This window comes from Euprymna scolopes, chromosome 39 (genome assembly GCF_053919585.1).
Source record: "Euprymna scolopes isolate OS-2025 chromosome 39, ASM5391958v1, whole genome shotgun sequence".
Lineage (NCBI taxonomy): Eukaryota > Metazoa > Mollusca > Cephalopoda > Sepiida > Sepiolidae > Euprymna > Euprymna scolopes.
Window position 1 is genome coordinate 52,324,819 of NC_136520.1, and position 72,089 is coordinate 52,396,907.

The following is a 72,089-nucleotide window of genomic DNA, read 5'->3' on the forward strand; positions in this document are numbered from 1 at the left end:
GCTGAATTAACCATGTGAACTATTTTTTTCCTCTGAATTTAGGGTAGATTTCTGAAGAAGTAAACTATCCATGTACTCGGTAAAAACATAACTGTACTAGCTGGTTGATAGCGAACAGAAGAGATCGGTAATATGAACCCTAGAAATATATAACAAAAATTTAGCGACAAATACTCGTCGTTAGAATCCAACGAAGTATTTCTATATATGACGCTCTTCATTTGTGGGTATCAAATTGTTAATTAGGAAAATTACGCCCAACTCGCATTAACGTAAAAATGCACTTTCGTATAAATAATTGAATTCATTCAAAGAGTACAAACACAAATCAATAACATCTACGTAAATCCTGATATATTCAGCTGTCGAGCGAGATATCTTAGTGGTAGAAGTTTGGGCTTCTTATCATGAGGTCCCGATTTCAAATCTCTTGAAATCAGCCACTCTGATGAAGCATGCCAGTGGATAATTATATATTAAAAATCATGTATATATATATATATATATATATATATATATATATATATATATATATATATATATATTCACACGAAAAAGAAATTGTTAGTGTGTGTTTATATTTTCCTACCAAACTATGTTGTCAATTTTCAGTCTATAGACATGATATTTAAAATAAAGTGTACTGATGTTTGTGAAAAAAACTTTTCAATCAGTGTTCGGCCAGAAATGTGGCTGGCAATAGGTCAAAGGTCAACGATTTGAAGTTTGAAAACTCTGCTAAACTCCTCGTCAAACTTGAAAATTTAGATGTAGGTTACTCGGACATGGATCAAACTTTTTTTAATAAAAAAGGTTAAGGTTCAAAAATAGGGTCTAATTTTTTTTTAATTGGCCACTGAAGTCTCTACCAAATTACTCAACCAATTTTTGATCCAAACATTTCAAATTTTACATAAAGCGTATTCAGACATAGAGCAAGCTTTTTAATATGTTTTTGGCAAAGATTTGGCTGCCAAGGAGTCAAAGTTGAAAACATGAGACATTTGCGGTCTCTAGCAAATTATTCAAAAACTTTGGTCTTAAACACTTGAAATTATACATCAATTGTATTCAGGCATACAGCAAACTTTTAAAACTGTTTGGGGGCGAATATTCGGCTGCCAAGAAGTCTAATTTTAAGGAGTTGACCTTTGCAGACTCTACAAAACTCCTCCACTAATTCTGCGTCTAAACACTTTAAAATTTAGATGCAGGTTACCTGGACATAAGGAAAACATTCTGATATATATATATATATATATATATATATATATATATATATATATATATATATATATATAGAGAGAGAGAGAGAGAGAGAGAGAGAGATACACATATAAACTGTGTCAATCGCTTTAATGCAGATTAGTAAAATATCAATATTTCATTAGATATACGTCATACAAAAATGAAAATTGTATCATCAAATGACTGTTTCAAGGTTAGTTATTTCCCAAAATTATATTAAAATCCATGCGATAGTCACGAAGTTATTATATTTTATTTATTATCAAGTAATTTATGCTGACTATAGTTTTATTGCAGGTCTTTTAAAATGCCAAAAAGGGGCGATTAATGGTTATCGAAAAGAAAAGGGTTGTTGCTGGACTCGCAGACGTATTGTACATCAAGATTTAGCTATGGAGCTAGAAAATTTGGCTTCATTCGTGAATAACCCCAACACCAAATCCAGAATTAGTAAGTGCACCAGAAGAAACCTTTCACATCGTGATATTCGGAAAATTCGTAGAGAAGTCAAACGAAATCCAAACAGAACCAGTGCTTGCATTTTTGCAAGATCCAGACAGGTCCGATGTAATGTGTTGAATGAGATGGCAAGGAGCATCAAAGCTGTTCCATAGAGCGAACAACATAGGGAAAAACGAAAGGCTTGGGCACAGAATTACATGAAAGTTGATTTCCAATGTATCCTATTTACAGATGAGACCCATGCTACTCTTGACGGCCCGGATGGATGGGTCAAAGTTTGGAACTCAAACGGAACTCTAACTTCTCACAGAGTTCATCGCCAACTAGGAGATGGAGTCATCATGTTTTGGGCGGGAATTATTAGGGAAAAGTTGGTTGGACCATTTCGAGTTTCAGAGGGTGTAAAAGTTACCAGCAATGGGTACATGCCCTTCTGGGATAAACATTTGTCACCATGGCTAGATAATCTACCATTGTCACGTCGCTTTCAGATGATTTTTATGCATGACGATGCACCATCTCATTCTGGTAGGGCGACTGCAGCCTTCCTTGAATCCATGGGTTTCTTTGGAGATACTCTCATGACCTGACCACCGTGTTCTCCAGACCTTAACCCCATTGAATATTTCTGGTCAATATTAAAAAGAGAAATTTACGAGGGAGGAGAGAAATTTACTTCAAAGGATGCCTTGTCGAGAACATAGTTGATATTGCTAGAGTCATAAATTCTTTTTTAAGATCAAATAATTGACTTCCTCGAGGGACAAAAGGTTGTTTTAAGTTATTTAAAAAATGGTTGATATGTCGATAAATAATTCATTTATTTGAGGCTTAGCACCTTGGATGTGCTTTATTTTTCATTATTCTTTGACAGAAAAATATAATGAAAAATAAAGTTTGCAAGATAAGACATTGCATTTTTGCCCTAAAACAACATTTTAAGAGACCTGCAATAAAGTGATGGAGAGTAGGAATTCTACGATAAAGAATAAAATGTCATAACTTTGTGAATATCGCATGAAGTTGAATAAAATTTTGGAAAATTAATAACCTTAAAGCAGTCGTTTGATATTATTATTTTCATTTTGTTGTGATGTAGATTTAGTGAAATATTGATATTTTACTAACCTGCAATAAAGCGATTGATGCAGTTTAGTTATGAAGATTGCATAGGACGCGACGAAAGCCGGGCTGGACAAAATATGGTGAAAGTAAAAATGAAATAGATAAACCCCATAATTTATTATACCATACCTTTTCACATTGAAACACTTATCAGAATATTCTGTGGATCTATATTAAAACACCTTGTTAAACTGTGTGATATATTTCCATTCTATGGAAGTCAGGCGCGAACGAACACCCCATAATTTTATTATTCCATATTTTTTCAAACTGAAACATAATTATCAAAGTATACTTACGCAGTAGATATGAAAAGTCTTTATTAAAGTGTGTGCCTATGTCCATTGTATGGAGGCAGTCGCAAACGCAGACACCACAATTGTATTACACCATCCCTATTTGAATTAAAACATTCTTTTCAAAGTATTATTATGTACATCTATATGAAAAAACACTTGCAAACGTTTTTTTTAATTTTTAAATTTGTTATTCCATACTTTGTGAACCAGGCGCGTAGGCAGACCCCACAATTTTAATGAATCATCATGATGCCGGATCAAATATACCCATTCCTGTGTCTCGATACATCTTCTATTATCATATGTGATCAGTTGTCTGTAATAGTCAACCATATAGAAGACTATTCGTGACCAGACACACACACAGACGTTCAGTTTTATAATATATATATATGCATATATATATATACATATATATATACATATATATATTCATATATATACATATATATATATATATATATATATATATTCATATATATATATATATATATATATATATATATATATATATATATATATTCCCTTGCATATAATACCGTAGGGATATTGATGTGTTCACTAGAGTATGTGAGTTTATGTAACAAAGAAAAGAAATGTAAAATGATGGCTAGCTGTCACCGGAAGTCAGTGTGTTATCCTGCCTCCCCAATGAATAGTTGTTCCCGCTGTGCAGACTCTCCCGTTCTTATCAATTGACGGTGGCTACAGCTTGTGACAAACTAAACTAGAGGTTTGCACGCACAATTATGATGGATATCCCCGTTACGACTTTTAGACTGTCAAGGAGAAATAATCCTTTTGGGAAATATGTGCGTTATATTTTCGTCTTTTTTTGTCTTATTTCATTTTAAAACATCTTAATCGCAATCTTTTTTTTTATTATTATTCAATTTTAACCCCCCAAAAAGGCACAGTACAACTTTGAAGTAGGGGGCTACTATATGGAGCAAGTTGCAGGGATAATATGACGGGGGGTGAGCATCAAGATGTATGTTCACATTACACTTGAACATCTGCATGTCAGTACAGTTGGGAAAACAGAATCGCGGAAAGGGAGTTTCAAAATCTAGCCGTTCTGGAGAAGAAACTATTGGAGTAGACTGCTTTCTTACACCTAGGGATCTCTTCTGTGAAGGGGTGGGATTTTGTTGTTTGTCGGGAGTACTCATTTCGAGGGGATACAAGTGCTTGAATTAATCACCATTAAAGTACTTGTCGAACAGGCAGAGGGATGCAGGATCTCATCGATGGGACAGAGATTGAAGCCTAGATGACAATTCAGGACCTATCAGGTTGGAGACTCTCGTTTTAACCTTGTCTAGGAGCGAGAGACAAGTAGCAGATGCACGGGCCCAAATGTTACAACAGTACTCGATGCATGGGCAAATAGTGGCCTTATAGAGTTATAAGATACTTTCAGGCGTAAGTAGTTTTCTAGCACGGTAGAGAGAGCCCATATTCTTCGCAGCAACCTTGGCAATGCTCTCAATGTATCTATTTTAGTTCATGTTCCTTGTAAACCTAAGGCTGAGGTGTTAAAAAGAAGTACTTTCAGTTAATGTGTTCTTGGGCATATTTATGCATATATTACGAGCAGGCAATTCTGGGTAGCCTGCTAATACATTATATATATCCGTACACCTCTCTCTCTCTCTCTCTCTCTCTCTCTCTCTCTCTCTTTATATATATATATATTTAATTTATATTAACATATATCTTAATTAATGCAGATTTCGTATTTATTATTATATTATATTAGACGAAAAATATAGTAATGATTTTAAAATTATGTTGAAAAATGACCCGTAAGCCCCCAGCGAGAACCGAAACTAAAACTTTTAACTTACTATTAAATTTTGCTTTGACGTTAATGCTCACGCAATAAAGACATTGTTGCCGTAATAACAGCAGCGGTCTTTTATATCAGACTGAATAGAGGGGGGCATAAAGCAGAGGGTGGGGTCAGACAAAGTTTTAAAATCGGAAGTCTCAGACCGGATAGACGGTTTTACGCTCCAGCAATTAATATACGAATGTATAAATTTATGTGCAAACTTTAAGTATTTACTTCAAAAGTGCTCAACACGTAGGTAGAGCTAGTTAGTAAGTTATAAAATATATATGGCGATTAAGCTACACTGAATATTCCGCGTTTCATCCACTCTAGGATTCTTCAGGCTTACTATATATATATATATATATATATATATATATATATATATATATATATATATATATATATAACAGTAGATTTATTTGTATGTCTGCTTGTAAATATTTAATCGATAAACTATTAAACTACAGGGCCAATAAGTGCGGAAAACATAGTAAATATTAACCATGCAGAAAAATTATTCAAAATCTTTGTTTAATGGATAATGTGCAGTGCATATATCGCCAAGTTTAAATGTATATTAGTTTTACTTGTCTCCCGATATCTCTATCGGTAGGAGACGCGGCTTAAGAGCTGAACGTTTTGGTTTCCATTCTACATTGTTTCGTACATTGGCAACGATCCTAAAAGAAAGAAGCCAAAATCTATGTGGTTCTCCGACTGATGCCTCTGCCATGTTCCTGTGGTGGGACTGAATAGAGTCATGTGTTTAACCTGATATCTGATTACCTCAAGCGAACACTTTCTCCCGAACACCCAGCTGTTCTTGTTGCAGCTTCCACTCGTGCTACAACCAGTAAAATAAACAGAACCACACTTCACACGGCTTTTCATCTTCTTATTTTTAATAACAGATCAGAAAAGATCCTTTCTGATAAAATTCTAAATAATCCATGTAGAAAGTACAGAAATTGGAGGTTTCTTATCACTGACGAAATATCCATGACTTACTCTGAACGCTAGCTGGGAGTTTATTATTTAAACTCCTTATTCTAACATTCACAGGTAACACACCTGAATTAGAATATATACATAGTCAATTCGAATTCTAAAACAAGTCCGAATTGACACGTTCTTATTTACTTGCCTCACAACGATAAAGGTCGGATCTTCGTGCATGTGTAGAAGGCCTGTCTGCTTACTAGTTTACAACCTTATATCGTAGACCAATCGCATAAAGTAAAGTTCAATCTACGAATATATAAATATATTTGTAAAAACAACAATTACCTCCCTTAGATATTTAGTCAAAATCAGTCATAAAACTGTTTCCTTCTGTGACCATTTTAGCACGTCTCCTGATATTAAAAAAATAGCTTATATACAGAGATCGTTATAGTTCAACTAAACAGCCTCAATAATTTATGTCGCTTCTAATGAAACTATTGCTGGACGTCGCATATGTTACCTAGCATCTTCTCCAATTGTCTAATTAAAAGCATTAGGCTTCCAAATACCATGGTATAAAGAGTTTCACTTACCCACTACCCCTAATGTTTCGTGACAAACAATGGCTTAATCTTGTTTATTCGCTACCCTTTCAAACCCCTATTTAGACAAAAGTATGATTATTAGGAATAAATTAAAAGAAAAAAATAGCTCCGAAATGTGTGGGTTTTACTCCTAAAACACCCTGCAGCTCAAGGCCAAAAATTTTCCCAGGGTCTAAGATTACGTTTCCTTATGCATATTTATCCTATCTTGCTTTTGGGTAATTTTAACGAAAATGTAATGGTCGGAAAATATTTTATTACCCGAACAGTGCAAATTTTGTCCATTTTGAACCCTTTGTACCTATTTACTATGCCTCCCCACAGGGCAGAGTTAGACACCAGGGTCGTTTTTTAACGTGGAGAAAAGGTGCAAAAATAAAAATTGTCTCAGTCGTGACGGATTTCTCTTCCACCGAAAGAGAACAAGAAATAGAAGTGCAGCATCTGAAGAACAGATACTAGACTTTGATCTTGTTCCGAACCCTTTGTAACATCATGGGGAAAATCCGGTTTCCCAGGGTTAAGTATAACGTTCACAGATGGATATCTATGTAAGCTTACTTTTTGTGTAATTTTCAGCAAAATCTAATAGTCGGAAATATTCTGTATTTTTGCCATTTTGACCTCTTTTGCTCCCCCCAACCCTGGGCACGCAAGCAAAATTTATATAAAAAATCCGTGAATGTTACATTTTCCCCCTCGGGTATTTGTAACTTCATGCAAAATTCAGAAAAAAATAATGATTAGTTATTGAGCATTTTGAGATCGAACGGAGGAATGGACAAACAGACGAACGGACGAACAAATAAACGGACGAGGGCTAATTTTAAGGTCCAAATCCGACTAAGTCGGTGGACCAATAAAAATAAAAATGATAATAAACACGATCAACACAACTGTACATTTCGCACACTCTTCCCACATAAAAATAAATGTCTAACCAAAAGCATAGATTAGCATGTCATAATACTTGCCAAAGAAAAACTCAGAATAGCAAGAAATATTACGAAGGTATGATTCATAAAGGTAGGTTCAATAACAACAAACACCGTGAAGTGAACGTTCGCTGATAGTTGAATGGAAAAGACAAGCAAGTACATGTAGAGACATAGACGATCCATGTACATTATGCCTGAATGAGAAAGTCGCTATCCTATACTTTAAGGAATCCCAGCATCTACTAAACTGTAGGAGATACTTTGCGAACAACTGAGTAAGCAGGATAAGGAAGAAACTTTACTCTATAATAGAGATTAATGAATAATTTTAAAATTTAAAAAAATAACAATAGAAAATTAATATATAAATAAATGAAATAAAATTAAAAACAACATATATTCTTATAATAGATAATTTCATGAACGAAACTAACATAATATCCGAAATATAAACCGAAACATGAAATAGTATATCTAACTACGCCTAGGTTGAAAGTAGGTCAACAAAGAATATCTACTCTTCCTATAAAAAAAAACAGTACATTTGTCCTGTAAGTCACCGGCGGTTACTGATTAGGATAGGCGCGGTTAAAACGAAGTACCTAATTGACTAACTAGAAAATGTAGAGTTTATATAAAAATGTGCGATAACCACAACTTTTCGCATAAGTTTGACGAATTATCACGAGGAGGAAACGCGGGATATTCTCTGTAGCTTAAATTGCCATATATATTCTCATAACTCACTACCTTGCTCTACCTATGTATTGAGCACCGTTGAAGTAAATACTGCAAGTTTACGCTTAAATTCTATTTTTTTATTGCAACTTATGGCGTTAAAATAAATATTCATATATATATATATATATATATATATATATATATATATATATATATATATATATATATATATATATATTGAATGAATGTAGAGATGAATTAAATTACATCATTCGAATTAAGGGTAAGATCATATCACTTCGAACCAAGATAGAATTTCTTAAATCCTGTTTGGATAATTATGTCGCCCCAGGATATATTTCTGGCCGTATTGCCAAACTCAAAGCCAGAAATATTCTCAACTTGGAATGCGCATTTATCAATGATGAATGTTTGTACTTGGAACGCATCCTTGTTTTAACTGTTGCTAAATATCGTCGTTTATGGTCGGTTGCGTGGTCCAACCTTACCTTTTTTGATAGACTACGGTTTTCGAAATTTTTATCAACTACTGTTAATTTTCGCAGCAACAAAGCTCGTTCGAACAACCATAGATGCTTGTCCGCACTTATTCGCACCAGGCACGGTGATGGGATTACAGTAGACCGTCATGTGTTCAACTTCTCAGGTGTCACTCTTTCCCATAACGAAAAAGTTGTATTAGCCAGAGGGTTGGACGTCGGCATTCCCCCCCGAATGATCGGTAGGGAAGGTACCTTTGCTGAATTCGAAATATTAAACTCACAGCTCAAACATCATGAGCCTCGTTCCAATGATGATTTTTTGTATATGAAGGCTAGGTTAGCTGAACTGGCGCACAAGTTCACGAACTCCCCTATCAATGCTCGTGAGTTTGTATGGACTAAAATCCACCATAAAGCCGCCGAACTCCTTAAAACTAATAAGGATATGTACATCACTAAGCCGGATAAAGGTGCGGGTGTCGTTATCCTTAATACGAATGATTATATCGGAAAAATGTTGGATATTTTAAATGATAAATCCAAATTTAAAAGGCTTGGCGACACATCTGTTGATAGCACTTCGAACACTGAAGTAAATCTCCAGAAACGGTTTCTTCAAATACATAGGAGGAAATTTATTAGTAAAGATACTTATGATAGAATCCGGCCTGTGGGTTCACAACGACCCAGAATGTACGGGCTACCAAAGATCCACAAGAACGAGGTCCCTTTAAGACCCATTCGTTCCATGATCGGTTCACCCCAGCATGAACTGGCAAAACGGTTGTCCGAGATTCTTGAGCCTGTACTAAAGGAATACTCGGTAACTGCATTGCGGATTCTTTTCGTTTCGCTGCCACTATGCGTGAACTTGATTTTAATTCAGAAACAACTTTCCTATGTTCTTTCAACGTTACCAATCTTTTCACTAATATACCCCTTGATTAAACTATTCAAATTCGTTCGAATATGCTCTATCGTAGCACATTAACCCCTCCGGACTTTCCAGAGAATATTTTCCTTGAATTCATGGAACTAGCTACCAAGTCGGTCTGTTTTAGCTTTACTGATGTAATGTATCAACAGGTAGATGGTGTGGCCATGGGTAGTCCTTTGGGTCCTATCCTGGCCAATATTTTCCTAGGCTTTCAGGAATCCTTACTGTTTACTCAGGTTTTTAGACCTGTTCGTTATTGGCGTTATGTAGATGACACTTTTGTCATTTTCAAGTGCCGCCATGAAGTAAGTGATTTTTTTCTGAAATTAAACAGTCTCCACCCGGCACTTAAGTTTACTATGGAGGAAGAGCAGAATTACTCTTTACCCTTTTTGGACGTCATTGTAGAAAGGATAGGGCATCGATTTAATACAACTATATACAGGAAACCTACCTTTACAGGGTCGTATATTAGTTGGGATTCCTTTGCCCCTATGAACAGGAAAATAAGTTTAATTAAGACCTTGGTCCACCGTGAACTCATGATATGCTCGCCAAGCAAACTTGAGGAGGAACTTAAGAAAATAACGGACATGCTTATTAAAAATGGTTTCCCTGGTGGTATAATTTCTAAGCATATTCGCCAAAAACTTACTAGTTTTAACACTAAGCCTCTTTTTGGTCCGGCTAAATGTCCGGTTTATTTGAAGCTCCCCTACATAGGTTCAATTAGTAGAGGTTTTGTTAGCAAGATCACTTCGGTTGTTTCCCACTGTTTTTACGCGGTGCAACCTCGAGTAGTGCTGTGTACCAAAACTGCCTTCCCAGCGTTTAAAAAAGATGTACTTCCGAGGCTACAAAATAGTTTAATAATATACGAGTTTAGATGTCGGTGCGATGCTGACTACGTGGGTCGAACTTTTCAACGTTTAGGGGTCAGAGTGGCACAACACGTTCCTGGGTATTTACGCAAGCTTTTTATATCATCCGGGCCTTTAAGGAATACATCCGGGCCTTTACGGAATACATCCGGACGACCACCAATTCTCGAATCGTCAATTGGTGTTCATTTGTACGAAAATAAAACTTGTGGCCAAGTATATTCTGATGAATGCTTCCGCATTTTACATAAAGCCCGGAACAAACAGCACCTCAACATCTTGGAGGCCGTTAGTGTGCTGATGCGCAAACCAGCTTTATGTAGACAAAAATAAATTTCACATAAATTAGAGTTATGTCAAGAACTCTAAAAAAAAAAAAAAAAAAAAAAAGAAAGTCTACACGTATGCTGGTTTTTCTGGTTTGTCTAGACAACGGATTTTTTTTTCTGGTTGTCGTAGACAACGGATTTTCTTAATTATATATATTTTTTCTCGACTTCATCTCCTCCCCTTTTTCCATTCTCATTCGTTAATTTAATGCAACTTACCGACGAGATCTATTGAAAAGTGTCGGTCGAAAAGTTAACCTCTAGATCCCTTAATTGTTTTACACGAAATTTCGTATGGATCCTTTTTTATTCGATGTTTTTTTTTTTTTACCTATAATTCTTTTTTAGTCGATTTGTCTCTATACAATTTCCCGCTTCTCTTTTTTTTCTTCTCACCCATAATGAATCCATTCATACTTTTCAAAGCAATATATATATATATATATATATATATATATATATATATATATATATATATATATATATATATATAACTTGAGTTCCTTCAGTTATATTCAAAATCGAAACCTACACTCATGAAGAATTCTTGATAAAGTCAACTGATAATTCTCTTTTTCTATTTAACAATTTATTTGAGGTATTTTTTTCTTTTTTAATACCTATATACTTGAATTCTCTTTTGTAATTGTGGATTTTTAGAAGTCAGATTATGCAAGTGCTAAGTTTGCGATAGACTAAATTTAGTAATTTTTTTCCGGGGATTTAAACTGCATTATTTATTTATTTTTTTTATTACTCCAAGTTTTTCTAAACTATTTATATGAAAAGGGAAAAGAAATTAAATCTGTGAGGTTAAATGTATAATCAAATTTATTGTTCGACCGAATACTAAAAAAAAAACAAAAAAAAACGTCCAGCATTACAACAAATATAATTTGCCGATTTCTGAAATCAGCAAACTATATTTCAAGTATTGCTACAAATATAATTTTCAAGCTTGTTTCTGCCCTTTGATGAGAATAATAGCGAGAAGACCATCCTTTGACACTCTGCGGAATTATTTTTTGCTGGTTGAAGAATAAGTAGATTGTAAAATTTAATTGAAAGTTTTAATTTCTTTTATCTTATAAAAACTCTACTCGCTATGTGTGCGTGTACAGATTTTAGTTGGTTAGGTTAACATATCTATTTATAAATACTAGTATTTATATTTTGATTGAAATTAACCATCGTTTATATCAGGTAAACACTGCATCTCCTTTGATTATATATATATATATATATATATATATATATATATATATATATATATATATATATATATTTGTCGGTGAGTAGGTTTATATAAGATACGCCATATTGTTTAATTCATAGATGTAGGAAGTTTTATGCATACATATATATATATATATATATATATATATATATATATATATATATATATATATATATAAAAGCGACAATGTGTGTGTGTGTGTGTCTGTGTCTGTGTCTGTGTTTCGCAAAAACTTTCGACACAGGCCACGGATTTTCGCCAGATAGGTATCATTTTTAAGCTGCAACCTTCGCCTAGCAAATATCGAAAATTTGCCAAAAAATTAATTCCTTCACCCTAAAATGGATACATTTCTATAAGGATAGTGCTGAAAAAAATCGTTCCTTCATTTTCTCTGTTCCTGCTATGACGACAATGACGTCATGTCTGACCTCGAAAACGGTGACGTTAGTTTAAACCACCTGCAAGTGTTTTTAAAGGTTTAATTTTATCCGTTATTAAGTGTATGTCTAGGTGTATCAGAATTTTTGTAGGTTTTTTGGCACCCCTAACACGAAACTGCGAATAAAATATAAAAACACTCTTTTAAAAGTGGGTTGTTTATTTTCTTTATGGATTATACTTCCGAATTAAACTATTAAAGTTGTTTTAAAAGTAATACAATATTGTTTTTTTTTTTTAATAGTAATGAAATTAATTGAATTTTACGAGCTCAGTATTTTTCAATTTTTAAAATTTAAAAATCTATCAAAATGTTTCTATTGATTCAATCTTTACGATATTTTTAGACTCAATGTGAAATTTTATGCTTTTTTCAATAAACCGAATATAATTTTTTAGACAAATGATTTTTTTAATTCACGCCCCCCCCCATTTTCAAGTGTCTATTAAAAAATAAATAATTAATTTACTCACGAAAGTTTTATATATCACAAATTGAAGATAAAGGTCAATAAATAATATATTCAAATTAAAAACAAAAAAGTAGCGTTTGTAGAAATTTACCTGTAAAGTCCGAAGTTTAAAACTTTTTTTTAAACCACGTTGTTTATTTTTCTTTTCTTTTTTTTTAAATGAAATCCTTTAATTGAAAAAAAAATTAGGGCTTGAATTACATTTTTCGAGTAGTTATAAACTTAGAATTAATTCACGCCTCCCATTTTGAAATGTCTATTAAAAAGTAAATAATTGATTTTCTCAACAAAGTGTTATATATCACAAATTGAAGAAAAAGATCAATAAATAAATATTCAAATTTAAACAAAAAAAATAGTAGTGCTTTTAAGAAATTTACATATAAGGTCCGAAGTTTAAAACCTTTTTAAAAAAAAAACACGTTGTTTGTTTTTGTTTCGTTTTTTTTTAAGGAAAGTTTGGGGCTTGCTCCTTTAATTAAAAAAAAAATAGGGCTTGAAGTTTTTCCAGGAGTTATAAGCTTGAAAAGACGGGGTGGAATTATTCAATATATTTCACGAAATTTCTGTCTCTTTGGCGTAGGGGTAACGTTTCTGGCGTTTTTTTCCACTTCAGCCTCGATGCTTCGATTTCGAGCCTGTCTTTCTAACTAGACTTTTTTTCCTGTTGTACGCCTTTTTTCCGGGTTTTTTTTTTACGTTTCTTCGCTGTTTTGCTTTGTTTTGGTTTTTCCAATTTTTCTTAGCATCGTGTTTTTTTCAATAATATTGAAACAGTGTCATCCTCTGCTACATCCACACCCTCAAACACCCGGACAACGCCAGATACCCCCGCTAGTATCTTTATAAAAGGAAGGTTACGCATTAACCCATTTAATTGGAGCATTGCACGCCTTTCCCACTATAAAATCTTTTTCCAATTGCAATAAGTCCCTAAACCTGTGTAATATACATATATATATGCACCTATATATATATGTACCTATATATATATGCATATATATACATATATATAAACACATGTATATATATGCATACGTTTAATTATATTTGCGTACACACACATATACATATATATATATATATACATATATATATATATATATATATATATATATATATATATATATATATATATATATATATATATATGCATGCATGCAAGTATTCTTATTCAGGGCGAAAACGAAAGTTAATTCCTGGCTTTTAAAGCAGTGGGCGTTCCGTAACCTTCTGTTTGTTCGAGCGAGTCTAGAGACGTCGCCTAAAATCCTAGCCTCACCCCCTCGACACCTTTTATTGCCAACCTCTGACCCATCTGAATTGGCACTAGTAAAAGGGGGATTATAGCAAGAAAGCACCGTAGTCAGCGATGATGAGGAAGAACGACGGTCCATGGGGGATTGCCAGTAAGAGTTTGTTTCCGAGTATTGAATCTGACGTTATATACTATATATACATATATATGCCTTTGTACAGTCATATATATATATATATATATATATATATATATATATATATATATATATATATATATAAATATTTATATATATATATATATATAAATAGATAGACATTCTTAATACATATGTATATAAATGTGTATATATATACATTCATATACAGACATACACACATATATATACACAAACACACACCCATATACATATATATATATATACTTATATATATATATATATATATATATATATATATATATATATATATATATATATATATATATATATTCTGTGAGCGTGTTTTTGTGTGAATTTCTGTGGCGGTGTATGTATTATTGTGTCAAAATAAAATTTGCTTTTCCAGTTGTACAGCATATATATATATATATATATATATATATATATATATATATATGTATATATATAAATATATATATAAAAGCATATAATAAAACATGACTAATATATATATATGTTTATATATAAATATATGTATAAATATGTACATATAAATATATATAAATACAAAAGTATATATATGTATATATATGTATATATATATAAATATATATATATATATAAATATATATATATATATATATATATATATATATATAAATCCTAGAATGTATAACACGCGGAATATTCAGTGTAGCTTAATCGCGATATATATTTTATAAATTACTAACTAGGTATCTCTACGTATTGAGCACTTTTAATAAATACGTAAAGTTTACGCATGAATTTATACATTCGTATATTAATTACATGTCACGAAATGAAGTAGTTTTTTTAAATATATATAAATATATATATGGTTTATTTATCATATATCGAATGTTATACTACTAAATAAATAAAATATATACATTTTCTGAAACGGCAGTAGTTTTAATTTTACAGTATAATTTTTACTATTCTTCTTCTCTTTTTGATATTTCTGTTCCAGTTTTTTTAACTATTAATTTTGTTTCTGGTGCATTTACATTTAATTTCCTCATTTATAGACCACATTATAAAACAAAACAAACATTTATCCGTCCAGAATAATTTCATCTCTATTGAAAAACACTAGAACCACTTGATATACGATTGCTTAACGTTTTTTTTTGTATTTTTTTTTATTAGTTAGGGTCCCTTTTTTAAAAAATCGACTACGTCATGGATACAAAATAAAATATCCCAGCTTGATGAATTTCTTTTCATGGGGAAAACACCAGAACCAATAGTTTTAGGATTTATTCTGTTACTTTTAAAATACTTTTAATTGGTTTTTTTTGGCCCTTATGGATATATATATATATATATATATATATATATATATATATATATATGATTAGTTTTTTTTGGAAAAAGAATTCCAGCAGAGTGCTCAATTAAAAGGAAAATCCAAATTTTAAGAGCGTACTTATATTTTGTGTACAGAAAGTTGTTAGTTGAGACACGGTACCAATGACCTGTCTCAACTAACAACTTTCTGTACACAAAATATATATATATATATATATATATATATATATATATATATATATACATTCAAAATACACATTTCTGTACACGCACATGCTTGTATATAAATTTTATACACACATGCATACTTATATATGCATATATGTACAAAGACGTGTTTCATCGTCTACGATTCATCAGAGTGGCTGACTCTGATGAGTCGTAGACGACGAAACACGTATCAGTTGATAATTATATTAAAAAAACAAAACTATATGTATGCCAAGTTGGTTAAAGGGAAAATTATTCTCAACTCGCATTCAGGTAAAGATGTACTTTTTATATAGTTAAATTAATTCAAAACATATCGCAAAAACAAAAACAAAAAACATCTACAAGTACATATAAATATTTATACATATCTGCGTATACTATCTGTATATCTCTCCTTCTCTCTCTCTCCTTATATATATATATATATATATATATATATATATATATATATATATATATATATACGTAGAGCAAGGAGTCATAAGGTGCGATGTCTGTGATAATTTCACATTGAAAGAGCGTTTTATACGTTATAATTCTTCAAGGATGATGACGATGGGGATAACTGGTTCAATACAATTGATTTGTACCTGAATAAGCACAACAACTCTAACACATACTGCACATAGTACGTTGTTTTAGCTATTTATGTTTAAATTGATATAATTTAATGTACTCATCATCACCAGCGTCATCATGATCATTGACGAACTCTGCCGTTTTAGACGCTCCTTCGTATATATATATATATATATATATATATATATATATATATATATATATATATATATATACATATACACACATATATATATATGTATATAGATACATATGTACATGCATGTGTATGTGCACGTGTATATGTGCATGGGTATGTACATGCGTATATATATATATGCTCGTGTGGGTATGTACACATGTATCTACATACATATATGTGTTCATACATGTATATATGCATGCATATGTATGTATGCATGTATATGTGTGTACATGTGTGTGTATGCGCATGCGTGTATATTCGAATGTATACGTATACATGTGCATATGTGTATGCATTTTTATGCGTGTCTATGTATGCGCGTGTATGTATGTGTATGCGTGTATTTTTGAATGTGTATGTACCTGCGTGGATGAGATCATGTGTGTGTATATGCGTGTGTGTGTGTATATGCATATGTCCGGCAGAGTCCATATGGCATCTGCAGTGTCATTTTAAACAATCCGCTGCTCGTCAAACTTTGACGTGAACTAAATCTTGTTACCATTAATAATTTTCTGACTAGAAAATCAAGGAGATCTGACTGCATCCCGAGTTTAAACATGGCTATTTGCTTGGTTACGTACTGTGTAGACGTGATGATCTTGGAATTTTTTTTGCGTGGGTCCGACGGTGGAACTGATCATTTAATGATCAGAGCCAAACTTAAATTTAGAATTCGCATGATAAGCGGTTTCAATGGAGTCAAAATGCCTAAGCGTATTAATATATCCAAATTAATGGATTCAGTTGTACGAAGTTCCTTGAAATGTGCTTTTAACCAGGTGGCTTTCTCAGATTGTAATTGGAAGATATTAAGAAATACAATATACCAGATAGGTGCTGAAAGCCTTTGGATTGAAGTTTCCCAGACATTGGGGTTGGTTTTCTGGTAACCCCAATGTAATTAACCTTCAAATTGATAGAAAGCGGGAAGCCTATTTGAAACTTTTCAACCCTCCACCTTTGAACATGTCAGCTTTCGCTACTCACCTCTCTTCTGTACGGAATGAGGTCCAGTGTTTTGTTCGCTGAGTAAAAACAAATAGTGGCCTGACTTCTGAAAGGAAATACAAATTGCTTACGAATATAGAATTGTTAAGTCATTTTAAGCTTTACTTCGTCTAGCGTATGGTCCGAACTCCTCAACTACATAACTCCTGGCGAAGGATGAGAGAAACTTGCTGAAAACCTCAGATTATATTATGCATAGATACCATGAACACTTTCGCGATCTTTTTTACAACCCATCCAATATGGATGTTGTTGCAGTAGAAAGTACCCCTTAGTGTTTCCTTTGTCTAGGAGTTGATGCTGAACCGAATCTCATCAAAACAGTCGCCTGCATAAAACAGATAAACTCGAACAAAGTCCCAGGGTTGCATAGAATTCCTGTTGAGCTGCCAAAACATTGTGATGTCAATGTATATCGTGCGGTTCGCTCTTTTATACTGTAAGTATGACAGGGTGACTCGGTTGCCCAAGGCTTGATAGATACCATTCTGATTATGTTGTAGAAATACAAGGGTGCTGTTTATAGGGGACTAGTTTGCTTACCACTGTCCGGTATGATGTAAAATATTCCCCTCTAAGAATTCTTTTATTTTTATCTCTACGTGAAATAATTTTTAAGATCGCATTTTTTTTCGATTTTAAAAAAATATTTATCGAATGCATTTCTGTACAAAACATATCTAAGAACACTTCTAGACATATACATCAACTTTGTGTGGAATTTGCAAAAGAAAATCTTACCCGTTTCAGAATATATGAGGAAAGAATTTCCCCCCCCCTCTCTCTCTATCTCTCACACACATACAAAGTGACTTTTATGCGATAGTAGTTATTATTTTATAGCAACACGAATACAAGATCTTCATACACACATCAACAGAAAAATATTATTTAATTATGTTTCCATGATGATTTAATATGCGTCCTTACCACTGTTACGTCCGTCTGAATTAAATTAATAACTGATTTTCCCTCGCTGAAATCATTTAAATAATAAATTAACAAATATAAAATAACATAAGAGTAAAACAAAAAAGTATTCGTACTGCATGGCCCACTTAAAAGTATCCCAAAATTATGGAGTAGAGAGTAGGAATATTCTTTTATTTTTTAACTTACCTGTAGAATTGTTTAAATTACCTGTAGTTTTATAAAAGGTGGAGGAAGTTCTCCCCTGTTAACATCCATGCATTTCTTGGCACGTTTTACAAATTTCGGAGATACTGCCTGTAAATCTTCTCTGGTGATTCTCCTGATAGTATTGGCAATATTCTACTTGAGTTAGTCTAGATTGTGAGGATTATTTGCATAAACTTTTTGTTTTAACCCCCCTCCCCAATGAGAAAAATAACATGATGACAAGTCCAGGGCACGTGGTGGCTATAACCCCTTGCTTATTGTTCTTTTTTCTGTAAACATGTCATGAACTCGTGTCAGTGATCTGTTAGACGTGTGGCATGTACCGCTATTTTGTTTTGAAAAAAATTCTATTTTTTCTTGTGGTGTCAGCTGGCTACTAAGAGAAAGATTAGAAAAATCGGGCTACTTTTCACTACTGCATTTTTAATGTAAATGATATGAAATAAGGAATATTTACGAAACAGTAACACATCACAATGATTTTAAGACCGGAATAAGTCATATTTTTCTTGACAGCTCTACAAAAACAACTTCCGGATCCGTTTATACGATATTTTCTTTTTTTAACGACATTACTTCTGTTACTTCCATTTAGAGAAAGGGACGTTATGCTCAAAATATTATTATTAGTAAATCTGTATCTGCAGATTTGGGATTGATTTTGAAAAATAAATGAACATAACACCTGTGCCTATTTTGTTCTTACGTAAGATCACCTGGTGCATCTGCTACAATTCTCTTACTCCTGGGCAGGGTGCAAAAGAGAGTGGCCAACTTCATAGGTCCTCAACTGTCATTTAAGCATCAACCTCTGCCCCATCGACGAAATGCTGCATCCCTCTGTCTGTTTTACAAGTATGTTAATGGTGGATGTCCCGAGGAAATATTAGTCCTTGAAATCCATCGATGTAAATACCAACGATACACCCGAGAAGCAGCGAAGTTCCACCTCTACACAGTGGAGATCCCTAGATGAAAAAAAAAAAACCTTCTACGCGCATAGTTTCTTCTCTAGAACTGCTAGATTTTGGAATTCCTTTTCGGTTTCCTGCTTCACCAACTGTACTGACGTGCAAGTGTAATATTAATATATATATATATATATATATATATATATATATATATATACATGTGTGTGTGTGTGTGTGTGACGTTCTTCGTTCAAAGCTAATTCAATGTGTTTTTGTTTTGTTTTGGGAATGTACCTACGTACTCTATAAAAAGTTTTTTTTATGACTAGAGAAAGGAGGGCACTCCAGTATGTCAGACGTAAAATACGCTTAAATATAATATTTTAATTTGTCCATAGGCGATTTAAGTTAACGTGTTTCAACTACTTAGATTTTGGGTGAGCACATTTCGATTAAAGCACTTGCAGAACAAGCACAAGATGCAGCATTGCGGCAATGGGGCAGAGATTAGTTGATAGTGCGTGACGTATTAGATTGGAGCTTTTCTTCCTTTTTTTTTTTTTTTTTTTTTGTCACCCTGTCCAATAGTGCTCTACTGCTGGTAGATGCACCAGCCTAGGACTGGCAACAAAACTCAATGCACATATGAATAATATCTTTGTCGAGGTATAGGATGACCTCGGGTGTAAGTAAGTTTCTAACACGATGCCGTGTCCTGTGTATACTGTGAGGATTTGCTAGGGATTGCGATATCATATAAAGAAAACCTAAGAAAAGATATAATATATATTCATATCAAATATTTTGCACAAAAAGTGGTTTATTTTACTCATTCGCTCAATCCCATCCCTCTTGTTGTTATGTTTCATCCCATTCTCTCTCTCTCTCTCTTTCTCTCTCTCTCTCGCTCTCTTTCTCTCTCTCTCTCTCTCTTTCTCTCTCTCTCGCTCGCTCCCTCGCTCGTGCGCGCGCGCCAAGTGGAGCGGCGCTTTTTTCTTATTTTATTCTTGCTTAAGTCTTTAATTCTTTTAAACAGCCAGAAACCCCTTAGCCTATCAGGCTCCTTGAATCTCGCTTTGGTGTTTTTTTATCCCCCTAAGTGGGATCCCTGAAGGCCACCGAGGTCAGGGATAAGGGTCATAATACTTGACGAGGCAAAACATAATGACCCAGAGATCTGTCGGTTTTAAGTACTATGGAGACGCCCTCCTGCCAGGGGAGACGTCTTCCAACTAAGCTGTATAGGCTACATCGCGACCCCTCTCTCGACTCGCATTCCTCTATATTTCTGATTGTCTCCCAATCTCTCTTTTTTTCTCTCTTTCCTGCACGGTGGTTTTATGTAATTAATATTGGGTTTAAGTAATGAGATTATGTTTTTTTTATAATATCTGTACAATTACTTATAAATGCATCGAGTTCGTACCAATGTATATATGCATAACAACCTATTCACACTCAAACACATACACACAGAACGCATATCTCTTTTTGTCTCTGTCACTGTCTCTTCTCTCCCCCGCCTCTCTCTCTACATGATTTATATATATATATATATATATATATATATATATATATATATATATATATATACACATATATACATATATATACATATATACACACACACACACACACATATATATATATATATATATATATATATATATATATATATATAAGAGTTTTTAAAAAGGATAAGTGGAGTCATTATTAGAAGTTTCAGGAAAATCGATGGGGGAAGAAAAAAATTAAAAGACACGAAAAAATATTCAAAACTCCATTAGACGAAAATTAAAAAAAGAAAAACAAAAAAGAATCTCGAGGTACCTTTTCATATATATATATATATATATATATATATATATATATATATATATATATATATATATATATATATATTATTTTGAAAAGATTTTACGCAGGATTCAGCATTTATAAAGGCCTTTTTTTTTTTTTTTTTACAAAGGCATCACCACATTATCAAGGCCCAGAGGCCACTCAAGGATAAGGGTTAAAGAGTGTACAGTAGAAGTTGGTCAATATAGTAATCATTAGTAATGAAAATTTGGTAAATTTAATAACTTATATGGAACGGCTCATCAAGAACTTATTTACTTTAGACTTGAACAAAACCATATTGTAGTCAGCCGGAAAGCAGGAAAACGGAAGACAATTCCACAGGCGTGCAGTTCTAAGAAAGAAGCTTTGTTCATGGAATCTACGTTTAGGTTTAGGCACAGATAAAGAGTGGGGGAAATTATTGATAGTGTTTACAGCTAGACGAGTGTTTCTTGTGAAAGTTTGGCGAGGGGGGACCATAGATTGAAGCTCAGTTGAACACTTTCCATGAAAATAACGATACATCAGAGACAAACTCGCAACATCTCTTCTGTGAGATAGAGGTTGCAAGGAGGAGAAAAGGACATCTCCTACGAGGCTACGAAGTCTATTTTGAACTCTATCAAGGCAGGACAAGTCCTTTCTAGCAGCTCCTGCCCAGATGTGGCAACAGTATTCCATCCTTGGACGTACCTGGCTCTTATATAGATAGAGAATAGTATCAGCAGTGAGATATCTACTGGATCGATAGAAAGATCCCACCATTTTTCCAGCGGCCTTGGCAACAGATTTGATATACGTGTTCCATTTAAGATCAGGAGTAATGGTCAAGCCCAGAAGCTTGTCAAAACTTGAGGCCTCCTGAATACGAGAGCCATTCATTTCAATTGATGACAAATGTTGATTAGAATGTTGATGATGTAAAGAGAGAAGCTTGGTTTTAGATGCATTAAAAGTAACCAGCCACTCCTTTCCCCATTGTACTACGTGCTCAAGATCAGAGGAGAGAGAATTGGAGAGAACTTGCTCGTTTACTGTCTTAGATGTGGTACCATAAATGGTAGTGTCGTCAGCATAAATGTCTACAAATGATGTAAGGATATGATTTGGAAGATCATTAATGTAGATCAGGAAAAGAGTTGGGCCCAGGATGGATCCCTGGGGGACACCGGCATTAATACTGTGAGCTTCTGATTTTTGCCCCTCAACTACTACTCTTATGAACCTATCAGAAAGAAATGATTTAATAATTGAGAAGACTTTTCCAGCTATACCATAGCTAGCGATCTTATGAAGTAAACCTTTATGCCATACCCTATCAAAGGCTTTAGATATGTCAAGAGCAATTGCCCTAGAAAGATTGCCACCGTCGAGAGATTTGCTAATCCTATGCGATATAACTGTAAGGACATCTGCTGTAGATCTAGCAGAACGGAAACCATATTGAGTGTCACTAAGAAGGTTATTTTTGTTGAGATGTTTGATTACTTCTGTATTTAATACAGATTCTAGCAACTTACTCATGACGCACAGGAGACTTATTGGCCTGTACTGAGAGGGGGATGAGCGATCACCTGAATTCTTAAATACAGGGCATACTGATGAGATTTTCCAGGGAGATGGGAAACTATTCTCCTTAAGACAACGTTTAAACAGTTTTGTAAGTATGGGCGCTAGTTCAGGTTGAAGTTTTTTGAGTACTATAATTGGAATACCATCAGGGCCAGTTGCTTTACTGGAATCAAGGTTTTTGATTAGCTTGGCAACATCACGTACAGATATACGTATATCACATAGCGTGTTTTCTGATACAAGAGGAAATATTGGGGGTTGGCGGTCTTGGTCGCAAAGGGTAGAATTAGCTGCAAAGTTCTTGACAAAGAGTTTGGCTTTGTCTGATGCTGACGAGATTACCTCAGGTCCATTGATAATAGTTGGGATGGAGCACACGCTTCTGTTCAGGATTCTGTTTGCTATTTGCCAAAACTGGTGGGAACCAAGCCGCTGCTCAGCTACTTTGGACTTAACAGATTGAGCATACAACTCTCTTGCGTTCCTTATTACTTTCTTACAATGGTTGCTGGCAGTCCTGAAAACGGCTTTAGTTTCCATACATCTATTACGTTTGAAGCAGTGGAAAAAGTGATTTCTGTGCGCAATGGCAGCAGCACATTCTGGAGAGAACCATGGCTGGCTGTTAGGTTTTTGCTGAAACTTTTTAGAGGGTATGAAATGGTCAATACCTACAATTAACCATTCAGTTAGGTCTAATACTATAGAGGACACATCCTTTTTAAACATGGAATGCAGAGGTAGATCAGATATAAATGTACGGAAGCTATCCCAGTCAGCCTTAGTGTATCGATATACTGTACGATGAAGAGGTACGTCTGGGGACTTATTACATTTCATTTTTATCTTAATTGATACAACAGAGTGGTCGGAAGATCCAAGAGGCGACAGAACAGAAACTGAACATAGTTCAGGGCAAGTTGTGAGAAAAAGGTCTAGTAGGCTCGCATACTGGCCGTCATTATCGGGCACACGGGTAGGTTCCTGAACAATCTGAGTGAGGTCATAGGCAATGGAGAAATCATGACAGAACCTCCCCTCATCATCGGTCTTGTTTGAGTGGGTCAACCATTCGACGTTGTGAACATTGAAGTCTCCACATACGTGAATGTTAGCTGAAGGATAAGTAGAAAGGACTTGGTCAATTTTCTCAGATATGCTTTGAAAGATAGTAACTCCGCTGTTGTGGGGGCGATAGAGAGTAAATATAAATGCAGTAGTGTGAGCTAAAGCAACCCGGAAGCACATATAGGGTAAGTTAGGATCTTTCCTGGAGATGTCCCTCCCACATGGAAAGCTATCTTTAATATAGGCACATATTCCATGCCCATGGCGATCTTGGGGGTCAGATTTAGAAGTTAAGTTAGAGTATCCTGTAATTGCAAACTCATCTAGGGAAATAGCCTGTCCAATGCCAGTTTCACTTAAAAATAAAAGGTCTGGTTTAGTCTCCTGTAATTGGGTTTCAACCTCTGGAAGGTTAGAACGTAGACTCCTGATGTTGGAGAAGGAGACATGGTAGTAGGGGTCTACGTTGGAAGTGGGAGAACCGGGTTTAATCGTGTATTTTTTCTTGAAACTTGTCATGATGAAATTTTGGAATTTGTGGACTAGGTCGACAGATTTACTTAGAGCAGGACAGAGAGGGGAAACTAAGAGAGAAAAAGAAACGAAGATTTTTTTTTTTGTACCACATGATAAGGTAAAGCCGTAACAATTACCCACTAGTATGGCATCGAGAGGCCCCACCAGAAGCTACTGCATGGTCCAGATTCCATTCACCAAATGGCAATACAGCAGCCCCAGTACTTTGCACCTGCTGATAGGACAGCCTCCTTAGTGGTTAATCCAAGGTTCGGGTCCCTGACTATCAGGCAGATAACGTCAGCCCAGACAAAACGTTTACCTCCAGCACCCTTACTAGTGACATGGCTACAAGGATAGACATAGAAACAGAAAATTTCCACCAACTCTGCCAACTGTTCGCGCAAAAATACTGCCAACCTAGAAAACAGCTTTTTCTTCTCCCTTTGTCAGAAAAATCACTCATTTAAAAAATGAGGACTGAGGGACAAATAAGAAGAAGCGAGAGTAACAGGAGCTGCCGATAACACATCCACAATGCGTTTTCTACTCTCCATTAAAAAAAAAAATAAATAACTATTAAGTATTGTACTTAATAAAAGTCCAACGGACATGTTTAAGGGAAAGTATGGTGATAGATTCCCCTCCCACGAACTAAAAATGGAGTCAATTCGAGGATAAGAGTTAATGGGTATACATTAGTCAACGTGATTATAGCGTAATAAAAATAGTATTGGGAATTTTGTCAATTGGATAACTTAGGGGGACGGTTCATCAAGAACTTGTTTACGTCGGGCTTGAAGATAATCAGATTGTACTCAGCTTGAAAGCAGGATATCGGAAGAGAGTTCCACAGGCGTGAAGTTCAAAGAAAGATGCTTTGTTCATTGAATCTGCGTTTAGGTTTAGGTACAGATAAAAAGGTGTGCAAAATTATTGCTAATGGTTTTGGCAAGACGAGCGTTTTTCGTGAAAGTTTGGCGAAGGGGGCCATAGATTGAAGCTGAGCTGAGCACTTGCAATGAAATTAACGATAAAGCAGAGACAGGCTCGCAACGTCTCTTCCGTTGGATAGAGCTTGCAGGGAAGAAAAAAAGGTACCCCCCGACTAATCCACGATATCTATTTTTAACTCTGTCAAGGCAGAATAAGTTGCTTCTGGCAGCTCCTGTCCAAATGTGGCAACAATACTCCATCGGTGGCCGTACCTATAGGTAGAGAATTGAATCAGGAGTGAGATATCTACTGGTGCGGTAGAAGGATCCCATACTTTTTCCAGCGACCTTGGAAATGGATTTGATATACATGTTCCATTTCAGGTCAGGAGTAAAGGTCAAGCTACTTCATTTAATCACATAAATTAATATACGAAATAAACATTTATGCATAAACTTTAAGTATTTTCTTCGACAGTGTTAAATAAGTAGGTAGAGCAAGGTAGTACGTTATAATATATATATGGCAATTAAGCTGCACAGAATAGTCCGCGTTTCATCCAGCTAGGGCTCATATGCCTTATGAATCCTCGCATGGATGAATATTTTGTGTAGTTTAATTGCCATATAGATTTTATAACTTACAATATATGTATATATATATATATATATATATATATATATTAAGTAATGTGATTTATAATTTAAAATTTTAAAATCAAATTTTAATTAAATTAAAAATCCGTTTCATAAGAAAGAAACAACAACAAAATCAATTATCTGTACGATCGTTTCGGAAAACAATGCTTTTTATTGTGGTATACATCGAGTTATGTAGAATAATTATATATAGTTTTTTGGTAAGCAAGGTCTCCTCATCAGCAAATTTAGGAGGGTTTTTATTGAATTTCAATATATATTTATATATATATATATATATATATACATATATATATATATATATATATATATATACATACATATATATAAAACAGCTTACAAAACAGCTGTCCCACTCTTGGACAGACTATGGATACCAGTGACATATTAGTAGTAGGAGGTTCGCAATTTCCAACCACATCTCTCTAGAGTCGACATTGTTAAATACTAGTGGCAAGTTAATAGGCTGTGCAGGATGGCTGGAAACAAATGTCGGGATAAGCGGAGAGCACATACAGCGCCTAGAATTTCTAAATGGTCAGCCATCTGATGCTACCCAGGCTCATCGTTGCTTAAGTTAGGTTATCTTTCGAGAATCGGTGTATTAACACTATTATGCGGAATAATATATATATATATATATATATATATATATATATATATATATATAGTAATTTGATTGATAATTTAAAATTCAAATTAGAATTAAAAATTAAAAATCTATTTCATAGGAAGGAACAACAAAGTCAATAATTTGTACGATCTTTTCGGAAACGATGTTTTTTATTGTGATAGACATTAAGCCACGGACAATAATTTTCAGATATTTTTTTTTAAAACAAAGTCTCCTCCTCAGAAAAAAGTATTGGGTGTTTATTTTCATATGTAAAAGCCACCATAAATAAACTTAGCAATTTTTAAGTAAGCAGATGTATCTGGAAAAATTAAAATAAAAAGGAGAATATTTTCTTGATAAGAAAAGTAATATAGGTTGAGTATAAAAAATATAAAATTATACATCTTAATTAGGTTTAAGTATAAGGTTATAATAATATGTTTTTTAATAAAAGGTAAGAACTATATATATATATATATATATATATATATATATATATATATATATATATATCCTTGAACCTCTACTGTTCCTGATATTCATAAATGACTTCCCCGACAAAATTGCCTCTGAGATGGGTATATATGCTGATGACACCACACTCTATAGCAGGCACGACAGGAAAACAAAGGACCATATATCTAAAGCAAGGGCAGAAACACTAGAGGATGACCTCTAATCAGTAGTGGAATGGAGACAAAAATGGATGGTGACGTTCAATGCCGCCAAGACTAAATTAGTTTCATTCAATAATTACAAGAAACCTTATCTACCACCTATAGTAATGGCCAACGACTCTTTATCTGAGGGTACGTCATTCAAGCTCCTTGGCCTAACGTTCACGGGAAACATGAGTTGGAACAATTACATTGAGGGCATTGTCAGAGCCGCTGCAAGGAAGGTGGGCTCTCTCTACTGTGCTAGAAAACTACTAACACCCCAAAGTATCCTCTACCTCTATAAGGAAATCATTCGCCCATGTATGGAGTATTGCTGTCACATCTGGGCTGGTGCATCGGCTACTAGTCTCTCGGTCCTTGAGAGGGTTCAAAAGAGAGTCGCAAATCTGATAGGCCCTAAACTTGCATCTAAGCTTCAGCCGCTGTCCCATCGACGAAACGTTGCATCCCTCTGCCTTTTCTACAAGTATTTTAATGGTGAATGCTCTGATGAATTGCAAGCACATGTGCCCCCACGACGTAAACACTTTCGACGGACCCGACAAGCTGCAAAATCCCACCACCACGATGTAGAGATCCCTAGAAGATCTTTTTACTCCGCTAGTTTCTTCCCCAGTACCGCTAGACTTTGGAATTATATTCCAGCTCACTGCTTCCCCAACTGTACTGACATGCAGAAGTTCAAGTGCAAGGTGAACCAACATCTTGCCGCCCAAATTCCTACATAGTACCCCAGTAGTTTTTTCCCCCTGATAGTAGCCCCCCTACACCAAAGTGGCAATGTGCCTCGTTTAGGGTGAAAATGTAATTATATATATATATATATATATATATATATATATATATATATATATATATATATATATATACCTTTTAAATGTTCTTCTTTTGAAAACCGTAATTATCGTCAAAACATTCATTTGGATGTTGATTGTAGCTTATACATGTATCAAAATTGAATTTTCAAAAAGAACGCCAATGGAACATTTTTTAGCGATTAGAATATGTTAGTAAACGCCTAAATTAAAATTAAGCAAATATTATTTTGAAAAAGTGGGGGGGGAGATAATCTTCTTTTTCTAATTAAATCATCAAAGGGAGATAATTCTTGTTTATTGTATTTATATATATATATATATATTATATTTGAAATTTAGTATTTTGAATACTTCATTTATTTATTGAAATTAATAAATATAGTATAGGTTAAGCTGAAATATATATTTAAATAATATACAATAATGGTAAATATATCAGATAAACTCATATTAATAATAACATTGATGATCAAATTTTTATTAATAAGGGTATCAAGTTAAAATTTAATTTCAAGACTGAATATTAATAATTAACATTTTTAATGACTTATGGTGGTTTATATTTGTTAAATTTAGACCAACGTTTATGACTGCATGATGATATTATCTCCTCTATTGACTTTAGGAGGGTACTTCTATTTTTGATATCGTCATATTTTTAAATCGTTAGGGTTTCCTGTGTACAAAGTGCACAGAATCAATCTCCTGGTGAATATCCTTTATATGATCCTATTATTTGCAATTTAAAATTGAAGGAAATATTCTTATCTTTGTGTCGCCAAATATAGTTGGATACAGTGGTTTGGTTCAACGGGGAGTGGTTTTTTAAAGAATGGTTATGGGTTGAATTCCTATGCTTAATAAGTCCAGATGTGGAACCAAAGTAGATTGCATCTTGTTTAATGTATTTATTTTCAGGTAGATTAGGGGTGGCATTGGTATGTGATGGGTTGGTCTGTATTTGATTGGTAGATTGGTTAAAGTTGGTGTAGTTATTTAATCGGGTGGTCGAGTTATGGTTGCTGTGGAATCGCTGTCTGAGGATAACGGTTTCAATCCTACCCAAAGTGCTCCAATCTATGGTCCACCCTCGCAAAAACATTCAGGAGAAACACTCGTTTGACTGTAAACACGATAAATAATTTCCCTCACATTTTATCTGTGTGTAAACCTAAACGTAGATTCCATGAGCAAAGCTTCTTTCTTAGAACTGCACACGCATAGCCTCTCTTCCGTTTACCTATTTCCCAGCGGACTACCGTCTGGCCGTCTTCAAGTCCAATGTAAACAAGTTTTTTTATGAGACGTTCCCTTTAAGTAATCCAATTTAGCAAATTTACACTTCTAACGATTACTGACATTGTCCTTTTGAGCTCTGCCCTCTCTTTAACCTTTATCCTCGAGTGGCCTTTGCGCCTTTATAAGTACTGATTCTTTTGTTAAAAAAAGAAAAAAAAAACGGCCAGGGGCTTAGTTGGACAAAACGTGGTGAGATGACACAAACTATGGGAGGCAGTAATTGCTGAGGACGGTTACTGTATTTGGCATTCCTATCCCGTCGATGGTTAACCACCTGACGAAAGTCAGAGGAATAGTTGGTCAAAACGTCGTGAAACAACAACTAAAAAAAGATGAGGATAATAGTCCGCAATAAATAAATGGATGCTTAATATTTTTACTGTGTTTTCTAATCTCACATACATTCTTTGTCCTCGCTTTCTGGCTTTAGTTAATGCTTTTAACACCTTGAAGTAGTACTTTGTTCATGAAATCTGTTCATTTTGATGTCTACCCTTTAATTTTCACTTAATATATATATTTTTAATTCAAATTCGTTACTGATTACGGAAGATGCATATTCATCTCTTCCTCCTTTTTATCACTATACATAAAGAGTTATTGTGACGTCGTTACGAAAATTATAAGCAGCATACTAGATAGTAAGTTAAGTACAGCAGTTACTTGCATTTAAATCTCTGCTCGTTAACGAAAAACTCGAAAAATGGAACAGGGATTGAAAGTGCAATTGTGTACGTTGCTATAAAAGAAGTTATTAAAGTAGAAACTTCCCCACTTGGCCTTTTGGTCAAGATCAAAGTGTAGAATATGTTCCGACAGATAATGCAAGCAAAGACCAGGTGTCGGGACAACCCCACATACCTGACCTTTAACCAGCTCCCATTTCCCACCTCTCGGGACCTGGTCCCCTTTTTCCCTTCCCCCTCCCTTCACTCCTCACATTAAAAATCGGCCTTGGGCCTAATTTGCTCGTTGGGGGAGCAAATAAATACCTCAAAGTGTAGTATCTGTCGGAACATATACTGCAAGCAAAGACCAGCAAAGACCATATGTGGGGGTAATCCCACATATCAGACCTTGGTCAATGTAGGGATCACCCTACAGACCAACATTTACCATCCAGCTCCCATTTCCTACCTCTCGGGAGCTGGTCCCCCTTTCCCTCCCCCTCCCTTTCTCTCCACATTCAAAAACGGCCTTGTGCCTAATTTGCTAAGTGGGGAAGCAAATAAATCCAAACCCACATATAAGACCTTGGTCAATGTAAGGGCAACCCTTCATACCAATTGTCACTATCCAGCTCCCCATTTCCTCTTCACTCCTCACATTAAAAATCGGCCTTGTGCCTAATTTGCTCAGTGGGGGAGCAAATAAATACCTCAAAGTGTAGTATCTGTTCCGGCAGATACTGCAAGCAAAGACCATATATGGGGGAAACCCCACATATAAGACTTTGGTCAATGTAGGGGCAACCCTTCATACCAATTGTCACTATCCAGCTCCCCTACTCCCCGGGGAGTTGATCCCCATTTCCCCTACACTCCTAACTTTAAAAATCGGCCTTGTGACTAATTTGCTCAGTGGGGGAGCAAATAAATACCTCAAAGTGTAGTATCTGTTCTTCAGATGCTACACTTCCATTTCTTGTTCCCTTTCGGTGGATGAGCAGTCCTTCACGACTGAGACAATTTTTTATTTTTGTATCTTTTCTCCACGTTAAAAAACGACCCTAGTGTCTAACTCTGTCCCGTGAAGAGACATTGTAAATAGGTACAATAAAAGATGCGATTTTGTTGTTAGTTGCCTCGATACTGAACGTTAACGTTAAGTGTGTAAAAGTTCGTTTGCATTCTATGGGAATACTCATGAAAAAATCGCAAGTGTGTCACATTGCGATCAGGTGGCAGATATTTAAGCCTGCTATTCAGCAGCTGCCATATTGAGGGGGGGCATTAAACATTTCCCCAAATGGTGATTGGAACACCACCGCAGATATATAAAAAATATCAGATGCATGAGCGAATTATCGTTTTATCAATCAATCAATTTTTATTTTTTTTGTATGTATTGGTATTCATATAAAAAACACCATTTTTACCTGTTTATTTAAAAAGAAAATATATTTTTTAATTTTATATATATACTAGCATTTCAGCCCGGCGTTGCCCGGGTGTTTGGAGGTGTATGCTGAGCAAAAAAAAAAAAGAGTAATTTTTTTTTTATTTGACCCCTATTATGACCCCTTAAAATTTATAGTTTCGGGCTCAAATCACTTTATTAAGTTAGATCCAGGTTCAAAGAAACCTATATCTAAAATTTCAAGTGTCTAGACCCAAAATTGTCGGAGGAGTTTGGTAGAGTTCTTAAAGATCAAATCGTTGAAATTTGACCCCTTAACAGCCAAATTTCTGGCTGACACCCGTCACATCGATGTTCCCAAATCTCAGTACCCGGTATTTCAAATTTCGAGTCTATAGACTAAAAATTGACAGAGTTATTGCGTAGGGAAATGTACACAGACAGACAGACAGACAGACACGTTCACTTTTATATATATATATATATATATATATATATATATATATATATATATATATATATATATATATGGGTCGTGAAATGGCATTCATCTGTAAGAAGTTTTGCTTATTTGCATATTTTTTTTAGACATTCATTTTAATTCATTCCCTATTAGTTTTTTTTCGTTTTGTATGGGATTATCATCTTTAGTTTATAATTACGTAGAATTATGTTAATATTCTACATGATTTATGCTTGCGTAATATTTGCGTAAAAAGTTTATAGTAAATACAAAATCTTTATATATATATAAATATATAATATATATTTATATATGTGTGTGTGTATGCGTATATAAATTTCTTTATTAAATTTGCCTACTAAACTTCTGTTAGTTTTTCGTCTACAGACATGAAACTTAATATAAAGGATATTCAACCCAATGCTAAACTTCACGTTTGGTTTTTAGCCGGGGAAAGACGGTGAAAAATAAATGCTAGTAGCTATTGGTTAATGTTTTAATTTTTAGCCTTGCACAAAACATGTCTTTATAGCTCAGGTATTAACGGAAAGGAACAAGTTTTGGTTTCGATTCTAGGTAGTGGCGCACAAGTCATTTTTTTTTTAATTTTTTATATCATTACTAAATATTGGGTCCAATATAATATAATCATAAAACCGAAATCTGCATAAGTGATAATATCATATTTTACGAACGGGCAATGCAGTACGGCCTGCTTATGTAGACATAGATTTAAAATGTTTTCTGGTCTGTGAATAATATTTTTTGCAGGAGACATGCGATTAGCTTCTTTATATATATATTCAAATAAAGGTTCGTTCTAAATGTGACGATTAGTGTGAACCCCACGCTGGAGCATGAGTTCTTCCAGCTATGAACATTTAGGTTTGGAAACATGTTATATTTGTTTTAAAATAGACTATTACTTGGTAGTAATAAATGTTACCAATCATTGTTTTCCCTAATCGATTAGAGACTTGATGGCATTTTTTAAGGTGATTTTAATCTGCCTTTGATATATGTGTATTCAATTACTCCATACTTCGAGATTAGCGCGTGACGCAATTAGACATGTGACAATCGTCCACTACACCAATCTTCAAATGACATCAGTGAAGACATTTGTCAAGACCAGGTATAACAAATGTGCACTGCATAAATTTAGTATAGTGTAGCGTTGCGCTTAAAAGTGTAGTATCTGTTCTTCAGATGCTACACTTTAATTTCTTGTTCTCTCTTAGTGGAGGAGAAATCCTTCATGACTGAGGCAATTTTTATTTTTTGTTCCTTTTCTCCACATTAAAAAACGACCCTGGCGTCTAACTCTATCCAGTGGGGAGACATTGTAAATAGGAACAAACGTGAGCTTTGGTTTAGCTGAGATTTATAAATAAACTAGCCTGGCGTTGCCTGGGTGTTAGGAGGTGTGTGTTGAGCAAAAACAAGAAAACAAAAAAAAAGAGAAAGCAGGCAGGCAGACTCTTACCCGTACACGAAAGACGAAAATAACGTAAAAATAAAAAATAAAACACGTGGCGTATTTTCTGTTGCGCCCATCACCAAACCGGAAGTGATGAACGTTTAAATAAAGGCTAGTTAATCGAATAGAGGGGATGACTTTAACAAATATCAGCTAAAACAGTGACCCCCCCGGTAGAAAACTGCCCAGTTTAATTCCTGTTTTTAACCATTCTTTCGATATTTGTCATCAATAAATTAGAGCTTCAAAATGAGACCGATCTCGTGAAAATCCGTCGCCTCTGTCGAAAGTTGAAGGCAGACATACAAACGTACATACATGCATACATACATACATACACACATACATACATATATACATTTAAAGAGACAGATGAGATTTATATTCTAGATGTCTAGTAATGGCCGTTACGGAAAAGTGCAATGCTGCACCCAGACTAGATTGCTAGATCTACGCCTAATGTCTTTAAAAGGGGGAAGTTTTCATTTGAGTATCAGATTACAAAACAGGTCTAAAGTCGATTAAATATCTTCGTAAAGGGAAATGATAAAGTTATTTTTTATTTATTTTTTTTTTTTTGCAGTTCTTACAAAAAAATGTCGATGTTCGTTAACATACAGCGCTGGATGTTCCTAAATAGTCACCCATATCGTTACTACCAGGTTCACCGTTACTTATCTTCAGATATATAAAGAGAACCAATGTTCCTACGTCATTATATCGAAATATAAATAACTTGATTATCATGTAGATTATCAGTTTATGAATATCGTTCAAATTAATTTTCTTTGAAGATATCTCAGAGTTTGTCAAATTAGTTGACTTTCTTAAGATTTTTCACGTAGTTTCAGGTCTGTTATGCTATCTATTATATATACTTCCAGGGTTAAGTTTATGTTCCACATCCCCTTGTTTACAAAGCCATTGGACGGAAGTTACGTCAGACAAATTTTTAGCTACGGATGGCCACAACTGTATAGAATGAACTTTAAAAAGATGCAAATATGAAATAGAAGTTTTATTCAAACAGTCTTTATTTGAACTTGTATAAAAAATTATAACGTTTATTATTATTATTATTATTATTATTATTATTATTATTATTATTATTATAATTGGCTCACATAGAGCTTTCACACAAGTCAGCAAACGATCGGTTTGGAGACCTGTGGTGTTCTCTGGAACCTGAGTGACAACAAATCTCCCCAGACGTCCAGCTCTCTCCATCTCCTTCATATTATTATTATTATAATTATTATTATAATTATTATTATTATTATTATTATTATTATTATTATTATTATTATTATTATTATTATTATCCTAGAATGTGGGGGATAACACAAGACAATACAACAAAGAAGCGTTACAGGGAATGAAGAACGCCGAAGCTACATATCTACAAGTTCTACACCATCATGCATCCCCCATTGTATCATCCCCCCAATAGAAAAGTGACACCAAAGAACTGGGATCGTGGGAAGGCTTAGTGCCACTCAAAATCCAATATAAACCAATAGCCACTACCAGAGAGAAAGCAATGGCATGAGGCTGTTGCGATGACGCAAATTTATCTTCAAAATAAATGTTTCCTTAAAAGCATAATTGAACAATAATACATGATATTTGAACGTGAAATTTAATTCAAGTGATTAAAGAGTGAAACGATAAAATTGTTATCCTAGAAAAAATGACATGATTCCACTTCAGTTTTATGAAAACCGGGCTTCCTTTTTTGTTGCAGACCATCTACTAGTGTCCAGTTACGAATCCAAACAACGATAGAAACCTTTTATCCTGTCAAAAAGTGACACAATGTTCACCGATCGAGATCGGAGATGCGTCGCTGTACACCTCATGCTCTCTACCGATCAAAGTTATAATAATACGACAATAGCCAGAATCCTTAAAGTCGACACAAAAGTGTACCTGGATGTACTGAAGAGTGTGGCGATTCCCTGGTGCAATCAGGTGGCCGTTACGAGGCGCAGCAGGACACCGTTGACCCACAAGTTAAAAGTGCCCCAAGCTTGGCTTCAGAAGAAGTGCTACGATTATGTACCCTTCTCTCACTTGCTCCGTCCTTCCTCGACCTGAAGCAGCTGGACTAGTTCATTTGATCATACGTCGAGAACATTACTAACATGACCTCCCACAACAACAGTCAACCTGATCGTCGCCATCCGCCGAGTAATCGCTGAGGTACTGTCGGCGCTTGTGGAAACCCATGCTCCCAGTTTTGGACTCGAACCGACGTAGAGAAAAGGAAAACCTACCTTCACTTTAAAGTTTTATTAGCGATAAAGGAAAATGGTATAACATTTTTTTATATAAATATTGTTTTTATGCAAAAATAATTTTAAACATTTCTTAGTTCAATAAAAGTTTCACTGGTAAGTCCAAAATAATACTTTCAAATTTTTGTTTTCTTTTTTGTTACAAGAAAAATAGAAACAAAAATGTTGTTTTTTTTTGGGGGGGGAGTCTTTTTTTATAGAAACGCGTGTAACGTTGAAACATTTTTTTTTACAAAAAAAAAAAGAAAAAGAAAAACGAACCCAAACTTTTTGGGGGGGTGGCGAGAAGACTTTTTGTTTTTGATTTTCGTTTTTGTTTTTGTTTTGTTTTTTTTTAGAAAAACGTGAAAAGTGAAACATTTGTTCTTTTTTTTTGGGGGGGGGTATGTTGTTGTTTCCTCAGACTGTTGGACGGCATCATACGACGACAAAGTGGACGCATAGGTGGTAACGGATGTGCAAGGGAGCAGCTTGTCATCAACCGGGTAGCTTTCGGCGAGTTGAGTTAATATGGAGACAAACGAAGCATTACCAAATCTTTGCCTCCACATAAACTCTAGGAGATATGTGTCCAAAAGCTCCCAGTTGGTCCCGCATTCAACTTTGTTGCGTTGTTTCGCTTCCTTCCACATTCGCTCCACATGATTCTTCGCAGCCTTCGTTTCGGGATATACAAAATGAAGGTTGTGCTGGTTCACCGTCAACTGGCAATACTCCCCCCCACACTTTGTTGTATGTCTTCCGACCGTCTGATACGACCGTGGTCTCCGGTAGAATATACTGCTTTATTACGGGAAGGAGGGTTTCTGCATTCCGGTTTGGTACACACACTAACAAACCCTCCTTTTCGGCGGGGTCGTGTCCACCGAATACCCAAACCGGTGTGATTAGTCGGCCTACGTTATGTTTTTAGCGATTGAATACTGCCACGTCTATTTCCACCGTATGGCCCGGGCCCCCTATCTGCCGGGTATTTCTGAGAAAATATTTTACACAGATGTCTCAGAGGAAATTTTTCCAATCGGCGATGGTGGGTGATGACCTTAAACCGCATTCGCATTAGAGATCTTTTTTCGTGGCTCGCTGGTAGGCCCACAGGTAAATGAGTTTGATAATTGTTGCTATTGTAAGCCTGGACTTGGCGAAAAATGTGCCAGTCCTTAGTGAATTATACGTTCGGCAATTGCTAGCCTGACTCCTCCAGGCATAGCCATCGCTGACTTTTGCTCTTCTCATAAGCTGACAGCTGTGTCCGCATGACGGACACGTTTTCGACCTTGCCAGTATTTTTTTTTTTGTTGGCAAAACTCCAGTACTCCAGCTGGGATTTTGAGTTGGTCACTTAAAGATGTGAAATTCATATTTTTTTTTACACTTTTTTTCTTCCTGCCCTGAATTTAATAACTTGTGTGTCTTTTCCGTTAATGTAGGAACTTGTGTGTGTGTGTTTTTTTTTTTTACTTTTTTCTTTTTTCTTTTCTCCGCCTTCTAAATTGTCGTCTGCTGCTTTGAATTTGCAACGCGCGCCGCGTTGAAAAACATCGCGCCTCATTTTCAGTGGCTCAGGTTTGTTACGGCGACGCTCGGCGTATGCCAGTTGTTGACGTCAGTGTTCCGTTGACACCCGAGCGGTGGCTGAGTTACGTCCAGATCACTCTCTGCACTACTAGTACCAAGTTTAAAAATAAAAATATAGTTTTGCTTTTTAGAGCGACAGCTTTAGCATTCCCCCCTCTATATAAAAATAATTTTCGAAGTCCAACGGTTTATTTTTTGATAAGACAGGAAATCGTTCGAAATGATTATTTCTGTTTAGAGTAGTATTGACTTATTATACTTGCACTTTGAACTTTAAGTGAAGACGTTATTTACATATCAGTCGATTCTCTACAGTACAATGTAGACCACATTGTGCTGTAGAATGCAATGTATTCTAGACTAAGTCAATGCGGGAAGACATGTGCAGCTTCTTTCCGGGTTTTTAACTAGAGCAAGCAACGAGTACGCGTAGAAGCCTATGAGGTAGTGTGCGGGCGTACATGCATGTATGTTTACATATGCGAGGGGGTTCCTGGGGTACGTGGGTGCCCAATTTAATGTTTTATGAAAGACTTGATTTAAAATAGAGGCTACAAAATTTGCTGACCAAGCACACATATTGGAAGGGTGATATTCACATACGTCGTAAACTCATTGAATTTACGGGTACCCCTCCTGGTGCTAATCCTGCGCACTCTACATTAATGTTTCCATCATTCACACCGAAGAAGACCAAAGGATCGGTCGAAAATAAGTGCTTTTGTAAGAACCATGTTCGTCACATAGGAAATAAATACAGAAAAGATATCATTCATATATTTTCCTATTGATAATCTCTCTCTCTCTCTCTCTCTCTCTCTCTCTCTCTCTATCTATCTATCTATCCATATATATATATATATATATATATATATATATATATATATATATATATATATTAAAATGCATTTAGCAGCTACATATCTTCATTGCTTAATATGGTACTGTGCACGGACACGTTTGTTTTTTAATTGTTTCGAAAAGCTGAAAAAGATTGTTGAGTTCATCCGTTCAAGATAACCACATTGGGTGAGACTACTTGATTCGAATATCAAATCATTCTCTACTGATGTCACGGTGTCTCTCCAGATGTCATCGTTTACGTTCTTGACTTTAATCGAAAGATATTAATGATAAACTTAGTGCCTTAAATTGGGGCGTGTTATATTTGTTATCGTTTGTTTCTTATCCATTGTTGATAAAATGTGAATTCTTGAGTTATATAAATTGGGTGTATTATTAGTTATTATCATTAGTTCTATACTGGATGTATCCGTGAATTATTACAGTGTTTATTATGTTATTATCATTATTATGGCTACATTTCTTCTATTATGATTATGATTATTATTATTATTATGATTATTATTATTATTATTAGTAGTAGTAGTAGTAATAGAATTGATGTTAGTATTTTTTAATATTAATGTGTATTACTGCGTTTGCTATTCTCATTTGTAATACTGTTGTAAATATAATTATGATTAAAATAGTTATTTTCTATATTATGGTTAGTGGCTGAATTTTGAAGATGCGTATAATAATAATAATAATAATAATAATAATAATAATAATAACAACAACAACAACAACAACTAGCGGGACCTGTGGAAATTTCAAAGGGGACTCATTCATATGTTGTCATTCCGTAGATGCTCAGTATTAATGGATATGCTTATTATTGTAACTTTTTGTTTGTTTGTTTATACTGTAAAAGTATTTATCTAAGCTAGCAAGAACGCCCTGTAAATACTGGTCGTAAAGTACGCTTAAATATGATATTTTAATTCTTACAGATCTCGTATATATTACTATAAAGTTAACGTTATATCGATTTTTATATATTATAAAGTTGCGATTTCAAAGATGAAAAATATATCCATATGACTTGGGTGCATTAGCTTGAATCGAAATGGAAATAACTTATGAAAAAATATATGAATTTATATGTAACTTGAGTTCCTTCAGCCATAATCGAAACCGAAACCAAAACATATGAAGAATTATTGATAAAATTATTTATAAAAAATAGTTGATTTAAGTGCCATCAGCTATAGTCAAAACCGAAACTTAAACTTATGAAGAATTCTTGATAAAATTATTTATGACAAGTGATAGAAGAACGTAACAGTTAAACGACCCGGATGTAAGCGTGACACACAAAAGTCCACACACGCAATCGTATTAATATAATAATAATAATAATAATAATAATAATAATAATAATAATAATAATAATAATAACAATAATCATAATAATAATAATAATAATAATAATAATAAGGAGAGGAAGAAGAAGAAGAAGAAGAAGAAGAAGAAGAAAAAGAAGCACAAGCAGAAGGAGAATAATAATAATCATAATAATAAGAAGAAGAAGAAGAAGAAGAAGAAGGAGAAGAAGAAGAAGACATAGAAGTAGACGAAAAAGAAGCAGAAGGAGAATAATAATAAAAATAACAATAATAATAAGAAGAAGAAGAAGTAGAAGGATAAGCAGAAGTAGAAGAAGAAGAAGAAGAAGAAGAAGAAGAAATAGAAGTAGACGAAAAAGAAGCAGAAGCAGAAGGAGAATAATAATAATAATAATAATAATAATAATAATAATAATAATAAGAAGAAGAAAAAGAAGAAGCAGAAGTAGAAGAAGAAGAAGGAGAAAAAGTAGAAGGAGAAGCAGAAGGAGAAGGAGAAGAAGAAGAAGAAGAAGAAGGAGGAATATACTTACTAAGCTTCTCACACAAGATATTTTCAAACATTATTCACTCCAAATAACCGATAAAGTTAGCTAGCGTTGGGTCAAGTATTCGATACACTTCACCTTATTCATCTCCTTGGCATTGCTATCTCCTCCTGCAATATTTGCTGAGATTTGGGTGAAAATGGGCCTCGTCATGTCCCAAGTGATGCTCGTAGTAGCATTATTAGTAGTGGTATTGTAATTTACAAGGAATATTATTGTTAATATTATTGTTATTGTAATTGATATCACTGATATTATTATGGTTATTGCTGTAATAATGCAAACAATATTATTAATAATATTTTCATAGTGTATGAGTAAAGACGATTACATTTTTGACATCAAATTTATGTGTTTTCTATGAAAATACAAGTATATTCAAATTAAATTACCATCTAAAATATAAATCTACCATGGCTGTTTAAATGTATGTATGCATGTATGCATATATGTATGCATGCATGTATGTATATATGTATGCATGTATATATATATATATATATATATATATATATGTATGCATGTATGTATGCATATATGTATGTATGTTTGTATGTATATATGTATGTATGTATGCATATCTGCCTAAAACTTTCGACAGGTGCGACGGATTTTCACGCAATCGATGTCGTTTTGAGCTCGACCGTTCGGACGAAAAATATCGAAACATTAGGTAGAAACTTCAATTCCTTCAGCCTTAACTGGACACTTTTCTAGCGGTGGGTTTTCCGCCGATATTTTCGAAAGTTATCCCCTCATTTTGATTGTCTAGCCTGAATTGTCTAGCCTGAATTTTAACATACGTCCATTCCGGTTTGGCGATTGACGCAACAGCAAACACGTCACATATTTTTTCTCACGTTCTTTTCCTCCTTCGCGACAACGGTTCGAGCCTGCTTGCCTACGTAATATCACTTAAAGGGAGATGTCTTTGTGGAATAATATGTGTAAATTAGAAATAACGGTCTATTATTTCCTAAAGTAATAGTGGTTCGCAATGAGAGAGGGTAGCAAAAAAGTGTCCCTTCATGAAAATTGAGGCAATCACGCATGCGCAAAAAACGTTCTTTTTTGAATAAGTTCTAATATTAAAAAAAATACAAAAAAAAAAAAACGACGTAACTTTTTGCACGCGATCGTAGACCAGTGGTTAAAGTGGTCGCATAAATATCTTAAGATTGCGCTTTCGAGCCGAGATATCAGATACATTTTTTCCCCGATTTTTGAGATTGGAATTCATGCAATTTTATCGTTCGTTTTTTTTTTTTAATTATTTTTCCATGACGTCCACCGTTTTAATTTGTTTTGCTTTTCCGTTTTTTTAAGAAGTTTTAACATTTACATCGTTTTGTTTCTGCCAATTATTTTGAACTTCGCTTATCATTATTTTGCATTACATTCGCTGTTTTTATAACATTTAAACAGGGTTTACGTTCGCTTATTATTTATTTTCCATTTTATTATTGTCTTGATTCCCCCCCCACACGCACACGCACACCACCATTCCCGGGTAACACCAGATACTCCAGCTAGTGCATTATAGAATCCACACAAACGGGAATGGTTAGTCTGGGTGTCAAGTTTTCGTCTACTTTAATGCTGAATCATGTATTTTGTGAATATTAACGCTTCAAGAAATTTACAGGAGAGAGAGAGAGAGAGAGAGAGAGAAGGAGAGAAGACAGCGCTTTATATTTATATATATATATAAATATACATATCTCTCCCTGCATCTCTCTCTCTCTCTCTCTCTCTCTCTCTCTCTATATATATATATATATATATATATATATATATATATATATATATATAGCCAGTAGAGTTTAGTTTCCTAGAAGTACATCCAATGAAACAACATGTGTCTACCAAAGAGTGCTCAATAAGTGAACAGAGCAGGTATATTAAATTTATTAATACAAACATTAAAGGCTACATATGTGCATACATATTTCTGTAATCGCCCGCGTTGGGGGATTACGTCTTTAGGCCAAGAATTACCGTCGAAGAGTTTTCGACGGTAATTCTTGGCCCGAAGACATGTATGCACATATGTAGCCATTAATGTTTGTATAAATAAATTTAATATATATATATATATATATATATATATATATATATATATATATAGTAGCAGAAGTACCCGTCGTTGACTGGGTTAGAAAAACAGCCTACAGGAAATAGACGGCGATTGATGAAATTATGATAGGTTATGAAAAGGAGGTGGTTGTAAAGAGATAGGTTTTGATATTTTAGCCCAAGCAAAATATGATGAAAGTGAATATAATTTTCGCGAAAATATATTTTTATATCAACTTTCTTTCCATCCATAGCCAAGAATGACCAACAAAATGATGTTTCCTTACAAAGAGAAAATGTTATATATAATAATATAAATATACAAGAAATAAATGTTACCATAGTTAATTAAATTACTTTTATGGTAGAAAAGTGCATTGATTTGTATTTTTTAGTAGTTTGTAAAAAAAAAAAAAAGTTAATTCACGAACCGGTTTAAAAAAGAAAATCTAAACGGCAGCGACTTTGTAATGGAGCGCCCCGTTTTCAATTTGAAGGAGGTACACCTGAGCATTCTGTGTTAACAATTTAAGAGAGTTCCGTCAACGGAAGGAAGATTTATAAACATATTTTAATGCGTTCCCTTATTTTGTGCTTGAGGAATATTCGATTATGGCATGTTAAGTTTATATAAAAATTCATTTAAGTAGTTATCGCCTCAAATTTCGTTTTAATTACGGTTCGCTGAAATTATTTCAAGTAAAAAGCATTAAAAACTATTTCATAACAATAAAAAAATATGAACTGAACTTTTATTGACTATGGTAACATTTATTTCTTTATATTTTTTCGGTTCGTCGTTTGTTGGCTTTTCTGCTAAACACTTTTACTAAATGATATCGACGAAATATCGAAAAACAAAGAAACAAAGACAGTTTTGAAAAATAATGAACCTTTACTTACTTTAGTAAAATAATCCGAAACAGCAAAATAGGATATTAAAAAAGGAAACACGTAATTACTTTAGTTATTTCAAGCAAATAATCGATATAAATATGAATAAGAAGAAAATGGCGCCCTTTTCGCGCAGAAGAGCTTCGTTTCAGTTTTACAGTATTGAACGGTGTAGTATTGCGCCGTCGCATGCAGGATTGCACTATTGTAATGAAAAGAACACTCAGAAAGCGTTGTAATCAACTGAATTCTTTCTAGTACACTGACAAAAAAATCTTAAATAGATATAATAAGGTTATGTAAATGTTTTAAAAAGACCCGTAATCACGTGAGCAGGATTTTTTCCTTCTTATGACACGATTACAAGTAATGTTCTTATTTTTTATTATTTATCTATTTTTCTATTTTCGAAAGAGTGTCACGTTCAAGTGGAAAAGGAAAATATCAGAGTAATGCAAAATTTCTGTCGAGAATTGTCTAAAGATCTGATTTTTGGGGCGTTCACTTTAATAAGAGCGTGAATTTATGAGGTGCATTTATTCGACACAATATGATTCAACTCAGAAAAATAAATAAAAGCTAACATGAATTATTGTGGCCCCTCGCCCCTTTTAAAAAAAACCTTATTAAACTTTGTGACATATTTACATTCTATGGAGGTCAGGCTCGAACCAACACCCAATATTTTTATTACACCATATTTCTTCAAACTGACACATAATTATCAAAGTATAATAACGCAAATAGATATGAAAATCTTTGTTACAGTTCGTGCCATATTCCACGGAGTGCAGGCGCGAACACAGATCCACAATTTTATTATACTATCTCTATTTAAATTGAAACACATTTATTAAAGTGTTCTTATGTACATCTATATCAAACACCCTTGTAAGCGTTTTTTTTTTTTTATTTCAATACCTTGGGGGCCAGGCGCGCACGCAGACGCCACAATTTTTATGAACCACCGGTCTGCCAGATAAAACATACCGATTCCTGAGCCTCGATTCATCTTCTATCATTATATGTAATCATTTTTTTAATAGTCAACCATATAGGAGCCTATTCATGACCAGATACACACACACATACACACACGCACACACGCACACACGCACACACACAGATGTTCAGCTTCATACACACACATATATATATATATATATACATATATATATGTTAAATATCTAGATTATAAATAAATTACATTCCACGTGTACTTAACAGTAACAAAAAACATTACTTTCCTAAAAATTTTCCAGGGCGGGGACAAGTAGAAGGTTATCGAGTTTGTCTGTGTATGATAGCTCTACCCCTCTAGTTAGAATATTTGATTTGAGTCAGCCTATTCAATATTATTGCCAGGTTGTCCCCCCCCAAGACGTCATCATTTATGATTTTGGATTAATTCAAAAGATAGTAGTGATAAACTGTATGTCTTAGTTTAGGGCGTGTCTTTTTATTTTATGTGTTGTTTTTTTTGTATTAATGTAGATATCCTTATATATATATATATATATATATATATATATTAAGTAATGTGATTTATAATTTAAAAGTTTTAAAATTTTTAAAATTTAAAAATCAAAATTTAATTAAATTAAAAATCAGTTTCATAAGAAGGAACAACAACAAAGTCAATTATCTGTACGATCGTTTCGGAAATCCGTGCTTTTTATTTGTGGTATACATGAAGTCACGTAGAATAATTATACATAGTTTTTTTGGTAAGCACGGTCTCCTCATCAGCAAATTTAGGAGGATTTCTATTGAATTGAAAAGACACCAAAAATAAACCTAGCATTAAAAGTAAGGCAGATGAATCTGAAAAATTGAAGTAAAAGGTTTGGATATAAAATTTATAAGAAAATTAATAAGGAAATTGGTATAGGTTAGAGATAGAAATGAGTAGAAAAAATATATATATTTTTGAATTTACATAATAAATTTGATTTAAAAATATATATATATATAATTACCTTTTGGTTTTCATTTTTTTGAAATCAGGAACTGTATTTAAAGTAGTCATTTAGATGTTTGCTATAGCTTTTTATTTTATTGAATGATGAATTTTAAAAGGGCGACGCTCGTGCAGTAAATTGTTTCCGTTAGCGTATTTTGATTTAGAGACGCCACAGTTAATATCTATAGAGAGAGAGTTTTTTTTTTTTTTTTTTTTTTTTTCCAAGTTTTTAAGGGGAGATAATTGTCATGGCTTTATTTATTATTTGATTTACGAGTCTAAGGGCGGTAATTGGTTTAACTTAATTTATTTAAAAAAAAAAAAAAAAAAAAAATCTATTTTTACTAATGAGTAATTTTTAATGATTTAAGGTGGTTTATATTTATTAAATTTAAACCAACGTTTATGATTACACGATAGAAGCTCGTGTCTTGAATTTACTAGTTTGGTTGTGCTTTTTATATCTTCATATTTTAAAATTTTTACGGTTTCTTTTGTACATAATGTACAAAATTTATCTCCTGGTTTATATGATTTGCAAGTCTCAATTATTTGCCATTTTAAGTTGAAAGAAATATTGCTATTTTTTAGTTGCCAAATATAGTTGGATAGAGTAGTTTGGTTTGATAGAGAGTTATTTTTAAAAGAATGTTTGTGCGTTGAAATTCTATGTTTTATTGGGCCAGATGTGGAACCAATATATATTACCTCTTGATTATTATGATTATTTTCCGTTAGGTCTATTGTTGGATTATAATGTGGTGGGTTGGTTAATAATTGATCGGTAGATTGATTTAAGTTGGTGTTATTATTTAATTCGGTAGTTGAGTTATGGCTGTTGATAGGTTCTTGTATATTTGGAGTTTTTGATACTGTGCAGCTATAGATAACATTTTTAATTTTACATGAGCCTTGTAGGGGACATTTATTTTTTCTTCTACAGTTACAGTCCGATGTATTTTGTATAGTTGCATTTTGTAGTTTATTAATTTTATTATTATTAGAGCTAATTATTTTCTGATGAAGGTTAGGCATAGTAGAGTAAGAGACTTTAATTGTGTTCTTATTGAAAATCTTATTATATCTATGGGGGGCTTTAAAGTTCTTATCTAATATTTTAAAAAATTCTCTAGCTATGTTTGTTTCTAGGTTTTTGGAATACGGGGGGTTGAACCATAGGATCTCCTTGTGTCTATTCTTACGTTTGCGGGTTTTAGTTTGTTGTTTATTTATATTATTATCTAATATTTGTAGTTTGGTTTTATCTTTTTTTGTCTCCTGGTTATTTTTCTTAACTCGTATACGGGAAGACATTGCCATATTATATGTTATTACGCTCTTAATAGGTTTATTTTTAATGCAGTTTATGTTTCTATCATTTTCATTTATGAATTTAATTTGTGAATTATATCCAGAGTTTTTAAGGGCTTCATTATAGTATTTTTCATTTTTGGTAAATATTGATTTAGTAGAAGACAGTCTAGAAATTCTTAGAGCGATATTGGGAACTATTGAGTTTAATATTGATTTAGGGTGGTTTGATTGATTGTGGACATATAGAAGTGATTGGTTAGGTTTATGGTATGGTTCAAAGGTAGAATTTTCAAGATTTAAGGTTATGTCTAAGAAATTAACAATTTTTTTATTAGGGTCGATTTTTATACTAAGTCCATAATTTTTAAATAATTTATGTAGAGCTTTAATTGCATTTTCATAATTTTTATTAGTAGAATTCGTTATGAAAAGTGCATCATCTCTATATAGCCCTCCTTCAAGTTTGAATTGTTTATGGAGTATACAATGTATTTCATTTAAAAGGAAAAGGCCAACTAGATCAGTGACCTGAGTCGAGTCCGTCGATCCCATTAAAATGTTGAAGTGGTTAGGGGTATTTTTCCTGGTCCAATATTTATTATCAAATGTTATTAAAGACTGTCTAGCTATAAGTATTAGTTTAGTTTCGTCTTGAGTTATATTAGTTAATTTTCGTGCCATTAATAGAGATTTATTAAGTAGGATAGGTGATATAGATTGGTAATATGATTCAATGTCAAAAGAAAGAAATTTAATATTATTTTTATTTTGAATATTAGAAAACCAGTCGATTACTTGGTTTGAAGATTGCCATAGTGGGTATTTTATTATGGATTTAATTTTGGGGATAATTCTATCTAATATGTTTTTACTAACCAGTCCTATATCTGATTTCGAGGGGCAAATGAGTCTAATAGTAGGGTTGATATTGAAGCTGTGTTTGTGGTCTTTTAAAGTAAATCTCGGGGTACCTGGTACTGTTATTTCTGTGTATTTATCTATTTTAAGTTTAGTTAAAATGTTTTTTGCATCATTATTTATTTTATTTAGTGCTGATTTATTAGTAGTTTTATAATTTTTATTAAGTTCTTTATATATTAGATTTTTATATTGTATATAGTCCATTGTGTAGAAATTTCCAGTTTTATCTGCCGGTACTATGAGTTTATTTTGGTGGCTTGTAGAAATAGATTTTGAAAATTTATTTATTTTTTTAAGTGTTGGAGTGATATATTTTTTATTTTTCTTAAACTTAATATTTTTAATCAGGTTGATTAAGTCATTTTCAAAATTTTCAGTGTCTATGTTTCTCTTAGGGTTTTTGTATGTTTTTAGTCTGTAGTATTTCGCTGCTTTTCTTTCTTCATTGTCTTGTCTGAGGATGGTTTCTTTTATTTCTCCAGGTTGGTGGTGTATTGGTTCTGTGGTTTCACTTTGGTAATTATCAAAATGGTAGGCTTTCCATCTCAAGTTCCTTATAAATGTATTTATACTTGTAATTAAGCTGGTTATAAAGGTGTCTTTAGGGGGTATGGGGATGCATTTAGTTGATAATTGTATGTCCTTCTTATGAAACATATCTACAATTACGTATATAAACTCAACCTGTTATAGGGAGCTGATAATTTAAAGGAGATTAGAATAATAGTCTAAAGAGCTAAGTGTATTTTAATGTAATAGTGAAATTACTAGTTTAATTAAAATACAGGAAATGCTCGTTGTAATTTAGATATATAATAAGCTCGATAGTTAAATGTCCTAGAGCTAATTCAATATTAAGTAATGTGATTTATAATTTAAAAGTTTTAAAATTTTTAAAATTTAAAAATCAAATAGATATAATAAGATATAATAAGATTTTCAAATCAAATAGATATAATAGATATAATAAGATTTTCAATAAGAACACAATTAAAGTCTCTTACTCTACTATGCCTAACCTTCATCAGAAAATAATTAGCTCTAATAATAATAAAATTAATAAACTACAAAATGCAACTATACAAAATACATCGGACTGTAACTGTAGAAGAAAAAATAAATGTCCCCTACAAGGCTCATGTAAAATTAAAAATGTTATCTATAGCTGCACAGTATCAAAAACTCCAAATATACAAGAACCTATCCACAGCCATAACTCAACTACCGAATTAAATAATAACACCAACTTAAATCAATCTACCGATCAATTATTAACCAACCCACCACATTATAATCCAACAATAGACCTAACGGAAAATAATCATAATAATCAAGAGGTAATATATATTGGTTCCACATCTGGCCCAATAAAACATAGAATTTCAACGCACAAACATTCTTTTAAAAATAACTCTCTATCAAACCAAACTACTCTATCCAACTATATTTGGCAACTAAAAAATAGCAATATTTCTTTCAACTTAAAATGGCAAATAATTGAGACTTGCAAATCATATAAACCAGGAGATAAATTTTGTACATTATGTACAAAAGAAACCGTAAAAATTTTAAAATATGAAGATATAAAAAGCACAACCAAACTAGTAAATTCAAGACACGAGCTTCTATCGTGTAATCATAAACGTTGGTTTAAATTTAATAAATATAAACCACCTTAAATCATTAAAAATTACTCATTAGTAAAAATAGATTTTTTTTTTTTTTTTTTTTTTTTTTTTTTTTTTAATAAATTAAGTTAAACCAATTACCGCCCTTAGACTCGCAAATCAAATAATAAATAAAGCCATGACAATTATCTCCCCTTAAAAACTTGGAAAAAAAAAAAAAAAAAAAAAAAAAACTCTCTCTCTATAGATATTAACTGTGGCGTCTCTAAATCAAAATACGCTAACGGAAACAATTTACTGCACGAGCGTCGCCCTTTTAAAATTCATCATTCAATAAAATAAAAAGCTATAGCAAACATCTAAATGACTACTTTAAATACAGTTCCTGATTTCAAAAAAATGAAAACCAAAAGGTAATTATATATATATATATTTTTAAATCAAATTTATTATGTAAATTCAAAAATATATATATTTTTTCTACTCATTTCTATCTCTAACCTATACCAATTTCCTTATTAATTTTCTTATAAATTTTATATCCAAACCTTTTACTTCAATTTTTCAGATTCATCTGCCTTACTTTTAATGCTAGGTTTATTTTTGGTGTCTTTTCAATTCAATAGAAATCCTCCTAAATTTGCTGATGAGGAGACCGTGCTTACCAAAAAAACTATGTATAATTATTCTACGTGACTTCATGTATACCACAAATAAAAAGCACGGATTTCCGAAACGATCGTACAGATAATTGACTTTGTTGTTGTTCCTTCTTATGAAACTGATTTTTAATTTAATTAAATTTTGATTTTTAAATTTTAAAAATTTTAAAACTTTTAAATTATAAATCACATTACTTAATATTGAATTAGCTCTAGGACATTTAACTATCGAGCTTATTATATATCTAAATTACAACGAGCATTTCCTGTATTTTAATTAAACTAGTAATTTCACTATTACATTAAAATACACTTAGCTCTTTAGACTATTATTCTAATCTCCTTTAAATTATCAGCTCCCTATAACAGGTTGAGTTTATATAAGTAATTGTAGATATGTTTCATAAGAAGGACATACAATTATCCACTAAATGCATCCCCATACCCCCTAAAGACACCTTTATAACCAGCTTAATTACAAGTATAAATACATTTATAAGGAACTTGAGATGGAAAGCCTACCATTTTGATAATTACCAAAGTGAAACCACAGAACCAATACACCACCAACCTGGAGAAATAAAAGAAACCATCCTCAGACAAGACAATGAAGAAAGAAAAGCAGCGAAATACTACAGACTAAAAACATACAAAAACCCTAAGAGAAACATAGACACTGAAAATTTTGAAAATGACTTAATCAACCTGATTAAAAATATTAAGTTTAAGAAAAATAAAAAATATATCACTCCAACACTTAAAAAAATAAATAAATTTTCAAAATCTATTTCTACAAGCCACCAAAATAAACTCATAGTACCGGCAGATAAAACTGGAAATTTCTACACAATGGACTATATACAATATAAAAATCTAATATATAAAGAACTTAATAAAAATTATAAAACTACTAATAAATCAGCACTAAATAAAATAAATAATGATGCAAAAAACATTTTAACTAAACTTAAAATAGATAAATACACAGAAATAACAGTACCAGGTACCCCGAGATTTACTTTAAAAGACCACAAACACAGCTTCAATATCAACCCTACTATTAGACTCATTTGCCCCTCGAAATCAGATATAGGACTGGTTAGTAAAAACATATTAGATAGAATTATCCCCAAAATTAAATCCATAATAAAATACCCACTATGGCAATCTTCAAACCAAGTAATCGACTGGTTTTCTAATATTCAAAATAAAAATAATATTAAATTTCTTTCTTTTGACATTGAATCATATTACCAATCTATATCACCTATCCTACTTAATAAATCTCTATTAATGGCACGAAAATTAACTAATATAACTCAAGACGAAACTAAACTAATACTTATAGCTAGACAGTCTTTAATAACATTTGATAATAAATATTGGACCAGGAAAAATACCCCTAACCACTTCAACATTTTAATGGGATCGACGGACTCGACTCAGGTCACTGATCTAGTTGGCCTTTTCCTTTTAAATGAAATACATTGTATACTCCATAAACAATTCAAACTTGAAGGAGGGCTATATAGAGATGATGCACTTTTCATAACGAATTCTACTAATAAAAATTATGAAAATGCAATTAAAGCTCTACATAAATTATTTAAAAATTATGGACTTAGTATAAAAATCGACCCTAATAAAAAAATTGTTAATTTCTTAGACATAACCTTAAATCTTGAAAATTCTACCTTTGAACCATACCATAAACCTAACCAATCACTTCTATATGTCCACAATCAATCAAACCACCCTAAATCAATATTAAACTCAATAGTTCCCAATATCGCTCTAAGAATTTCTAGACTGTCTTCTACTAAATCAATATTTACCAAAAATGAAAAATACTATAATGAAGCCCTTAAAAACTCTGGATATAATTCACAAATTAAATTCATAAATGAAAATGATAGAAACATAAACTGCATTAAAAATAAACCTATTAAGAGCGTAATAACATATAATATGGCAATGTCTTCCCGTATACGAGTTAAGAAAAATAACCAGGAGACAAAAAAAGATAAAACCAAACTACAAATATTAGATAATAATATAAATAAACAACAAACTAAAACCCGCAAACGTAAGAATAGACACAAGGAGATCCTATGGTTCAACCCCCCGTATTCCAAAAACCTAGAAACAAACATAGCTAGAGAATTTTTTAAAATATTAGATAAGAACTTTAAAGCCCCCCATAGATATAATAAGATTTTCAATAAGAACACAATTAAAGTCTCTTACTCTACTATGCCTAACCTTCATCAGAAAATAATTAGCTCTAATAATAATAAAATTAATAAACTACAAAATGCAACTATACAAAATACATCGGACTGTAACTGTAGAAGAAAAAATAAATGTCCCCTACAAGGCTCATGTAAAATTAAAAATGTTATCTATAGCTGCACAGTATCAAAAACTCCAAATATACAAGAACCTATCAACAGCCATAACTCAACTACCGAATTAAATAATAACACCAACTTAAATCAATCTACCGATCAATTATTAACCAACCCACCACATTATAATCCAACAATAGACCTAACGGAAAATAATCATAATAATCAAGAGGTAATATATATTGGTTCCACATCTGGCCCAATAAAACATAGAATTTCAACGCACAAACATTCTTTTAAAAATAACTCTCTATCAAACCAAACTACTCTATCCAACTATATTTGGCAACTAAAAAATAGCAATATTTCTTTCAACTTAAAATGGCAAATAATTGAGACTTGCAAATCATATAAACCAGGAGATAAATTTTGTACATTATGTACAAAAGAAACCGTAAAAATTTTAAAATATGAAGATATAAAAAGCACAACCAAACTAGTAAATTCAAGACACGAGCTTCTATCGTGTAATCATAAACGTTGGTTTAAATTTAATAAATATAAACCACCTTAAATCATTAAAAATTACTCATTAGTAAAAATAGATTTTTTTTTTTTTTTTTTTTTTTTTTAATAAATTAAGTTAAACCAATTACCGCCCTTAGACTCGTAAATCAAATAATAAATAAAGCCATGACAATTATCTCCCCTTAAAAACTTGGAAAAAAAAAAAAAAAAAAAAAAAAAAAACTCTCTCTCTATAGATATTAACTGTGGCGTCTCTAAATCAAAATACGCTAACGGAAACAATTTACTGCACGAGCGTCGCCCTTTTAAAATTCATCATTCAATAAAATAAAAAGCTATAGCAAACATCTAAATGACTACTTTAAATACAGTTCCTGATTTCAAAAAAATGAAAACCAAAAGGTAATTATATATATATATATTTTTAAATCAAATTTATTATGTAAATTCAAAAATATATATATTTTTTCTACTCATTTCTATCTCTAACCTATACCAATTTCCTTATTAATTTTCTTATAAATTTTATATCCAAACCTTTTACTTCAATTTTTCAGATTCATCTGCCTTACTTTTAATGCTAGGTTTATTTTTGGTGTCTTTTCAATTCAATAGAAATCCTCCTAAATTTGCTGATGAGGAGACCGTGCTTACCAAAAAAACTATGTATAATTATTCTACGTGACTTCATGTATACCACAAATAAAAAGCACGGATTTCCGAAACGATCGTACAGATAATTGACTTTGTTGTTGTTCCTTCTTATGAAACTGATTTTTAATTTAATTAAATTTTGATTTTTAAATTTTAAAAATTTTAAAACTTTTAAATTATAAATCACATTACTTAATATTGAATTAGCTCTAGGACATTTAACTATCGAGCTTATTATATATCTAAATTACAACGAGCATTTCCTGTATTTTAATTAAACTAGTAATTTCACTATTACATTAAAATACACTTAGCTCTTTAGACTATTATTCTAATCTCCTTTAAATTATATATATATATATATATATATATATGTGTATATATACTTATATATATATATACTTATATATATATATGCCTTTTAGAATTCACGCATTATTACTCTTATTATAGCTAGTATGCATTAGAAAAGTAATATGTATTGTGTTGAAAGCCGTTTACACATCTAATTTGGAAGTACTGTGTTTATATAACATATTTAGGAATCTAATACTAAGATCATAATTAAAAACTATTAAGATATTTATATATATATATATATATATATATATATATATATATATATATATATATATATATATATATATATGTTAAGCTTTTTGTTTCTTAGACGCGCTGGTTGAGTTTGAATAAAATAAAATGAGTATCATATGCGTTTGAAGCCAAAACAACTCATTATTACAAAATAAACAGACATTTATTCAGTTTTAAATTTACACTATGTCTGTGTTTCTTTTTTTTTCCATATTGTTAGTGGAGCAGAGAATCAGCAAGTAGAAGTCCGTTTGTTGGTTTTACGGTAGTTTTAAAAATCTCGGAACGGTGCCTTGGTCACGCGGGATTCACATAAGATTTATGTATACTACTACTACTAATACTACTACTACTACTACTGCTACTACTACTACTACTACTAATAATAATAATAATATATATATATATATGTATATATGTTTTAATACACAGATATATGTGATATATATACATGTAATATATATATATATATAAATATTATATATATATATATATATATATATATATATATATATATATATATATATATAATGAAAATTACAATTGAATTTACCAAAATGATCCAAGATGGTAAAATTAAAGTAAATTAAAAATATTAAAGAATTAATATTTATAAACTTATCTCAGCCAGATATAAAAGCTCAATAATACCAAATAGGAAATAGAGCTTATAATATGAGCAAACAGTTAATGAAATATGTTAAAAAACACTTTGAAATGAGTTAATCACATATTTAATCTAAAAAGGAAACACTAGATAACACTAGATAAATGTATATATATATATATATATATATATATATATATATATATATATATATATATATATATATATCTGATTGGCAAAATTTTAGAATAATTGTAAAGAAGTTAACCATAGCGGAAATTTAGTCGACTAAAATAAGATGGAAAACGGGGTGAGGAAAAGGAAAAGAAAAATAAAATGGGTGAAGTTACATGTAACAAATGTACGATTCAGTAAAATAAATAAGTCTATTAAAAATTAGAATTATTTGGGTCGTCACAGTTTTTCTTTTTTTTAGTAACCTCCTCTCCGTTCTTACTCCATTCCACTACCAAATATTCTAAAAAGAAAATAAATAAATAATAATAATTTTCAGACTTACACCCTTGAAAAATTAGTCTGAACGAAAGGCGCTTCGGGTGTATTTTAACGATCTTGACTTATTTATTTTACTGAATTGTACATTTGTTACATGTAACTTCCCCCATTTTTTTTCCTTTTCCTCACCCCGTTTTCTCTCTTATTTTAGTCGACTGAATTTCCGCTATGGTTCACTTCTTTACAATATATAATATACGGTGGTTGGATAAGTTCCTGTTGTTTCATAAAGCATCCTTCTAAAACATGTTTGATATTGGCAAAGTGCTTTAGGCAATTAGAAACACGTATTCTGTTCAGAAAATCGTTATCGTTTTTGGCTCATATAATTTTTTCTGGTTTTTAAACCGTTAAATTGGTTGTCAAGTAAATAAAAAATCTTATTTTCACCTTTAATCAAGGTAAACAAAACACAATTGAAGTGAGCTAGCATATTTGTGCCGTATATGGAGAAAACACCTTATCTGTGAGAACTGATCGAGATTGATTAACCAGATACAAACACGGTAATCTAATCCAATTAAAATCTTTCTGTATTTTATCTTTTATAATTTATTCCTCCCGATTTATCGTAGTCCTTATATTTTATACTAGTGGGACCATGGGAATTCAACGGGGACTCATTCATATGTAATATACTGGTTTTGCATTTTGTAGATGTTCAATGTAAATGGAGGAGGTCTTATATTAATGTGGCTTTTTTGTTAAAACTGCAAAAGAATATTTTTCTACGCTAGCAAAAACGCCCAGCAAACCTTGGTCGTAAAATACGCTTAACTATTAGATTTTAATTCTTGCAGATTTCCTGTATATTATGTTAATGTACTATCGAGAAAGTGTAACAGCGAAATTAACACACACACTATTACATAGCATTCTTTTAAGCACTGATATAATTTCAGATACTACCTCTAAAATATACCGAATTTAGCATAAACCCCTATTTCATTTTAACCCTTTCCTTAATTTATCTTTTTAACAGATAAGATTAAATAAGCACAATCTTCCAATTAACGTGTCCTGTATTCTCCCCGAGAGTCCAATCACACATTTTGTCCACATATATTTAATCACCCATTACAGATATGCCATATACCTTCCTGAATTATATAATAAAAAACTATATTCTATATCAGAGATCAATTTAGTTCCCTCAAACAGCCTCAATCTTTCATTTTCCTCTTAGTGTAACTACCGCTAAACGTTGCATCCCTATTATTTTACCTAGGATCTCCTCTCTTCTTTAGATGAGAAGCATTAGGATCGAAATGCCATGGTATAAAGAGTTCCTACTTACCCTACATCCATATTGATATCCACCATTATAAAATAAATGAATAAATCTCTCTCAGTCACTCTCTCTCTCTCTCTCTCTCTCTCTCTCTCTCTCTGTATATATATATATATATATATGTATATATATAAATATATATATAATTATATATATTATTAATAATTATTATAGTAAATAATTATATATATATATAATTATATATATATATTATTAATATTGATATCCACCATTATTGAATAAATGAATAAATCGCTCTCACTCACTCTCTCTTTATATATATATATATATATATATATATATATATATATATATATATATATATATATATAGTGCAAAGTTTTGTTGAAAATTCAAAGACTCACGGTTTTTTTTATAACCTTCGTTTATTTCCTGGATTTTTCCATTAGAGCTGTTTCATTAATGAGTGGCAATTTTACGATTTATTCTTTCGTAAAAATATCCTGTCCCCACCAACTTCTTCAGATGTTTATCCATTAGATTTTTACAACAAATGGTATATTTTTAACATTCTGGACATCGTATTCGGGTAAAAAGATTTCTGCAGTCATGCTTCCTCACTTCCTCCATCTTTTGGTGTTATGTCATATATATATATATATATATATATATATATATTATTACTTATTTAAGTAAATAATTATATATTCATATATAATTATATATATATTATTAATAATCATTATAGCAAATAATTATATATATATATACATATATATGTATATATATATATATATATATATATATATATATATATATATAGATAGATATATAGATGCATCTCTTGGCCTTCGGGACAAGATCAAATTGTAGTATCTGTCCTTCAGATGCTGCACTTCTATTTCTTGTTCTCTTTCGGTGGAGGAGAAATCCTTCACGACTGAGACAATTTTTATTGTTGTACCTTTTCTCCACGTTAAAAAACGACCCTGGTCTCTAACTCTGTCCCGTGGGGAGGCATAGTAAATAGGTACATATAATTATTGACTTGAATAATTATTAAATACCTATAGACACTAGAAATGCAACCCGGCAACAGAACCCATCCCTGGCATCATTAGCAAGGATCTAATCCATTAATCATCCACATACAGTAGTGTTTCGCTGTATCACAGCTCATCAGTGCGGCTAGACAGACAACCCATCAAGAAACTCAATCACCTGTACGATAGTCGAAGCTTGGAACCATTAGGCTAATCAGTAGCTGCTGTCCAGGTAGTGAATTAACGATGTTTTGACATCGTTCGAATACCTAAGCTCAATTTCTTTTGCACAAAGAGCACCTCTTAATACGCTAATGTATATCGTGTATCGCAAAAGTCGTTAATTTCTTTCTACCCCAATAGTATAATAATATCCAGTCTCGGCTAATTAATATATATTTCATTTTGAGGATATCTACAAGAGAGATATAGCAAGACAGACTCGTTACTTTGTCGATCTTTTAGCCAATTAGACCCCTCGTCTTATAGGTTCTTTAGTTGTACAATGTGTGTGTATCTTGGCGGGAATTTCGCTTCCTATTTTCAAAGTTGTAATTATATCTTGTTGCGGACGTATACAGAGTATACAGCAATATAACTATGAAACTCTTATCTGGAAAAAATAAATACGGACATACTTTGTATGATAAGGAAAAAAATGCCGAAGTAGTTCTGATAAAACACATTTACGTTCCTGTTCTTAGTATGCAGTTGAATGACTGACTTATGTTTTTCTTTGCTGTTATTTAAAAGGATCCAAAACATACCGATGCCCAACAAGTCACTCAAAATAAGCGTTAACGAGAGAACAGGTGTCATTGAGAGCAGCATAGTGATCCTTAGTTGTGGAAGTTTAAGAAAGAATTAATTATTTTAGGTGACAGCGGAAAAAAAAACATTTTCACATTCGACTTGAAGGATACCATATTGTAGTACACTGTGAAGCAGACCAACGGAACAGAGTTCCACAGGCGTGCAGTTCTAGAGAAATAAAAAGCCTTGTTCATTAGATTCTTATTAATTTTTATTTATTGCGAACTATTATTCTCATCTTTATTAGTTGTTGATGAGTTGTTAGATGGGAATAATAATCCGCAATAAATAAAAAAATAATATAAATAATACTCATCTCAATAATGAATTCCGATTAAAATAATACATTAGATTTTTGTTTAAATTCCGGCTTGATAAATTATATTGCTGTAAATTGTCCCTTGTTAACTGATATTATTTTTTTGTATTTTATATTACATTTTCTCTCGGGTATCATCATCAACAACATATGAAATGTGGGTATAATTTCGTCATTAATTCAGGCCAGATTAATTATATGAATTCTCGTATTTTATATGAATTCTATGAATTCTATGAATTATATGAATTATATGAATTCTATGAATTATATGAATTCTATGAATTATATGAATTATATGAATTCTCGTATTTTATATGAATTCTATGAATTCTATGAATTATATGAATTCTCGTATTTTATATGAATTCTATGAATTCTATGAATTATATGACTTCTCCTATTTTATATGAATTAGATGAATTCTATGAATTCTATGAATTATATGAATTATATGAATTATATGAATTCTATGAATTATATGAATTCTCGTATTTTATATGAATTCTATGAATTATATGAATTCTATGAATTATATGAATTCTATGAATTATATGAATTCTCGTATTTTATATGAATTCTATGAATTATATGAATTCTATGAATTATATGAATTCTATGAATTATATGAATTCTCGTATTTTATATGAATTCTATGAATTCTATGAATTATATGAATTCTCGTATTTTATATGAATTAGATGAATTCTATGAATTATATGAATTATATGAATTATATGAATTCTATGAATTATATGAATTCTATGAATTATATGAATTCTCGTATTTTATATGAATTCTATGAAGTCTATGAATTATATGAATTATATGAATTATATGAATTCTATGAATTATATGAATTCTATGAATTCTATGAATTCTATGAATTATATGAATTCTCGTATTTTATATGAATTCTATGAAGTCTATGAATTATATGAATTATATGAATTATATGAATTCTATGAATTATATGAATTCTATGAATTATATGAATTCTATGAATTATATGAATTCTCGTATTTTATATGAATTATATGAATTCTCCTATTTTATATGAATTAGATGAATCATATGAATTCTATGAATTATATGAATTCTATGAGTTAGATGAATTCTATGAATTATAGGAATTCTCGTATTTTATATGAATTCTATGAATTCTATGAATCTTGTGAATTATATGAGTTCTATGAATTCTATGAATTATATTAATTATATGAATTCTATGAATTATATGAATTCTATGAATTCTATGAATTATATGAATTCTATGAATTCTATGAATCTTGGGAATTATATGAATTCTATGAATTCTATGAATTATATTAATTATATGAATTCTATGAATTATATTAATTCTATGAATTCTATGAATTATATTAATTATATGAATTATATGAATTCTATGAATTCTATGAATCTTGTGAATTATATGAATTCTATGAATTCTATGAATTATATTAATTATATGAATTCTATGAATTATATGAATTATATGAATTCTATGAATTATATTAATTATATTAATTATATGAATTATATTAATTATATGAATTCTATGAATTCTATGAATCTTGTGAATTATATGAATTTTATGAATTCTATGAATTCTATGAATTATATGAATTCTATGAATTATATGAATTCTATGAATTATATTTATTATATTAATTATATGAATTATATTAATTATATGAATTCTATGAATTCTATGAATCTTGTGAATTATATGAGTTCTATGAATTCTATGAATTATATGAATTATATGAATTCTATGAATTCTATGAATTCTATGAATTATATTAATTATATTAATTATATGAATTATATTAATTATATGAATTCTATGAATTCTATGAATCTTGTGAATTATATGAATTCTATGAATTCTATGAATTATATTAATTCTATGAATTATATGAATTCTATTAATTCTATGAATTATATTAATTATAATAATTATATGAATTATATTAATTATATGAATTCTATGAATTCTATGAATCTTGTGAATTATATGAATTTTATGAATTCTTTGAATTATATGAATTCTATGAATTCTATGAATTATATGAATTCTCGTATTTTATATGAATGCTATGAATTCCATGAATTATATGAATTATCTGAATTATATGAATTCTCGTATTTTATATTACGTTTTTTCTCGGGTATCAACGTCAACAACATATGAAATGTGGGTATACTTTCATCATGAATACGGAAGCAAAACTAATCATCAGCGCAGAACGAAATAAGCTGCATCTCACATTTAATTAAACCAATCTTCAATTTCGTAGATTTAATCTAGTTTTAATTAATTGATTGATTATCCGGGTGATATTATAATTATAGACTTAATTAACTGTTAGAAAAAAAACTGAGAAAATAAACCTAAAACTAAATGTCGTCGAATATGAATGGGCAGAAATTCCGGTCTAGTTGGTACGAAAGTTATTTAAGTTAATTTACCTGTCTCATATAATATTACTGCGTTTAAAGAGCATTTGTAATCATCAACAACATAAAGTATGATATGTGTATATATATATATATATATGTATATATATATTTATATATATATAATTATATTATATATATATGTGTGGGTGTGTGGGTGTTTGTGTATGTGTGTGTATACATATATATGCGTATATACATATATATGCGTATATACATATATATATATGTATATATGTACGTAGACAGATAGATAGATAGATAGATAGATGATGCCTCCGTTCAGGCTCGATAGACAAAGTATACTGCCTGTAGGGGCAGGTGCGCGTGTAATTGTGAGACAAGGTTGCGCAATTCTCAACCACACCTCTCCTGAATCGACACTGTTTGAGTGCAGGGGCAAGGAGAAGGCGAGGGCGACTAGAAACAAGGCCGAGATAAGCGGAGAGCACATACCCCACCTGGAAGTCCTCAATTGTCACCCATTTAGTACTGATCAGGTTCAACGTTGCTTAACTTCGGTAATCCCTGGGGGACCGTTGTTTAACTTCGGTAATCTCACGGTGTATCCACGTGATTATGCCGTATATATATATATATATATATATATATATATATATATATATATATATATATATATATATATATATACCCACACACTAATATATAAGAAAAAAAAATATATATATACCCACACACTAATATATAAGAAATATATATATATACCCACACACTAATATATAAAACCGTAATTTGAAATGTACAATGAAATTTATTGCTCGACTTATTACTCTAATGTACAGAAAGAAATCAGCAAATTATTGCGAAATTATTTCTTATTATTGCTGATTTCTTTCTGCTTTCTCAGGAGAAGGATAGCATTTTTTGAATCTCAGCGAGTATAACGACTTTGTAAATAGTTTTTCTTTGTTGTTTTTTTTTGTGAGTATTCAGTCGACCAATAACTTTGATTGTAAATTTCAAGTTACAGATTTAATTTTCTTTTTTACAATAAGCTACACTCCCTATTGTGCATTGAGTTTTTTATTTGGTTTGGATTAAATTATCTACATATAAATACTAACATTTATATTAGATTAAATCTTTCCATTGCTAATTTCAGGTAAACACGGGATCTTTATTTTATTTCACTATTTTATATATATATATATATATATATATATATATATATATATATATATATATAGAGAGAGAGAGAGAGAGAGAGAGAGAGAGAAAATAAAAAGGAACAAACTGTATTATGTGTTCATCAACGTTTCGTCTTTATTTCGAGACTTCCTGTGGATGAATCGAAATAAAGACGAAACGTTGATGAACACATAATACGGTGTGTTCCTTTTATTTTCTCTATTTTGTCGGAATACTATTTCCATTATTTTCATCATATATATATATATATATATATATATATATATATATATATGTATATATTAAAGGTTTTTTAACAGTTTGGCCGTCAAAAATATATAAAATGTTTTTCAAATCGTAACGTACAAATAAAGGAAGGAAAAAAGTAGTATATTAAATATATATTTGAAAACGAGGCAAGAGCAAAGGAAGGTCACACCTGTATTTTTGTTAATACTTTCCAGATTCTCGATTATCCCGAGAAGCCTTGCAAATTCGGCCTTCTTTTAAACAAATTGGCCTTAAAATTGTATTTGTCTGATTTGAAAGCGTAACGGACGCATTAGTTCGAGAAAGGAGCGATCAAAACATTAAATGTATCATAATATAAGTCTAGTTTTTCATTTATTTATTATTCAGAAATTTATATTATAACTAGCAGTTTCGCACGGCTTAGCTCGTGCCCTATGTACTGTTCATATTTTTATGTTCCTATATATATATATATATATATATATATATATATATATATATATACATATACATATATATATACATATATATATACATATATGTATATACATATATATACATATATATATACATATATATACACATATATACATATATATACATATATATATATATATATATATATATATATATATATATATAGTAATTTATAAAATATATATGGCGATTAAGCTACACTGAATATTCTACGTTTCATCCAATTATAGGATTCGTCAGGCTTATGCGCATAAGCCTGACGAATCCTATAGTTGGATGAAACGCAGAATATTCAGTGTAGCTTAATCGCCATATATATTTTATAAATTACTAACTAGCTCTACCTACGTATTGATCACTTTTGAAGTAAATACTTAAAGTTTACGCATAAATCTATACTTTCGTATATTAAATTTATGTGAATAAATGAAGTAGTTATATATACATATATATATATATATACATATATATATATATATGCATAAACACGTGTCAGTGGATAATTATATTTTAAAACTAATATATACCGCTCCCCATTAAAGGGGGTACCAGATTGGTAAATAGGAAAATTATTCCCTACAAGCATTTAAGTAAAAATGCACTTTCGTATAAATACTTGAATTCATTCAAGAAAGTATCGCTAACAAAAACAAACAAAAACACCTACGTAAAAGTGATACATTTAGCAGTCCGGCGAGGTTAGCCGCGTGGTAGAGGTTTAGGCTTCTAATCACGAGGTGCCGATTTCGTATCTCGCTAGATTCAGTAACTCTGATGAGTCGTGGACGACGAAACACGTGTGAGTGGATAATTACATTTTAAAAATAATATATATATATACGTATATATATATATATATATACGTATATATATATATTAAATTTTTATATATATATATATATATATATATATATATATATATATATATATATATATATATATATATATATATTAAAAAGGGTGGCGTATGCCCAGGTAACATAGATCTTAAATCTAATCTGGACGTTTATTGACTATGGTAACATTTATTTCTTGTGTATATTTTTCTTCGGGTAGTCGTTTGTTGGCTTTTCTGCTAAATACTCTTACTAAATAATATCGACGAAATATCGAAAAACTAGGAAACAAAAACAGTTTTTAAAAATAATGAAGCTTTACTTACTTTAGTAACATAATCCGAAACAGCAAAATAGGATATTAAAAACGAAAACTCGTAATTACTTTACTTTTTTAAAGGAAAGAATCTATATAAATATGAATAAGAAGAAAATGGCGCCCTTTTCAAGCAGAACAGCTTCGTTTCAGCTTTACAGTATTGAACGGTGTAGTATTGCGCCGTCTGATTCAGGGTTGTACTATTGTAATGTAAAGACCTTGCAGAAACTGAACTCCTTCTAGTACACTGACAAAAAAAGCTTAAACAGATATATACATAAAATAAAATGGTTATGTAAATATTTTTTAAAAAGACGTGAGCAGGATTTTATTCTTCTTTTGACACGATAACAAGTAACGTCCTTATTTTTTTATTATTTATCTATTTTCGAAAGAGTGCCACGTGCAAGTGGAAAAGAAAAAAACAGAGTTATGCAAAATGTCGAGAATTGTCTAAAGTTCCAACTTTTGGGGGAGATTTCACTTTAATAAGAACGTGAATTTATGAGGTGAATTTATTCGACACAATATGATTCAACTCAGAATAATAAATAAAAGCTAACGTGAATTAAGATTTATTGTGGACCCTCGTCCCTTTTAAAAAACCTTATTAAACTTTGTGACATATTTACATTCTATGGAGGTCAGGCGCGAACGAACACCCAATAATTTTATTATATCATATTTCTTCAAACTGAAACATAATTATCAAAGTATACTTACGCAAATAGATACGATAAGTCTTTGTTAAAGTCGGTGCCATATTTCCATGGAGTACAGGCGCGAACGCAGACCCCACAATTTTATTATACCATCCCTATTTAAGTTGAAACCTACTTATCAAAGTATTCTTATGTACATCTATATCAAAAACCCTTGTGAAGGTTTTTTTTTTCATTTCCATATCTTCGGAGCCAGGCGCGAACGCATACCCCGCAATTCTTATGAACCACCGTTCTGCCAGATCAAACGTACCCATTCCTGGCCCTCGATACATCTATCATTATGTAATCAATTTTTTAAAAATAGTCAAGCATATAGGAGCCTATTCGTGACCAGACGCATACACACACACACACACACACACACACACGTTCAGCTATATATATATATATATATATATATATATATATATATATATGTATATATATATATTTGTAGTCATCGACATACAGTCCTGTTTCGTTGTATCACAACTCATCAGTGCCGCTAGACTAGCATCTCTCGCAAGCCAAGTATTAAACCTAGAACCGTCGTGTTGACAGTCGGCAGATCTCCCACTCGATTATGGAATTGACGCCCGTAAATAACTCGTCGGAATGTCTATTTAAATAGACCCGCGACCACCTTTATAGTGCTCAAATCGTCTGTTCGTAAACAAACAACGAGCTTCGCATTATATATATATATATATATATATATATATATATATGTGTGTGTGTGTGTGTGTGTGTGTGTGTGTGTGTGTATGCAATACAGTAATCAACAGTACATAGGGCCTGAGCGAAACCGGACTGAACTACTAGAAAAAATACATTTCGAAAAGACTAGTTCCGAAAAAGTTACATTCTATGAAATTGAACATAACTTAGTGGTAGTGTTACATAAAAAGTACAGCTAGACAAATGCAACATTCTTTTATTGGTCATGGTCTTCCATTTCCACTTTTCGTGTTTTAGCGACGAGCAAATTGCTCACCAATTATGACAAAGACTAATGTGCATATAAACGAGAGTTATGCAAGACTCGAGAGCGAAAGGGCAAGTTAATAGTGCGGAGGATATTTTTTTTCTTTTTTTGTGTTGGGGTGTAATCTTTTTCGGGGCGGAAATGCAAAAAAAAAAAAAAAATTCCAAGTCAAGTCAAACAAATAGACGAAATGCAAAAAGAACATTCTTTTTTATATATAAAAAAAAAACATAGACAAAGAAATCCCAAAGAAAAAAAAAGATCAGAGAACAATAAATAAACACATAAAAAAACATAGAAAAACAAATAACATACAATGAATAAAATAATAAAACAGAAAAATAAAAATAAAACAGTAGACAAATTAAAAGTAGGCGACGTTTCGAAAAATATAATAAAAAGAGAAAGCTAAGTGGAAAACAGTTTCCCCTCATCGCCAAAATTGTGTTGCTACCAAACGATATCACAATTGTCACATCGGTTGGAAAGACCGAGGACTGAAATCACTAACCAGACCTCCACTTGATAAGTCCGGTGAAAATTACGACCTCTGTGATGCTTATTACTACGTATATTTTCAGTGAAGACCAAAAATCGTTACCATTGAAATATCTATGGAAAACGGCTACTACGATTCCAAAAAGTAATTAGCTAAATTTATTGAACAAATTGCGGAATACTAGAAATTTGGGGTTCGGGGGGGGGCTGTCACTCAGATTCCAGGTAACACTATAAGTTGTTCTCAAAAACCAATATTTTATAGCCGGGGTGATACTTTACTACTACTACTACTACTACTACTACTACTACTACTACTGCTACTACTACTACTACTACTACTAATAATAATAATAATATTAATAATAATAATTATTATTATTATTATTATTATTATTATTATTATATTATCATAATCAGACATATAGTGCTGCTATCAATAGTTATGAAAGCTCAAAGCAGATGTAAAGACGGAGGAAAGAAATCCCCCATCAAACCATCACTTGATGTGTGCGAAGATGACTGAGATTTTTGGTAGATTTATTGCCATTCAAATTAATGGCAACGATTGTCTGAAAAGGCGAAGAGCACTGGAAATCTGCAGAGACTTATTGCCACTTATTGTCACAGGTTCTTGACACAGAGTACGATTTGATGCTGACTGTGTGGAACATCCTAAAGACGACGACGACGACGACGACGACGACGACGACGACGACGACGACAACAACAACAACAACAACAATAACAATAATAATAATAATAACAACAATAATAATAATAATAATAATAATAATAATAATAATAATAATAATATATTATTTGTGTTCCAGCCGTCTTCTTTTATCTACCCTCCCTCCAACATACACATCTACAAACACCCAGGAAATGCCGGGTACTGCTACTAGAAATAATATTAAAATAAAGTAAAAGACGAAGAATGAAATCGATAGGAAAAATACGAACACCCTAATGAAAATAAATAAAGTCAGTGAAATTGAACTGAAGAAAAGCATTCCCTGAACAGAGCTTCTTTCTTAGAAGTGCACGACTGTGGAACTATCTTCCGTTTGCCTGTTTCCCACCTGACTACAAATTGGATGTCTTCAAGTCCACCATAAACAAATTCCTGACAAACCGCCCCCTTAAGTAAGACACTCTATCAAATCTCCAATACTAACGATTCCTACGATACTATCCCATTGATTACTGTACACGCAATAGCCCTTATCCCTGAGTGGCTTCCAGGCCTTGATAAGTGGTGACCTCCACTTAAGAACAAAAAGAAAGAGAGAAGTTACATAAAAAAAGGAATAGAATGGAAAAAAAATGATAAACACTACACATTGTCTCTCTGTAAATACGGTAATAAACTTACATTCCTTTTATTTAAACCTAAAGAACATATTTATTCATTTATTTCCTTCACGGAATACTCTCTTCATTATCTCTATGTTATTGCTACCACAGGATATATCACTATACTTGGTATTGCCCGGGATACAGTGAAATCATTAAATTTCAATACCTTATGGGTATACAGAAACGTAGATTCCATGAACACAGCTCATTTTTCAGAAGTGCACGTCAGTGGAACTCTCTTCTGTTTGCCTGTTTCCCACCTGACTACAACTTGGATGCCTTCAAGTCCAACATAAACACATTCCTGACAAACCGCCCTCTTAAGTAAGACAATCTATCAAATCTCCAACACTAATGATTACTACAATACCATCTCATTGATTACTGTACACGCAATAACCCTTATCCCTTAATGGCCTACGGGCCTTGATAAGTGGTGACCTCCAGGTAAAAAAAGAAAGAAAGAAAGAGAGAGGTTACATAAAAAAGGAATAGAATGGAAATAAAATAAAGAAGACAAAAGAGTTACGGAATGATGAAAAAAGAGGAAATGATGAAGAAATAAAAAAAACTGACACTGAAACGAAATAGTGTTCGAACTGATGAAGACAAAAAAGAAATGAAAGACGAAAGATAGAAGAAAAAAAAGAAGAAAATAGAATGGCGAAACAATAGACAAATTTAATAAAACACAAAACAAGAATGGATGAATAATGAACTGGAAAGAAAATCGAAATGAAAAAGTAATGTAAAATAAAAATCAAACGATAGATAAAAAAATAAAAGAAAAGAATTGTGTTAAGATGTTTAAATTAGAAAGCATAGACCATAATAAAAATATAAACAAGAAACACGCTTTTTAGAGATGTACAGAAATAATATATATATATATATATATATATATATATATATATATATATATATATATATCTTTTAATATATATATATTATATATATGAATATATATATTATTTTTAAAATGTAATTATCCACTTACATTTTACAAATTACATTTTAAAAATAATATATATACCGTTCCCCATGTGGGGGTACCAAATAGGTTAAAAAGGGAAAATTATTCCTAACTCGCACTTGGGTAAAAATGCACTTTCGTAAATAATTGAATTCATTCAAAACATATCGCTAAAACCAAAACAAAATAACATCTATGCTATATATATATATATGTATATATATATATATATATATATATATATATATATATATATATATATATACATACATATATATATATATATGTATATATATATATATATACATACATATATATATATATATATATATATATATATATATATAGAGAGAGAGAGAGAGAGAGAGAGAGAGAGTTTTATTATTTTCTAAGAGTAAATTTAAGCGAGTCTCTATTTTGTCGAGAAAGAAAGAGAGGGGGGATATTGAGGAGAGACAGAGAGCGAATCAATTCTATTTCTATCTAAGTTTGTTTATGCGTGAGTCCGTATTAATGAGAAAGAAAGCGAGAAAGACAGGGGATAGAGAGATTGAGAAGAAGAAGAAGAAGAAGAAGAAGAAGAAGAAGAAGAAGAAGAAGAAGAAGAAAGGAGAGAGAGGGGGGAGGTAAAGAGAGAGGGTTATTGAAGAAATATAAAAGGTGTATATATATATATATATATATGTGTGTGTGTGTGTGTGTGAACTTAAGATGAGAAGATAAAAACGAAGCGTTAAAAAGGGTAAATAATTTACGTGAATAAATGAATTAAATAAGAAAACGATATAAAAAAATTGAAAAAAGATAGAAAAGAAATAGAAGAAGAATTGAAGGTGCAAAACAAAATAAAAAGAAGAGAAACGATTAGTGAAGAAGAAGAAACATGGAGAAAAAAGAGTAGGAAAAAAAGAAAGAAAACAGATGTTGAAAAAATAGGGTGAATGACGAAGAAAGCAAGAAAAGAAAAAAAGTTAAACCGAGGAAACAAATAAGGAATAGTAGAGGGCAGGGAAACAGGAGAAGAATGTGGAACGTAATAAGCTAAAACAAAAAAAAAAAAAATGACGAAGTAATAACAAGTTACAAAGAATAAAGAGTAGAAGAGTTAGGAAAAGTAGCAGAAAAGAACAAGAGGAAAAAAGAGGAAGCTGGAGATAATGACAAAGGAGGAACTCATAATAAAAGAAGAACCAGTAAATAAACATGATGATGATGATGATGACGACGGTGATGATGATGACGGTGATGATGATGATGATGATGATGACGACGACGATGATGATGATGATGATGATGATGATGATGATGATGATGATGACGACGACGACGATGGCGATGGCGATGATGATGATGATGATGATGATGATGATGGTGATGGTGATGGCGATGGCGATGATGATGATGATGATGATGATAATGATGATGATGATGATGATGATGGTGATGATGATGCGTAAAAAAAAATGGTTAAATAGTTTGTATATTTTTACTTATGTTATATTTATTTAAATTCCACCAAAGTCTTAATTTCAGGAAATGCTTGGCTAACTAAAAGAAATCCTATATTTATTATTCTGCAAGCCCGTCACGAGGAAAAAGGGAGTTGGCCCAATAACCCCATTTTATGCGTAATCTGATACACACAAAAGAGTATAAATTATAGATTTGACTGAGGCGTATATATATATATATATATATATATATATATATATATATATATATATATATATATATATATATATGTATAGTCTGTTTTTCTGTCTGTCTATCATCTCTTCCACTTCTCTGTCTGAATGTAGTGAATCGATCTGTCTGTACTTTTGCATAAGCCTTTCTATTAAAAGGTTTGCCTTCACTTACATGCACTGTAAGCGATTTATAGCGATTTGCATTTCAGTTCCGGCTGTTTCTCAAAAAAACTACTGAGCCGATTTAGTCGACATTTTCTAAACATTTTTACAATGATAAAATATATCGGCTCATATAATAGCGTATATATATATATATATATATATATATATATATATATATATATATATATATATATATATATATATATATATTGGCAGTAAGTTATTATTCAAACTGATGGACCACAACAGAGTTATTCTTTTTCCGATCTTTCTGGATATCTTTTCAATTTGCCGAGCGTTTTTTTTTCAGCAGGCATGTTATATAAAATGCAATATAATATATATATATATATATATATATATATATATATATATATATATATATATATTTCTTTTGTGAAACAAATACTAAAAATTGTCATAGAGTTTTAAAAAGAGAAAATCCTAAAAACCTTGATGATAACTCAGAGAATTCAGAGAAAAGTTCTCGACAAAATTGTAATTAAAATACATCTACGGATCCTCTATACAGCAATTCCAAAGAAATACTGCATACATCTTGTGAAAATATTTTTAAAAAGTATGCGAAAAAATATGAAAAATGATATGCAGCTCACAGAACATAAAATTAATTATTGTTTCCATCCTTTGTCGAGATGTAATAGAATCTCCGAATATTTACGATTCATAGAACATAAAGACTCGAAGAAAATTCGCAGGCAGGAATTTATGATAGTCATGATTACTATTACCTTACCCTATCCGTGAATAATGAATATATATTTTTTTTTTAATTTGAAAATATGCAGGGCATCTGTAAACATCTTGACATGTATGATTGTATGAAAAATCAATTTCTGACATTTTGTGTGCAAACCTAGGTACTGCGTCTTGGAAGCAATTGTTACTTTAAAGAATTTGGAGAAGAATCCTAATGATATAAATGATGAACATGGCGAGAGATTCCGTCCTTTCAATGATGGACAACGGCTTATGAGAAAATGAAAGTTGACATGTATGCAGGTAACTGCTGGAATAGACAAAAAACTGAACACAAGAAGGTTAAGACAACATATTTTTTTAAACTGATATTCTGTGTTTTCATTAAAAAGCAATAATAATATTTGTAAACATATTTTTTTTGTTGTTGAATAAAGCCACGTCTCAAAAATAAGTAAAAATACACATAAAATAAAGAGCCAACGAAAATCCATTCATGAAAAACACTCATAAGAGTCATTGTAGGAAAATATTTATTAAACTGAATAAAATAGGATAAAAGTTCTGTCATACAAGACATAGACTAAGACAGTAATTACGTTAATCATAAACAGATGATCATGGTTTTTCTGGGTCAGGAAGTTTTTTGAAATGAAATGGTTTAAATGTTTTTTTAACTTCAAAAGAGTGACTAGTAAAGGGGGGTAATTCGTTTCTCATTAATTAATGTTTGTGATGTAGATTTTTTGTAAAACAAGACGTCGGACAGCATAACATATAGATTATCTATGTATCTATAAAAGTGAAAATGTCTGCATGTCTGTCTTTCTGTCTGTGTACATTTCCCTACCAAATAACTATGCCAATCTTCAGTCTACAGACTCGAGACTTGACACAACGGATACTGAGATTTGGGAAAATCGTTTCAATCAGTTTTCAGCCAGAAAGTTGGCTGTCAATGGGGCAAAGTCTAACGATTTGACCTCTGAGA

General features: G+C 31.8%; 1 protein-coding gene across 1 annotated transcript; it reads left to right on the top strand.

The window, feature by feature from the left end:
• Positions 1 to 8,971: 8,971 nt before the first annotated feature.
• On the top strand, positions 8,972 to 59,421 carry LOC145263914 (uncharacterized). Its single transcript, XM_080120992.1, has 2 exons — positions 8,972 to 9,469; positions 59,209 to 59,421. The coding sequence occupies exons 1-2, from the start codon at positions 8,972 to 8,974 to the stop codon at positions 59,419 to 59,421; spliced, it is 711 nt and encodes a 236-aa protein (XP_079977118.1).
• The last annotated feature ends 12,668 nt before the right edge of the window (positions 59,422 to 72,089 follow it).

Bases quoted from the DNA above. Each gene is read 5' to 3' on its own strand.
- LOC145263914 (XM_080120992.1), top strand. From the start codon at position 8,972: ATGAAGGCTAGGTTAGCTGAACTGGCGCACAAGTTCACGAACTCCCCT. The intron at 9,470-59,208 runs GTAACTGCATTG...TATATGAATTAG, and splicing joins CTGTACTAAAGGAATACTCG to ATGAATTCTATGAATTATAT.